The sequence below is a fragment of the Chenopodium album genome, chromosome 8 (assembly GCF_948465745.1).
Source record: "Chenopodium album chromosome 8, dcCheAlbu1.1, whole genome shotgun sequence".
In the NCBI taxonomy this organism is placed as follows: Eukaryota; Viridiplantae; Streptophyta; class Magnoliopsida; order Caryophyllales; family Amaranthaceae; genus Chenopodium; species Chenopodium album.
Genome location: NC_137841.1, coordinates 21,924,709 through 21,996,797, shown reverse-complemented (window position 1 = coordinate 21,996,797; position 72,089 = coordinate 21,924,709). Strand labels below are relative to the sequence as shown.

General features: G+C 33.5%; 2 protein-coding genes and 1 long non-coding RNA gene across 4 annotated transcripts; all 3 read right to left on the bottom strand.

The window, feature by feature from the left end:
- Window positions 1-30,135: 30,135 nt before the first annotated feature.
- LOC145642818 (protein FAR1-RELATED SEQUENCE 8-like) lies at window positions 30,136-31,647 on the bottom strand. Its single transcript, XM_081693983.1, has 4 exons — window positions 31,276-31,647; window positions 31,103-31,179; window positions 30,397-30,592; window positions 30,136-30,348 (listed from the first exon to the last, which is right to left on the bottom strand). Exons 1-4 carry the CDS (start codon window positions 31,645-31,647, stop codon window positions 30,136-30,138), a joined length of 858 nt encoding a protein of 285 aa, XP_081550109.1.
- Window positions 31,648-33,327: 1,680 nt separating this feature from the next.
- On the bottom strand, window positions 33,328-59,533 carry LOC145641756 (dihydrolipoyllysine-residue acetyltransferase component 1 of pyruvate dehydrogenase complex, mitochondrial-like). 2 transcript variants are annotated; one of them, XM_081692698.1, is made up of 24 exons: window positions 59,372-59,533; window positions 58,999-59,123; window positions 57,591-57,641; window positions 56,789-56,843; window positions 56,644-56,677; window positions 54,420-54,469; window positions 54,255-54,299; window positions 53,506-53,579; window positions 45,126-45,195; window positions 42,514-42,702; window positions 42,325-42,369; window positions 42,173-42,246; window positions 37,883-37,952; window positions 37,275-37,649; window positions 36,718-36,778; window positions 36,572-36,616; window positions 36,405-36,488; window positions 36,168-36,244; window positions 36,027-36,089; window positions 34,706-34,776; window positions 34,544-34,604; window positions 34,347-34,407; window positions 34,182-34,262; window positions 33,328-33,650 (listed from the first exon to the last, which is right to left on the bottom strand). In XM_081692698.1, exons 2-24 carry the CDS (start codon window positions 59,088-59,090, stop codon window positions 33,592-33,594), a joined length of 1,887 nt encoding a protein of 628 aa, XP_081548824.1. In that variant the 5' UTR covers window positions 59,091-59,123; window positions 59,372-59,533; the 3' UTR covers window positions 33,328-33,591. The 2 variants fall into 2 exon arrangements, with proteins under 2 accessions (XP_081548824.1, XP_081548822.1); XM_081692696.1 differs by having other exon boundaries at window positions 58,999-59,093.
- A 10,191-nt stretch (window positions 59,534-69,724) lies between these two features.
- On the bottom strand, window positions 69,725-70,964 carry LOC145555908 (uncharacterized). The gene is made up of 3 exons (XR_014091616.1): window positions 70,614-70,964; window positions 69,873-70,199; window positions 69,725-69,795 (listed from the first exon to the last, which is right to left on the bottom strand). It is a non-coding gene; the product is annotated as an uncharacterized LOC145555908 (long non-coding RNA).
- Window positions 70,965-72,089: the final 1,125 nt, after the last annotated feature.

Sequence of the window (72,089 nt, the reverse complement as noted above, 5' to 3'; positions counted from 1 at the left end):
ATCTTTGGAAAGCAAAATTTTCAATAATTTTGAAGTGTAGTTATCACTCTCCAATGCATATCATTTTCCTGTCTTGATAAGAAAATAGGATAGACAAAATTAGGTCAAATGAAAAAAAAAAAGCATTTATTTGTAATCACTGGTTTTATCTAGTTATTATATCCAAACCTAATTAGGGAAATTCTAGTCAAAATATCTACTTTGAAGTTTGGTATTACACAAAAAAATAATATTAGTGGTTTAAGACTTTTAGCCAATCATATTTGTTTTCAAGCTATGTTTTGGCGAAGGTTATATACTTATGAGGGAAGCAATTTAAGGTACACTTAGTGTACAAAAGGAATCTTGTACACTAGCTTCCCATTGGTTGATTGAGAATATTCTTTTTTTGTGGGCCACCTTCATTTTCATTTGAATTTCAAACTTGTTTTTTAAATTTCAACTTTTGAATTTCAAATTTGTCAAACCTTTCACCTACCCAAATTAATATAGTATATAATCCCCAAAAAAAAGTCAGATTTTTTCACCTCATTTTTTTTCTCTCTCCTAATTTTTTTTTTCTCTCTCCTAATGTTTCCCCTCTAAGGCTCTAATATATCTGTGTAAATAACGAATGAAGAACAATATACAAATTTGATTTTCTGAGTTTCAGCATTAAACAGATTGAGGGCGGTACGATAGGGTGTCGGTGAAAATTCGAACGTCGTGGGTGATTTGTCATCCGGTGAACATCCTATCGGCGTCGGTGAATTTTTTGTAATGTTCATGTAGATTCCGGCCCGTCGCGGTGTGGCTTACAATTATTAAAATGAATTGTAGTGATTATATATTTGAAGAATAAACTAATTTGAATGAAAGTTTGGTGGAGGTGTGAAACCCAAAAAAACGATCCGGAATAAAAAAACGATCCGGAATTTTAATCGACTCCAAAAAAACGATTCGTTGGGACGCTCATACAAACATTGTAATATATAGTTTTTTTCAAACATAATGAACGTGCTGATACCCCTTAGTCCAATGGTTAAGTTTAAAAGCTACATGTGCATACATCAAACCACTGTTTGAACACTGTGACGGCATAAATTGTATTTTTTTTTCTGGTTTTAATTATTTTCAACTTTACAGAATCATATCTAATTTTAAAATATCAGAATAACAAAAACATATTTTTATTTAGTTTTTAATTATTTTATGTTAGTGAAGGAAACAATGTTATACGTTTAGATATAAATTATTTATATTTAATAACTATTTTATTAGTATTTCAAAAAAAAAAACTATTTTATTAAAAACAAAAAGTATGTTAATAAGTTAAAATTTTTACAAATTTGATAAATATAAAAAGAGAAACTATTCAACTAATAATATATATTAATATGTAATCCAATGAATGTGCTGATACCCCCCTAGTTCTATGGTGTAGAAATTATCAAAATGTTGTATTATTCAAATGCATTCAGTGTTCGAACCTTGCAACCATGAAAAAATCATTGTTTTTTGTCCCCTAAAAACATTTGTTATTTCAAAGAATCATTCTTCTTTTTATAAAATCTTGTTTGATAAACGTGTCACTATGAGATCTACGTACAATATGTTTAAAATTATAGTACACACTATAGATTGAAATGAAATAATAAAACTAATGGTATGTATTGTGGAATATGTGGACCAGACTTCCAACCGCCATCACCTCCCAATCCACTTTGCCCTTTTTTTCCCTATTACACATTTTTTTTCTCTTTCTTAGATCCATTTTTAGTACATGCATTTTAAAGTTCAAAATGGCATGTTCAAATTCCATAAGGTGTACAGTCTGGCATGGTGGGAGGCTTGTATATTATCCTAAGTTGAAGTACAAAGATGGAGAACACCTTGTTGTTAACATCTCCGACAATGAATTCGAACCAGACAAACTGACTGCCATAATTGAAGGGCTTGGGTATGAACATTATAATGTAAGTTATATTCCTTCGTTTGATTGTTCGATGAGTGAATTATGTGATGTCATGGATGATGAAGAATTCATCAACTTGAGAAGGGTTGCATTGTCAAATAGATCTGTGGACATATTAATCAAACATAACCAGAAATTGAAGGGGGATAGAGTACGAAAATCTGAAAAGCATATTGCGGTCCGGAAACCAAATCTGAAGGTATGTTTGAATTGAAGCATTTCAATTATAAATTTGATTTATCGTTTAAATTCGTAACCACATTGCATGTTAATTCAAAATTCAATTCCAACTTCAATGGTTTTGTAAACCTCTAGTTTTATTTAATTATTGCAGTTTATTTTATGGAAATTAATATAAGTTTGTAAAACTATGTTGCTTATGAAACTGTAAAAGAAATAAATTAGTTATTGTTAACACTTAGTTAGCGTCAAATGATTCTGTAAAATAAAGAAATATACTTTTAAATAAATTCTGATGCACAATTATATTAAGTAAAATAATTCAAATGATGGTAACGAAAAAAGTTATTTCTCCTAGTGTATATTAACTATCATATGCTTTCTTTAATCTACTAATGAGACTGTGTAAAAAGCAAATTATTTGTCCTGTATAGTAACCCTTATTGTTTCATCAACTTTATTATGATTTTGTGAAGTAAGTTATGATCTTTTAAAAGAAATAAGTTAGTTGTTATACTGGTGGGTGTATGTTGATCAATTTTATTTGTTTAAAAAAATGTGTTACAGTATTCAAATTGCACAAAAAATCTAGTGCGGTTTGTTGAACTCGTTGGGAAGTTGAATCCTACTCAAAGAGGTCGGGTTAATGAAATGGGATTTGTCAACCTGCTCCATTTGTCCGTTACAAGCATAGACCCATCCTTTATAAGTCGGATTGTTTCAACGTTTGATCCCGTTTCACGCACCCTTAATATTAGGGAGAACTTCAATGTTGTTGTTGATTGTGAGATGGTTGGATGGGTCCTCGGAGTTCCTGGTTCGGATTTCTTGTTTTACCCCGAAAAAGCTTCTGCTGAAACATTCAAGTAATTGAAAAAAATGTACAAGGGTCATTCCTCTCGCGGTGCTATCAAAGAGTCAAAAGTGTATGCTGACATATGTGCTGAGAAGTATAATAAGGCCATGTTCAAGCAACATTTTCTATTGTACACACTAGGTGTGTTGCTTTGCCCAATGATGAAAGGCAGCTTGATAAGTTCTGCTCATGTTTATGTTCTGCAGTACGCAAACATGGCATATAAGTATAACTGGGGCAAGTATATGTTGGACTGGCTTACCGTATACAATGATAGCTGAAGGATGCGGAATACTTCTAATCGTGGTTTGTTTACTTGACGTTTATTTGTTGGTCATTGTTTATGCAGTAAATAGATGATATAAATAACCTGTTTGGTGTAGCTTATATACTTAGACAGGATAAGTCATGCAAGCAAGGTGGAGTGGAAAGTTAATGGTTGCAGAATTTGTTCATGGAATGAGGACAATGTTTCTGTGGCAATACAGTCAGACTCTCAACACAACGGTGTTTACGGCAAAGCTAAGGTTTATTCCTAATTACATAGTAATAAAAGTATTTTCAGTTTTCAACTATTTAACTGACTGACGTCCGTATTTGATACATCAGGCTATCAATGGTGTTGTTTATGGGAGCGCATATCCAGTCAGTTCATCCAAGGAAACGCGTGACCTAAGTTAAAAGTAAATGTATATCAGAAGTTATTTTGTGCACAACAACTTAGAAGCTTCATGTAATTGATAAGTATTGTATGACCATAAGTAGTTAAATTTGTTGTTTCTATTATGAATATGTTTTGGATATTACAAACAAGAAATTGATCCTACAATTTATGATCCGATACTATAAATAGGTATTTGGTATTACAAGTAATTTATACTTCACTAACGGTAACTATTTTGAAATACGCACTCAACGCTTACCAACGGTTACCGTATTTAATGCACTAATTAATATTATATCAACTGGTGTACCAAGGACCTTATACTATTATTTTTCAGACTCTAACAAAACAATTTTTAGTCTGTAAAAACTAATATGATCCTGTTAGCTACATTATGTTACATGATATATTTGTAGTTTGTAAAAGTGATAATTTCATGATATACCCAACGGTAACTTTATTTATTGCCTTCATTTCAAAATCCAAATAGTCATAGTTTCCAACCTATAAATTAGTAGGGAGCAAATGCCAATAGTTTCGTATTGTGAGTGAAGATGACAGTCATAGAGGGAAATAATAAAAAAAATGAATAAAGTTCATCCTCTTCTTGGAACATGAACGTTGGTGAAAATAATGTTGTTGTATGCAATCATAGTCTACTAGCCAAAGTACAAGTTTGCAAAAAAACTGAAAATGCAGGGTGCAAGTTTTATTCATGTTCGAATTGGAAGGTAATATCCGGTGTGCCCTTAATATACCCTTAATTTCGGTTTTAGGAATGCTTTGGAGTATGATATTCCCCATTATTTTAAATTATTTGATAGGATGATAACTGTGGATTCTTTTGCTGGGAAGAAGAAGCAAACCAACATGAAACCCAAAGCCTGAGGGATCTAGTCGGACAATTGAAGGAGCAGTGCATGGCGATGAACTACGAGGCGATTAATCTAAAAGTTGAAAATAACCTTCTCCGTGACAAAATATCGGAAATGAAGGTTGATAGTGAATTACTACGACTAAAGTTGTACAAGTGTGAAGAGACCAACATGAAACTATCTAGGATGGGGTTGACAACATCTATTCTTTTAAGTATTTTGGTGATTATATATTACGTTATTGAGGATGTAAGTTATTTTCAATTTAAGTTGTAACATTTATAAATAAAATGATATTATCAATCTCATTAGGATGCTATATTATAACTCTATTACAACTAATTTGATTCCAGAATTGTCATAATGATTACATAAATAAGTAAACTACATCAGATGTTTTCTGACGCCATACTTGAACTCCTTAACATTAATATGATTCCATAAATGTCATAATGATTACATAAATAAGGATACTTCTTGATATGTTCTAAACGCACCTAAAATAAACAAATAAAGTAACACAAACAGATAATTTGACACAACTGGTGCATCACACACCCAATTTCGAATTAATATCCTTCTTCTCTTGATTGCTTTTTGACGTCAGTAACTTCCAAACCACGTACTTCCTGAAAATAAGGTCATTTGTTCCCTTCCCATACAACTGCAAATCGACAATCTTTTTAGCAATAGGCACAACATAAAACCAATTTTTCGCGAAATGAACAAAGGTTATGTATTAATCATCACCTGTAGGCTCGACATGGCTGCCTCCAAAATATATATCAGGAACAAAATGCATAGCATGCCAGTGTCCCCTATTGCTTTTGACTTTGGGATGTCAGAACACTTACAAATCTCATATGTTTCAACATCTGGATGTTGGAGTGGTTCTTATGTCGTACGTAGAATCTGTGCAGTGTACTTCATCTGAGGCATAGAATAAACAGATTTTAGGACATTTTTGTGTTTAAAAAATTCAGTATGGAGTGTCTACACTATGTGCAGATACGAGTTACATACCAAAATCTTAACCCTTTTCAAATGCCTTGCAGTTTCCTCCTCCTCATCACCTTCTTTAATATTCTCATCGAAATCCACTATGAACACTTTCTTATGTTCCATATGGAAGACATAAATGAACCACCCATGATCAACGTAGACAGGCATGTACAGCTAGATGTCATCATGATCAACACATATGCAGTGTTAGTGGCCATTATCAACAATCTCATATTTAATGTAAAGATAGGATTTTTTAAAGAAAATAATGATTCTTTAAACTCAAATTTAAAGCCTCCAAACAAGAGTATGATCCTGTAAATATAATAAGTAATAAAGATAAAATACCTTAAGCTTATCTTCAAGCTTGTATCTCTCTTCAAAGAAGAAGTCGTTGATGAACGTAACTTCATCCTTGACTAACTCTTCCACAGGTTCTCCCTTCATTTCCTCCTCCAGTAGCATGCACTACAATCCAATCTCGAAGAAGGTTATTTTATTATTACCACACCTTAATTTGTACATTAGAAGTTAGGCATTTTAAATTACCAAAAATGATGGTCTTAAAACGTAGATCCCAAATAAGTCCCCAGTTTTTGTTCCCCCGGAAGCTTGATAGTTGGTGTCCGCCGCATACGCATCCATGAGCTGAAAATGAATTGAACACGAGGGTTAGGACTTATTTGTATATTGTAATTAGGCGTGATAAGTTTCACATCAACTATTTAACTCTACTGGTATTTGTGTTTTCCTCTTTAATGCATTGTGGAAGGTTTTCCGGATCACTTCAGAGTCCAAATACCTATACAATACCTGATCCCTGAACCTATTTGAATGCAAACATTATTTTGCTACTTGTCAAAAATGTAATATTCCTAAGTATGACAAACATCAGAGTGCCCAAATTGCTTACTCTGTTCCCCTTGAGTTGTGGTGAGCTATTATTGCAAGCCTCTTGTTTGCATAAGGTGTAATGACAGGTGGGGCTTTGACATCGGAATTAAATCCCTCTTCTATGTCACTATATGTACACTCAGCAACATTATTAGCTTTGTCCTTTTTGGGGGGTTCTGCCTTCTTCTTCTGTGTCTGAGTATCAACAGTTGGCTGTGAAACAGCCGCCCCTTTTCTACCCTTCATATCCTTCCCCGCAGGAGCGGACTGTGAAGCCCCCTTACCACCCTTAGGGGCTTTTCTAGAAACGGAGGTTGAATCCTCCTTGGCACTCTTAGGGGCAGAAGCTGAAGTGTAGACTGGTGCCCCACTACCACCGTTCCTACCATCACCACCTTTGTGAGGACCACTATCATCGTCCTCTCCGTCACTACTGCTATCCCCGTCAGAGGAAGACTCTTCATCAGCATCATCTTCAGTTGATTCATCTCCACTGCTGGATGCATCTTCTTCAGTTGATTCATCCTCATCCTCCTTTCTTTTCCTTTTTTTGGGAATTGAAACCTAAATTAAGAAATGAGGTGGGTAAGTGGAATATTACATTGTTATGTAAATAAATAAATAAAAGAATAGATTCAAATTCTATTAGAAAAGAAAATATAAAGCATAACTGACCTATAAATTTTTTAAGTACATAAACATTTCAATGTATGATGGTATAAATTGATTCTGTAATCATGAATAATTATTATTGTTAATAAGTGTTCTGATTCTCTAAATTCAACAATGATTCTTACTATAACCAAGTTATGATTCTTTAAACTCTAAACAGATATTTTAAATATATTAATAAATTTTGATTGTAAATGACTAATTCCTGAAAATAGAAAGTTTACGATTTTGTAAAGTCAGTAATGATGCTATTAATATTATAATCATTGTGTAAACTCTACAATGACGCTATGAGGCATATATTTATGTAGTAAAACAATTGAGGATTGATTACCTCTTTTGGCATCTTGTCGACAGGTGCTGCTGTTGACTTAGATCTTGTCCTTGTTGAAACCAGTGTTTGAGAGACAACATCCCCCCTTTTATCTTTGACATCTTTTGTTGACGGCTGAGGTTCATCATCATCTTTGTATTTTCAAAAATGCAAAACAAAGACATGGTATAGGTTTCAGTAACGCAATGAAACACAATGAATAAAATGTAAATAAAATCAATTACCTCATCGCTTGAGATTACTTGGTGAATTCCTTTGTACCCTTTCAACTCTCTGACTTTAGGTTTTGTTGTAGTGGTAACTTTTTTCAGCTTCACCGTAGTTTGAAATGCATCGGTTGATGTTCCAGCTGGAACTTGCATCCACACAAGACGATCACCAGACGCGCCAATAGGGTCAGCCTTACCATAAACAACATCTCTGACAACCTTCAAATAAACGAGTTTAGGTAGCTATGTAAGTACTCTACAAGTAAAAAAAGAATTACATAGGTATACTACAGAAAAAACACAAACCTCTGCCACACCGTACGTCCCATCATCTCTAGTGTCCGCTGCAATAACTCTTTCGATGTCTCGCTGCTGCCACAACCCTAGCCTTGGAACGTTTACGTCCCATCGATGACCCTTTCCATCGATGTTAAAGCCTGTCAAGGTACGCAATTGATCGGGATTAATAGTGTCGTTAGTCTACTAACCCTAATCAAATTAACAATTTGTAAAACCTAAACTACCCTAATACGAGTATAGGGGTAAGTAAAGGGTCGAACCCAAAAGGAAGCATGCAAGCTAAACACTAAATTCGCTAAGCAAAAGTCAAGGAAAGGATAATTTTGTTGAATTTTTTTTTTTTTGGATAAGAAGCACTAAACTACGAATAAGCAAAGATAAAGACGAATAAAATCAAGAAAGAACAACGCTAGGGATACGGGGGTGTCAAACATGATTAGAAAAAAAGGGGAATAATCATAGTTATCATGAAGAACATGCCAAAGAACACAAGATCCTACCTAAACAATTCATTCTCATGCAACAGTCTAGGCAAATCAATGAAAGAGGTCTATGCTAATTAGGATCATTCTCATGCATCCTATTAGGCACAAGCTAACCAAGGAATAAAGGGGCACAATACATGGAACTCCATTTTTAACAACTCATTCTCATGCAATCATTAAAATAGAGGTGATCTAAATCTAGTTCAAATCATTTTCATGCATTTAAACTAGAAGGAAATCAAATAAAGTGCTACAATAGTCTCAAGTCAATAAAAATCATATCTTTCATCAATTTAAGGCATGTAATCAATCCACTATCATCATTCATCCAACATTCAACACATATTTTCCACCCCCTTCCCCTAGCTAAAAGATTAGCCTAGAGAAAGGAGATTAAACATAATAGCTAAAACAAAAATATATTCAAGAAACACAAAACAAAACATGATTAAAAACAATGAAAACAATAATAACTAGATGAACTAAAAAGACTAACAAAAATAAGCAACAATAAAGCAAATAAATAAAGCTAAAGGAAAGGATTAGAGATTACTAGAGAGAGGATTAATGAAAGATGAAAACTTGAAGGAATTGCTTGATTGGAAATTAAACTTGACCAAAAATTGATTACTTGGAAGAAAATTGAGCAATAATCTACTTTATCTCTGTAAAAACTATCTAATCTAACCCTAAGAGAGAGAAGCTCTCCTAAACTAACTAAGAAAATAGCATAATGGCCTCCTCTCTAATTACCCCAAAAATGGGTATTTATATACAAGCTAAAAAAATAAAAGAAAAGAGAAAATGAAATGGAAAATAAAATAAAACAAACAAAAGAAAAAAGAAAAAGGAAATAGAAAAGGAAAATAAAAGTAAAATTAAAAGAAATTAAAATCCCAAAAGCCCCAAAATCCCATCAGACCCGATTTCCCCTTCTCTTCTTCCTTAAATTCCCTACTCTTGATTTCATCATCAACATCACCACCACGCATTATCAACGGCTCAAATCGAAACACCATCATCACCGACATCTTCATCAACCAGCAAATCAATCAAGGCCGTTAAATTTTTATTAAAACTCGCGTGAGAAGCTCGTGATTGACCCACAATTGCGCGCCCGCACAGACATCGCACAGAGGTCGCGCAAACATACTGCCTCGACTCTGAATTTGGACTCCAATTGTGTGCGCCTTCTGACAGGGTTGCGCGGCCGCGGAGGAGGCTTGAGATGGTATGAGTTGCGCGGCTATGAGGTGAGTAATTTGGTGGTGATTTGGGTGATTGTTGTTGATTGGAGGTGGTAATTGTTGGCAGTTTGGTGGCGAAATGGGAGGTGACGGTGGTGTTGGTGGTTTAATTGGGAGGCGTAGCAGGTGTTGCGGGCTGGTCGTTGTTGTGGGGTTGCACGATGGCTGTGGTGTTGGTTGCGGTGATGCTGGGCTGTGAGAACGGCTGATGGTTGGATTGGGGTGATCGGCGGTGGTTGAAATTGGTGCTGTTGGAGTTGTTATTGCAGATTGTTGTTGCAGATGGTGTTGGTGTTTGTTGTTGTAGCTGTTGGTGTTGCGTGGTAGTGTGTTGCTGGTGGGAGCAGGGGAAGTGCAGGGGAGGTTGTGTGTTGTTGCTGTTGTGTTGTGGTGTAGGGTAAGGTGATTGTGTGGTGAAGGATAACAGGGCAGCAGCTAGGGTGTTGCTTGGAAGCTTGTGAATTGTGCTCGAACCTTGGACCCCGAACACAAACTTGACTTTGAAACCCGGAACACCTACAACCAAAAACAACACGAGGGGAAATCGGAAGATAGAATAAAATAAAATAAAATAAGATAAATAAAGTAAAATAAAATAAAATAAAATGCTAAAACTAAAGAAATAATAAAATAAAATAAAATAAAATAAACTAGAAACTAGAAACTAAAAGAAAATAAATAAAATGAGAGAAGCGGGAAATTATTAACTAAAACTACAAAAATAAACTAAAAACTAATAAAAAGGGCAAAAATACACAAAATAAAGATAAAAGACGAGAATAAGAAAATAATAGAAATAAAGGATAAAATGGTGAAATTATTAGAAAATAAGCCGGAATACGACTCAATAAACACCCTAAAAGTGACATAAAAGTCACTTATCAGCAATCTGTGCAACATAGCTATTAATCAACACATCATCAACATCGTGCTAAAATTAGCGAGTAAACACAGTTATTTATTACCATGAGCACTATTGGAGATCCTTTCACTCCACCCTTCTCCGCTTCTGCTTCACCAACTGTGTGGATCATCCAATCAAGTACGTACTGTGCCCAGTTCCACTTTCTTGCCTCTTTTATGTAGCGGTTTTTCAATAACCAACAGAGAGTAGGACTAATCCAATTGTTCAACGTCGTACAAATCATATTACCAAATACATGCAAAATGAACGACTGCATGAACCGGTCTTTGTCGAGCATGTTATCCTTTAAATCTTGCTCTACTGTCCCATAACCAATGCCACCTTGGTTTGAGTATGAATTTTTCAATTTCTTGTACTCCTTGTCACCTACATCCATTTTTTTATCATCAAGAGTGAATAGAAATATGCAAAAACCAAAAAATGTGATGTCTGATGAACTACTATTGTAAATAATGTTCTGATCTGCTGTAAATAATTTTGTTATGCTTAAAATAAAACATTTGTGCTGCAAATAGCTAACAGATACTTTTAAAAGGTTACGGATGCTAAATAGTATATAATTGACTAACTAAAAAACTATTTGATAATACAAGGATGATAAAACTTTTTTAATCATGTAAAAAAATAAAAAAAAAAATGACATTTATTTGATAAAGACTCACGTGAGTTTGGCTCTTCAATTCTCAATGTGAAATCCCCAAATGGCAAGCCATATACCCACCCCACTATCTCATCTGTTATCTTAATCTCATAATCATCCCTAATACACAACAATTGAGTCTTGGGATCCCACCTCCCTACCAGCCATGACAGAAAGTATTTGTCAACAGATGTGAACTGCAAATCAAGGAAGGACTGAAAACCTGCCATGTTGACCCATGCCTTTTCTTTGTCCAACTCATTCACTATGTTGAATACCCTGTCTGGATATATCCTCATGACTGGGTACTAGAACCAGAAAATGAAAGCCAACCATTGTTAATAACTGTTAGCAAGCATGTTAAGCAAATTGACATAGTACACCACTAAAATCAAAATTCTAATGCTTCTTACAGGTTTTTCTTTCTTCCAATCAGGAAGTGCAGGCCTTCCTAGCTTCACCCCAGCCTTTTCTACTCTTTTCTTCTTCGGTTTTCCACCCTCTTCTTCATTAGTTTCCTCATTTGTCGGGTCCTTCGTAGACCTTCCACGCTTCTTCGATGTTTCTTTCCTTTTTGAGACCTCTGCTTCTTCAGGGCCGTCACCTGAAGTGTTATTTTTTGACCTTCCACGCTTCTTAGTTGTTTCTTTAGATGGTGGAACCTTCTCTTTATTAAGTTTATCACCGGAAGGTGCTTTCTTTTTTTCTTCCACCCTGCTGCTTCTTACTTTCTACAGTGGGCTGAGCTTGTGAGGTCTGAATATGTGACATGTTCGAGTTAATAATATAAATCATATTTCATAAAATTAAATCATATATATTATTTTAGCATCATAAATGATTTTACAGAATCATAAATTTTTAAAAATTAAATGTACCACTTTTTCAGCTGCATGGGATTCCACAGTTGGATTAGCCTCAGGATTAGCCAAGGGGTTATGTGTAGGGATGGCAATTTAATCTGAGTTCGATTCGAATCCGATCCGATCCAAAGGAAAAAAATCCGATCCGAATCCGTTTAATATTAGTCCGAATCCGAATCCGATAAAATAGATCCGAATCCGAATAAAAGGCGGATCGGACTTGGACCCTACGCAAAGTTCGATGGAGTTCGATCCGAGTCCAAATCCGAGAGTATGAGCATATACTTTATAACTTGGGACACTTGTTTGCTTGTTTTGTAGCAAAATTTTGTTATGTAACTAAGTTCTTAATTTGAATATGTTATGTTTATACTTTACTTGGTATGACAATACAAACAATTATAGGTATATGACATTACAAAAAAAAAATATTTCGATCATTTCGGAGGTCCGTATAAACGGAGCGGATTCGGATCCGAAAATTACGAGTCGGATCGGATTCGGACTCGGATGTTTAGGATTCAGACTCGGATTCAGATCCGAGTCCAAGGTCCATTTACTAAACGGGTCGGATTCGGATTTAGCTACATCCGACCCGAATCCGATCCGTTGCCATTCGTAGTTATGTGATGCATTGCCCTGATTAGTGTCCTGCACTGTATGCTGGTGTTGCTTCTCTGAAGCAGTCGTTGGCTGAGGATTAGCTGACTGTTCAATACAATAACGCACATTTATCAAATGTAGTTTCAGTAAATCATAAGCTGTTAATGACTTTATATATTTGTAGGTAATTGATTTCTTACCGCAGGTGTAGTATTATGAGGATTTGCCTCTGGGTTTACTAAGGGTTGAGCTGAAGAGCTGCCCTTATTTGCTTTATCCACTAAAGGGTGTTGTGAGTCTTTTGGTGCTTCTCTTGACTCATTATTCTGATCCTCTCCAGACTGTTCACCACATCAACTTATATCACACATAAATATTTTATAGCATCATTTTCATTTTCTTAAGATCATATTTTTGTTTCATGAATCATAAGCTTAAAATGACTTTATATCTTAGTAGCTAGTGGTTTACTTACAACAGAAGTAGCTACTGGAACATTAGCCTCTGGATTTACTAATGGTTGAGCTGAAGAGCTGCCCTTATTTTCTTTATCCACTAAAGGGTGCCGTGAGTCTTTTGGTGCTTCTCTTGACTCATTATCCTGATCCTCTCCGGGTTGTTCACCACATCAACTTATATCACACATAAATTTTTTATAGCATCATTTTTATTTTCTTAACATCATATTTTTGTTTCATGAATCATAAGCTTAAAATGACTTTATATCTTAGTAGCTAGTGGTTTACTTACAACAGAAGTAGCTTCTGGAACATTAGCCTCTAGATTTACTAAGGGTTGATTTGTAGAGCTGCCCTCATTTTCTTCATGTACTAAAGGTTGTTGCGTGCCTTGTGGGTGTTCAATCAGCTTTCCACCATGACCCTCTGCAGACTGTTGAATACATACACATATATCAATCATATAGAAATTTATAACATCATTATATGTTTCAAAATATCAGGTTTTAGTTTCATGAATCATATTCTTTAAAAGACAAAACATTTTTAGATAATATAGTAGTTACATCAGGAACAGCTACTGGAACATTAGCCTCTGGATTTACTATAGGTTGAGATGAAGAGCTGCCCTTATTTGTTTCATCCACTATAGGCTGATGTTTGTCTTTTGGAGGTTCTGTCAGCTTTTCACCATGAACCTCTCCAGGCTGTTCAATACATAAACATATATCAATCAAATGTAAATTTATAACATCATTATATGTTTCTAAAGATCATATTTTAGTTTCATGAATCATATGCTTTAGATGACATATAATTATAGCTAATGCAGTACTTACACCAGGAGTAGTGACATGAACTTCAGGCTCTTGATTCACCAAGGGTGGTTCTGCAGATTTGGGCTGATTTGTTTCATGTACTGAAGGCTGTTGTGGGACATTTTGAGGCACTACTGAATCAATGGACTGAGCCTCTGTAGTCTGTTCAATACAAAAGCATATATCAATCAAATATAAATTTATAGCATCATTATATGTTTCTAAAGATCATATTTTAGTTTCATGAATCATATAATTTAAATGACATATTTTTATAGCTAATGCAGTACTTACACCAGGAGCAGCTACATGAACTTCAGGCTCTTGATTCACCAAGGGTGGTTCTGCAGAGCTGGGCTGATTTGTTTCATGTACACTGAAGGCTATTGTGGGACATTTTGAGGCACTATTGAAACAATGTCCTGCGCCTCTGTAGGCTGTTCAATACAAAAGCATATATCAATCACATATAATTTTATAGCATCATATTTTTATTCATTCCATCAAAATCCAAAATCTAGAATCAAATAATTTGGAAAGTAGTACCTTGTTTCTTGCATGAACTCTATGCTGATCTGGTTGTTCATGAGACCCTGTTTCCTCTGTTACTTTTGCAGATGGTGGTTTTCCAACTTCACTATTGTCACCACCAGACAAATGACTAGATTCATCAGGTATTTGTTGAGTTATTTATAGGGTCATTTTCCTTTAAGTATAGTCATTGTATCTTTTTCCAAGTCAAGTACGTAGACCAAAACTACCATGCTGAAAGAAACCTTACTGACATTTGTTTGGGGGGGGGGGGGAAGGGGGGTTCGTTTGATTGGCCTTTTACAAAACAACATAAGCTTTGTAGGGTCATTTTATATTAAAAGAGTCAAATTTTTTTAATCAGAATCATTAGTGTTTAATGTACAGATCAAGTATACAAAAATTAATAAAATATTAGAATACGGACCGCCATCCACAATATGACTCCAAAAAGTGAGATGGGAAAAATTTAGGACAAAACAGAGTAACCCTCCTAGATATGACTCCAAATGACAGAGTCCGTAATAGGATTATCTCTATAGCTTCGTCTACCATACATCCACAATAAATCAAGATTAAAAACATTACGGTTTACCTTATCTCCATTTGCAGTTGTTCGGCCAAGTTTGTCACTTGATTCCATTGATTAGTGGCGGGGTCACCATCATCAGAAACCCTTAACAAGAAAATAGCATAATTGATTAAATACCCTGTCTTACTTCACCATATCTTTTCAAAATTTAATTCAATTAAGTAATTCATAAATAAAATTTAATGGAGTTATCCATATCTACCTTACATGAACGGGAGGTACTCTTAAATTGAATGAACCCTTACCGAACGTAAACCTAGGGTTAAGTTGAAATAATCAAAAGTTGTATAACCTCCCCCCACCCATGTTCAATGCACCCATCTATTCTCCTTCCTTAAAAACTAGGAAATATCCGAAATGTTTAAACCAATTCCCGAAATTGAGAAATAATTCCCCAAAAACAAGAAAAAGTATAAGGGTAATGAAACTTAAAAATTGAAAAAGAATTCCGGGAAAAAAAAAAAACAAAAACTTCCAAAACAACAATTCAATTTTTTCTTCATTTAATTTAACAACAGGTTCGCTTGGCAAATGAGCGCAAATTAACTAGATCTAACAATTAGTATATCAATGTGAAGCAACATTATCAATGGAATTCAAATTATAAGTAAGTAAGTCAAAAACTTAGTTTATGGGTACTTACTTTTTGGTGGGTTCACCCATGTACGAAATTGGGAAGATGGTTGAGGAGAGGGAGTGTTTGTCGGCGTCGCCCTCCGGATTTGTGTTCTTCGGGTACGATGACTTACAGAGGAAAGAGAAGAGTACTTATGGAAAATGTGGGAAAGAGTGCAATTGTAAATTTTATATGGAAATACTGAAGGCGGGTAGTTACTTTTTAATTCATTTTAGTTTATTCAAAATGACGGTTTCATTTTTTCATAGAAGCAAAAGATCCAATATGACGGTTTTCATTTAGTTGTGATATGTTTTGTCAAATCACAAATTCTTTTTTTTTTTAAATCTATTTTACTTGAGTAGTCATGTCAATGTCTTAATTTTTTTTATTGATAACAATTTTATTTATATAATATTACTAATGTCATTTATTTATTTTTCAAAGTTACTATTGGAAATTTTTTTAAAAAACAAAAATTATAAAAGTTAACATACAAATTACTAATTACTAAAAATTACATGAGTTTATATACATATACATATTCCATACTAAAACCTAATACGAACTTTATTTAAGATACGTATATTTCTTATAACTTATTTATAAACAAAGTTTCCATTAATAATGCACTTATAATATTTGTTACCTATATTCATTTAGGAAAATTAGCCATTGAAATTATTTTTGCCTACTTTTGTTTTAGTTCGGAATCAGTTGTTACAGGTAAAAAAAAAATATGTGTATCACATTTGTGTTATTACAAATTGACTGATGTATAGTAATAGGTAGATATCAATCTATTGTCCATAATGATGTATAAATGTAAATCGTCGTGAAAAGTTGAACATCTGACGTAGTTTACTTATAAAGTACAACATTGCAAGCCGGTAACTTTTTATTGACTATTCCACATTTGTAGGGTTTAGGGGACTGGTCGACTCTTTTTAACCCTATTTAGCTCTGTTGTACTGAGTATTAATAATCATATTAATAATGTGCTTAAAATTGAAGGGTTGGGGATTTAGAGTACTATACTGAATTGTTGATAAAGGAACTGTATACTCGTGCTAATGCGTGACATATATTATACGAAGTACTATTTATCAAAAAAAGAAAAACCTAAATGCATCAGAGTGTATCCGTGCTAGCGCACGAAATATACGTATGTCGTGTACTTGTATGTATATGTAAAAGAAAAGGAATTATGTGGAAGTTATACTGTTATTGATTTTTTTTTTAAACAAGAAAAAATAAAAATAAGAGAAGTTGAAGTGATATGGTTAAAGTAATGGAAGTTGAAGTAATTAGAAAAATAAAAAGAAAAAAAATTAAAAAAAATAAAAAATAAAAACAAGTAGAATGCATAGAGTTGCTCCATTCAAGAATAAGAGTGTTGTGGTTAAAAGTTGGAAAAATGACTCTACAATTATAATATAGATATTACATAATATCCTTCAGACAAAAAAAAATGTAATCGATATTACATAACATCATGAATCAAACATCCCTAAAAATTTAAAAGTCTGTATTTAGGATGATAACACGCCTTTCGTGTATACCAGTATATAAAATAGAATCACAATGATATATTTCCTATGTCTTCATTTATAGGGTGTTTCTGGTGTAAAATTTCACTATCCCCAGATTACCCCTATATGAATTTCCTAACTTAAATGCATTATTTCATTTTATAGTTCGTTTTTTATTTTAAATAAACAAGTAAAGTGAAAATTTACGAAACACTTTTTTTCAAAAACATAGTAGCATAACTACCCTACAGCAACTGCTCCCTTTCAATCACATAAATTTACACTTTCAACTGTTCTCGCTCCACAAAAATAAAAATAAAAAAAAAAAAAAAAAAGGTATTGAAAGTCAATTGTCAACTATATTATTTAATAAATAATAACATTTAATGTTCAGAAAATGAACACATATATGAACTAAAATTGAACTTCAATCTTTGAACGTTAAAACCAATCACTATTCACAATATATCATTTTAAATAATTATATATTATAATTGTACTAATGATTCTAAAAATATCAAAATAACTCTTTCTTCGATTAATTGCTATCATTAAATCCATTATAATATTTTAATTTTCATTACGATTCTGAATAACTCAATTGCACGCTAGCAAAATATGGCAAAACATTTTACGTTTATTTAAATCAGCATTACTATATGGAGTAAAAAATATTGTTAAACAGTAACATCTTTCACAATCTCATTTTTAAATTCAAATAATAAATAAATATTATACAATTAAACAAAATAAAAACCAAGTAACCACCCACTACACCACTAACCACAAACCCTACACATGGTAACTGTAAAAAGTAAATTACTAGGGTACCACGATTTATTTTTATTAAAAAAAATAATGAAAATAATTGGGTTTTTAAAAAACGTCTACACCCACTATCTCTTCCTTTTTAGTCTTCCAATTCCTCCCTTCCCCCAATATCAAATATAACCACCAGTTTTGAACCTCCTCAACCATACATTTTCAATTTCAAATATGGAAATAAAACTCATTGAAGATGAAGAAGAACATGAACATATAGAAGAAGTGCAAGTATGTTTTATTTTTGAATCATTAATCGATTAGTAGTACTTATGAAGTTATTGCAAATACCTTTTCAATTGTTTTTCTTTTTTGCTTTCCCAGGATTTTGATGGAAAGGGAAAAAGACCCTATGACACTGACGAGGGATCTACATCGTCTCCACAGAAAAAAAAATTTAGGGTACGCACTCCATTTCATTTACATTTGTTTAAATATATTTATATAAAAAAACACTTATTTAATATGGGAAACTAATTGCACATTCTCTTATAGTTTCCTGATGTTCCACTAGAACACGATGAATGTCATGATTTTGATTGGAGAACATACAGGGAACAGCTAAACGCCATAGTAACCCTTGTAGATATCTAAAGAAATGTGACTGCATTCAGCGTGTACGAGTTCTACAAAGTCTTGATTCAAAGTGGGCAGGTCCTATGTTACCAAAGGTGCTGTACTTTCAACTATGTGACTGGGGGGATATTGAACCTATGTATCCCGATAATGGTAAAATGAAACAGATTTGGGGAAACAATGTTTTGATGGAAAAAATTTGGTACCACATGTCTGAGAAGAGGTTGGCAGTTGCCATGTTACTCTGTCGTGAATGGGGAAGGGATATTCCGTACTACGTGAATGGCAGCCCCATACGCCCAAAATGGACTTGGCTTCATGATGATCCTATGGAAAGAAAGATCAAAAGGCCCTTCCCCGATTTCCGTTTGATATCATGTATAAGTAATGCAATAGACGAATGTCCTTAAGTTTAAGTTTGTTGTTGCTATTGAATTTTAGTTTTGTTAAGTTATGTTTTATTTATGTATGTCATTATGTTAGGCTAATTTTGTGTTAAAGTAAACTAATTTTAATTATTATCATATGCAAAAGTATTATATTTATCATATTTTAAATTGTATGACATCAAGAGTTGAGTATGTTAAGAAATTATTTTTTCCTTATTTTGTTTTTCCCTAATCAATCAGATTTCATATGCAGTATCAATTTTGAATTTACGCAATCATTAACTTGGTACCACAGAGTATTTTAGAAGTATACAATATTAGTACGTTGTTAATAAAAAAATAAAATAACTTATTAATACATTTCTGTTTAAAATAAATTGTTTATACATTTTTTTAATTCAATGTTAATATGTGAAGTTATACACTTTGCATATTTGTTTGTAGAGGACAACAAATATTATACATTGTTAATATTTATAAAATATTTCATGTCACAATTTAATAATATTCATAATCCTATTGAATAATAATACAAAAAGTCATCGTCAAATATAAAAATTAAAAATATGATACTCCAAAAAGTCCAATGAAATCATGAGAACAAAAAAATATAAAGATAAATTATATTTATGTGGGTAATAAATAACATTGGTAATGGCAATTTTCCTTATTCATCCTAAAAGTATTACTATTTCCAACGTGGTAAGTTAGAAGGGCATAATGAATATGTAATTATCAGAAACATTGTACGATACAATAAACATCGATTTGATTCCAGTATATTTTGATTGAATTTTTAATTTCACAAATAAGGTTTTACATTTGAATCCATTATAAAAACAGATAGGATACAATAAACATTTTTATGATACTATTAATTTTCGTTTTTATTTTACAATCAATTCTGGTGAGAACAAATACATTATATTTTTCCGGAAATTTTGTCAAGAACTACCAATTAAAGCGCGTGTTTTGAAAACAACTACCTATTAAAATTTTTTTTTAAAAGAACTACCACAAAGTTGTAAAAAGTTTAAGTAGCACTACCACTCTGATAATTCCAAGTAGAATATTTGGCATGTAGGTTCCACTTTTTACCTTTATCTCATAAAATCATCATCTAAATTGACTAAATTACCCTTCATAAAGGTAAAAAGTGATAAAAAATGAGACTCAAATACCAGATATTCTAGTCAAAATTGTTAGAGTGGTAGTGCTACTTAAACTTTTTACAACTTTATGGTAGTTCTTTTAAAAAAAAATTTTAATAGGTAGTTGTTTTCAAAACACGTGATTTAATTGGTAGTTATTGACAAAATTTCCTATTTTTCCCGCCGAAATGTGTATTATGACAGTACTTGGCGGGAAAAAAAGGCTTATAAAAGAGGGACTACTCCATCTACAATTTCATAAAGGGTTAACAATACTCATCATTTTAAACCTTGGTTTACATTGTTAATTAAATTTCAAGTACTTAGTTGAGGTTTCTTCAATGGCGAAACGTAACCAATGCAAAGGTAACAAATCATTCGTAACACATGTTTACACTCCATCTTTTATGTATAGTAGTATAATGCTGACTACTTTTCACTATTATGAAGGCCCTAGCAAGGTCGAGCAGTTGGAGATGCAAAGAATGAAGGACTGCCATAACTTTCGAATCTTTATGAGGAACGTTTTGTACCACATTGGGCCACTTGACACGGGGAAGTTGGTAAGCTAGTGTAGGTGGCCATTCCCCTTTGATTGAGAAAATGTATGAAGAGGAGCATTTTAATTATATGATGCACAAAGGTAACTTGAAAGACATCCCAGGGAATGACAAGGGCTTAAGAATCATTTCTCTAGCCGAGGTTGATGATCGTGTTGTGAAGATTGAGCCAATTAACTTAGAAGAAGATGAAATATGCCCAAAACGATACAAGAAGGTTGAATTTGTTGATATGACAGAAGATTAGTTTCGTGTCACATGGTTTGATCTACTACGGACCTATGGTTTATTTATGTACTTATAGCTTTATCTTTTTTTGCGTAATTAAGGCGTAGCGCCAATGTATGCAGTAACATGGCTACATGTTACAACAGTTTTCCAGACCTCTATATATGTATAATGTTATTTTAAATGGAAAAATGATTATTATTATTAATATATTGTGATGATGCTTACATAACATTCTTAAACTTCACGTACATCAGAAAAACAAAGCAGTAATATAAATTGATTCATAAAATCGAACTTAATGATAGATAATAGTAAAAATTCATAACTTTGCATACAAAAACATGAATAGATCATCTGAAATCCCTTCTTTTTTTTTAGGGCTATTATTTCTTCACAAAAGATTGCTTGAACTCCCATGCATCGAACACTCGTCGCTTCATCATCCCACCATATGTTTGAATGAGGTATCGTTTACCTGAATTAAAAGCCTCCCCTCTCCATGGCACCGTCCAATTGCAGGTTTGACATTGCTGCATGTTGGAAAGGTTCTCATGCCCTCTACAAGGACTGTCATAAATATCCTGACAACAATATTTTTCTAGCTGCGCCCAATCGACATCTTTGTTGTCATTGATCCTTTTTCCGACTACAAAGTTCCAATCAGAATTAAGCCATAACAAATTCATAAGATGAAAAATCTCATTAATCTTAGGATATAAATATGATTCACAAAAATAACGGGCCAGTCACCAAATTTCTCATGGTCTGGATAGTATGGTTCTTCTTCCTCCATAAGAATTAGGGAGAAAATATGATGGGTATACGAAAAGAAAATTATGTATAGGTGGCAAGTAAGAGGAAAGGGGTGGTATTGAGTAAAACCTACAATTACTGGACTCGGCATTTATAAGAATGATTTATTTTCGTCACCTCACTAATATAATTTAAAATAACATAATAATATTTATTAACTAATGACAAAAAAAGAACCGTTCATAGTCAAATTGTGGACAACACCAGAATTAGATTTTTTTACAGTATCATGTCGAACTATAAAGTATCACAAACGTTAAAATAATTTTGAGAGACTAACAGTCATACAAATTACGAAGTTGAACGTAGACATAAATTTAAGACATGTCTAGATAACATCATTAATAAATACCCTTTTACATTCCCTGGATGATAATAATCGGAAAACGGACAGCCTTTCCATTTAACAATGTAATTTATTCAAGTTTCCAAATTAAAAATTTAAAGTTTATTAAGTCTACATTAAAATAATTTTAAAAGTTATTTTGGGGTTTACATAAAATAATTATTTTTTTAAAATACACCCTTTTAACTTCCAAAAGTGACACCCCCTACAAATAGCTGTTTCACATCCATCACCCACACCTATCCATCTCACTTGCCAAAAGTCCACAATACATATATTTTTTTTAAAGCACTGCCTTTTACACCACGACATCTCCAAATCAAGAAGAGCCATACTACCCGGATCACGAAAAATTTGGTACATGGGAAACAATTTTTCATAACCATGTCTACCCAAAAATTAATGAAATCTTCTACCTCCTAAATCTAATGTCGTTGAACTCCAAATACAATGAGCTTGTAGGTATAAGGATAAATGCCAATAAAGATGTGGACTACACTCAGTTAGAGTCATTTTGCTGCAAGGATCTTATAAGAGTCAACATAGCTACTTGCGGGATCAAACACGGTTGCTTTGAGGAATTAATGGATTGCGAAATTTGCAACTAGAGTACTCCTATGAGGTAACGCGCAATATCAAGAGGGATCAGATACCTCAAAAACACATACGGTGGAATGCGGAAGAGTAGGGTTTACAACACATGGCCAGAAAGACGTTGGTTTATCGAGGATTGAAGATGGCCACCAATTGGCCGATGTCAATGATATGATGTTAAGCGTTTGCATTCTCTTTAGTTAGTTTTAAAGGCCGCTTAGTTTAGGGTTCGTTTAGCATTGTTGTGGTTTTCAGGTTTTTGTATTTTAAAAGTGTATGATATATGTCATATAATGAATAAAAAATTAGTCAAACTTATTAAAATCATGCTAATTTTGAAAACTGACAACAGAAAAGTGAAAACATCTTTTTCTTGTTTCCTGCTTTTGGTTTTTTGTTTTCAAAAAAACTGAAAATTAAAAACAAAAAACAATGCCAAACAAGCCCTTAAGTAGTCCTTTTTTGTTTTTTTTTTTCTTTTCCTTTTGCCAAGTCATTTTCTGTTGTTTTTCAAGTTTCATCCTTAATAATAATCCATATTGCAGTTTTAAGATCATAGTACTACATTAAAATAATTTTGAGTTGAATAGACATATTCCGTATATTCAAAAATTATTCTACAAAATAAATTTTGACACAATAAACATAACCAAAATAAAAACGGATTTAGTCATTAGTCAAACGCTTCGAAAAAATATGGCTCAGTAAAAGTTATGTGTATAATCAATTATTGGGACAAAATAAGTCTTCTATGACATAATTGGCTCATGCATATAATCATTACAAGTCCCTCTTTATAAAATTATACGATTAATATGTCGAAAATATATCTAACTAAATAATGATTTCTTAAATAAGAAAAAGATTCTTTTAAATCCCAAATCCTTTAACTACGATTATTAAAAAAGTGTAAAATACTACAATAAAAAATAAATCAAATGATGCACATACTATTAACGCGTCTAATATCTATCGTTAACATTGAATATTATACAGTAGTCGTATTGTGTATGTTGAATTCTTGCATTTCATTGTTCTCCCTTTCGAATTATTATTTTTTTGCTTTTTAACAACAAAGTGTGGTTTTTTCAATTTATTTTCCGTTTGTTTTTTAAATAAAAAAAAATTATACATTTACAAATTCCTGTGTTCAAGTATAATATGAAAAGTTTTTGTTAGAAAATAAAATTAAATTAAAAAAAAAGGTAATATGAAAAGGTTGGTGTGTATTTAATAATGGTATTTGTAGTTTTTTTAAAAAAAGTAATAATTAAAAGGCAGTGAAGGGACGTGCACCTTCCCCATAAGGGTAAGGTGAAGCAATTCACAACCTCTATTTAAAGTTACTTCAACTTCTTAACATAATCCTAAAAATAGTAATTGTGCTATATTAACCTTTAAAATGGCAAACCCGGGTAGCTCTTCATCATCTACTACGAAATCCGATTGTCGGATGGTTGGTTTGCAACACACTTTATCTTTTTTGCAAGGTCGTTTCATTGAGGCTTGCAATCAAGTACAAGCAGCCGAAAAAAGACGAGAAGAGCTTGGGGTCCTGGTTGAAAAAATAAGGGTAATATGGCTTTGGAAAAGCTTAAGGAAACCGATCCACAACAACATCAACATGCATGGCCTGTACCGAATGACAATTTGGTTGATGATAGAGTTGTTGCGGGGGAAGACGATTTTACAAAATTGTGCCTCTAAGGCAGTACAATCTTGGTTTACTAAATTAACTTAATTGTGTTTTATTTTAAGTACCTATGTTTTAAGTTTTCTATGATAGCCTTAAGCTGGAAGCACTGTTTGTGACGTTGGTTTTTTGTTTCAAGAATTTGCAGTGATAATAATAATGTGTTCTGTTTTAATACATTTTTATTGTCCTTTATGTTTCTAAAAATTAAAATATGATATTCTAAATACATAACAAGATTCCGTGTTTAGAATATTGATGTATTCTAAATGTTAAATTAAAACACGGATATTATTAATTGTTAAAGCGCATACAATAATGGACAACAGACTTAAATGTTATAGGAAAAAAATGAGAACGTGATCCATATTTGGTTAAACACACACATGAATGTAAACCAATCTCACTAATGTGATGCTATAAACAGTGGAACGATTCTAGGATTATAATTTAATTACCATAAAATGTATTTTTAGTGGAAGATTATAAGTAGGTTTTCTAATAAAACATCATTTAGGTCTGAAATTAACCTTAAGTGAATTAAAAACTAAATTATTCTTGGCTTTAAATCCTTGTATTTTAATAAATTCAGGAGATATCACGGGTTCTCCCTAACAAGTATAATTCCAATAGCAAAAAAAAACAAAGATTGTGTATAAGAATTCAATATATTTACAATTTATGTCTCTGTTAACACGTGTTATTAAAGTAAATATAGTAGGGGTGTACATATTCGGGTAAAAAAACGAAATCCAATTCAAATTAAACCGAATTATCAATTCGAATCGGATACAAACTTCGAACCGGATCGGATTGGATTTAGATTTTTCTTTAATTCGGATTTCCGGATTGGATCGACCTTACCCGGATTCGATCCACTCCAAAACAAAAACCTAATTACAAAAGTAATCTTGAATAGATTAACGAGTTTACAAGTTCTCTCAAATTTAGCTAAAAACATGCAGTACTCCCGCCGTTTCTTTAGTGATGTCCACTTTCTATCATTCATCACTGGAAAAATACCGAGAAAGTGGACATTCATAAAGAGACGGACGGAGTACTACATACAATAAATCAATGATTTTACGCTTAACTATTTATTTCAATCATGATTTTGAATCTGTTTGTTAATATTAAAAGTTTATATAATTCGGATTTCTTATAGGATTCGAATAATCTGATATTAATTTCGATTCGAACTGATTGGATCAAAAGATAAATTCGGATCAGATAGGATTTCAAAATTGAAAACCAAATGATATTTCGTATTTGGAGTAAATCCAAACCGAAAACCGAATGGGTACCTCTAACATAAAGTGTTGAATTCCCTAATAAAACATAAATTGTTAGACTTATATTGACATAGGGAATGACAAACAACTTAATTTTAATATAAATAAACATTACACTATTTTAATAATCAAATCGAAGAAATCATTACAATCTCTATAAAAGCAACTGACACCTCTGTAAAATGATCTGTTTAGAAAGCGATGCAAATCATAGAACAAAAGGTTTACATAAACTATGGTTATTTATTGTTGTTAGTAAATAATAATAATGTAACCATAAACCGTAAACCCTAAACCTTAAACCCTAAACCCTAAACCTTATACCCTAAACCCTAAACCCTAAGCCTAATTCTATGAAGCAGTAATGATCATTATGTATTAAAGAGAATCATTTTAATATAAACTAGATCATATTGAAACTTATATAACAAAGACATTGATTTGACATTAACATCAAAATTATGTTTGCTAACCAAACCCGACAAACATAATAACTGGAGATGTCATTTCCCATTCAAAATAATAATGGTCATAATTTCACATCGATATGCAACCGTTACAAAATTTTGTGAAATTTAAAAATTATTTGATAAAATTAAAAAATTAATTCAACTTTAACAATTACAAAATGATGCAATGAAATAGTAAGAGTTCTTGAAAATGACAAATTCACTCAATGTCAATTTTCATCCCAAACGTAAATAAACATCCTTTTAACATTTAAGGAGTCATATTATATATAGTAAAATCACCCCCTACTTTTATAGATGTAATAATATGGTACAAATTGATAAGTAATACTATGAAATGTGTGTTGATACCCTCTGGTGTGGTTGGTTATATGTCCTTACTAGTCACAATTGAGCCAAGTTCAATTCCTGACTACACCATGTTTTTGATTGTTTGATTTATTTATAATTTAAAATACTTATTTAAATATACTAATAATAATCAACACAAATTCACTCTTGATTACCTATAAAACATTTTATTTTCCTACATTCCATCATTAGTACTTTTAAATATCAATGTTATGTCACTACACGTAATTTAAACATCTCGAGGTGTAACTTGTGTAAGTCTGAAAATCTGAGAACCCCACCACAATACCAAAATCTTTTTTACACATCTAAGAGCATCATATTCAATTAAAAAGTATTTTCCACGTTAAAATAACATCAAAAGAGTATTAATAGGATCAGAAGTACAAATTCGATTACTAATTCAAAAACAACACATCACTTAGGAATTCGACCCAGAAACAATGGATGGATGTGGGGATTGACATTCGATTGTTGAGTAGTATTCTGAGAATTCATGCCAGCTTGTCAGGGAACGCCGCTGCCAAAACTACTGAGGTTCATATGTGTTCCAGGCTGTTGAAATAGTTATCCAACTGGGCCTTGATTTAGCCCACCATATGGGTTGTACTGGTAAAACCCTCGAGGGTCAACAGAACCATACTGAACTTGAGCACTGTAAACAGAGCTCATATTACCATTATGTTGCTGCGGATTTACTCCATACATCTGGTTTGTATCAACAAATATACCATTGTGAAAAGGATCATCATCCTCACCTTCATCAACAGGTTCCTACAACATAGGCATTTTTTTAAAAAATAAGTTCTTAATGATACCAGTAATAAATAAATAAATAAAACTTAGTACGTGTATTTCAAACCATCTGACTCATAAACAACAAAAAAATTTTACCTGGCTGTTCTTCTTCTTCCTTTTCTTACTCCCTTTCTCTGATGGGTGTTTGTTCCTCGTAGTCTGTGCCCTTCCTGAACCTCTTTTGACTACAGGATCCTTGATGTTCCTTTCTTCGGGGGGTTTTGCATTCCGTTGAAGATTTTGTTGGTTTAGCTCCTTCGGCCTAAGCCTGCGCCGGCCAAACACCCTGTTCATTGAAGGGTCTGACCAGTCTTGTACACCATTTGTGGATCGAATACCAATTACAGCTTCAAGAGTAACACTGTAACACCCCCGATTTACTAACTGAAAATAAATAAGAATTAAAGGAAAAATAAACAACCTTTAAATAAAATTGCGGAAGCATACTCCTAAATCGGAGGTATTACTGCGACACTCAACAACCTGTCAAATGTTAAGGCTTACAAATCCCAATAAATCTAGGTGAGCTATTTACAACTTTACGAACTCATTATAGCATACTAATCGATCACTTGAGCTCCCTTTAGCTACGATCACTTGATCAAACCTGCTTATACAAACTTGACTGCTCACCATTAAGGACAAATTCCAAAATAGATCGTCGCAGGGCCACCATAAGAAAAAAAAAACATGGCCGCAAACACAAGTAACAGAACAAAATAACACACACGTCAGCAAGAAGCTGAGTAATCATCACATATCAGAATACAAAGAATAATATAATAATTAAAATTACTAGATCAATTAAACAATGTAGTTCGAAACTACATTACACATTGTACTCTGAAAATAACCTTCATCGATTCAACCTCGAATAATAATACGAACCTTTACTCAATATATCCCATAAGTGTTCCATGCTCGTTGTTCTATACCTAGCCTTGGACATGGGTAATTCGAATAAAACCAACAAGCATAAAAAATTGAATACTCTCAATAACCAGAAAACACCTTAAACCAGACCACATACGGGTCAATTCCCACGGACCATAGAAAAATGAATAATAAAGATTGTACCTCATTCTTAACTCATGATTATCATCCTCTTACCAACATGCCAAGGACTAAGGTATATAACGCCGAGCCTCAAACCAAGAACAAAATAATAATTCTCAACCTTTTGATCTCATACATCGATCAAATAATAATTCACAATTTAATAATAATAACTCCCCAATGGCACAAGTTCCCAAATAATACAACAATTCGATTCAAAAACATCTCAACTCTTAGGGAAAAATAGTACTAGCACCCAAAAATAATTAACTCACAACCCAAAAATAATACTCTGCATTAATAACTCTAAAACCTCAATAAAACAATACTCCCTATAAAAACAACATTAGAACCCTAGAATAAAACATAATCAATAATAAACAATAAAAGTAATACGATACTCATATCTAATCAAATCATATAATACCAATAATCAATCATATACATATACGAACTTGATCACACGAATTACAATTATAAATTTACACATAATAATAATACAGAGTGCAAATAATAAATTATATCACACATAATAATATGAAATATCAAACATGTCAAAGTTTCGTGTGATTACCTCTGGACAATAGCACAAGGTCGGGTGACATTAATATATGACTCTCGTATGCTTTGAGTTTTACAAACCTAATATAGTAGATAGGCTTCTCTATTGATCACATCATAAAACATTATTAGATATGATCATGAGAATGAATTTATTTTTTTATGAAGAAAATATCAAATCTTGTTTGGTTTCACGCATTGGCAAAAGAAAAAAATGACGGCATTATTTTTTTTTTTATAAAATAATAATGTATGGTTAAAGGATATAAATACTATCAAATAAGATAAGAAAATGAAATTTAAAGTATACAACTCTAATTTTATAATCTGTAAAATCTTAAAATATACGGGTATTACAATCTACCCTCCTTAAAACAATTAAAGTAGAAAAATAACATACTTGTAAATTTGAGAGAAAGTAAAAATTAAAAAACCGAAATTTTCTTTATAAAATATATAGATAGGATACTAAAATATTAGGGTATTACAAGCACGGATTTTGTTTGTTGCTTCCTTATACAATTGGAGTGTCACCTCGCTGTGCATGGCCAACGATGACAAGTATTGATGTCAGACATTTATTCCGTTCTGCTTTTTCAGCTTAATAGAATCATTAGGGTCGTAGTATGACACACTAATGCCTTCGTAACCCCGTACTACACTCTTCCTCCAACGATCCAGAATGTATTTCGAAGGAGTAAAATCAATGTCTTGTTTCTCAATGGCACTGATAAGATGTCTGCAAAGTATTCCACAAAACTCAAATAGTTTGCATGAGCAACAAAATTCACCTTTATCTTTGTCCACAGAAACCTTAAACAATTTTCGCCTTGCTTTCCATACAGGAATAGGAATCTTCTCTTCTGCGTCATACAAAACTTTACTCCCATAATTTTCTGTCCTCAACACATTTGTGTGCCTTAGACCTATCACCTCATCCCTTACCTCCAGAAATTTTTTATTGGTGTACGCATTGCTAAATACGCACTCCGCAAGAATTGTGTTATCATAATCAAAAGGTTTACTGTGTGATTGGAAATTCAAATCCTTCTCATCTTCGACTTTCTTTTTATTGCTTTGTTCAAATTGATTCATGAATTGCAATAGTCCAGTGTTCAAACCAACGTATCCTTTAATGCATCGGTTTTGTCCTTCACTCCGTTGGGTGGATGACATCCCCGCCTAAAAACTGCCCCTCCAAAAACCTGGGGCCCAATGTTCCCTATTCTCGAACATGTCATTGATCCAATCGTTGTTTTGCAACCGATATTTTGTCACCATATGTTTCCAAGAATCCTCAAATTCTTCTATAAACAGCGAATCATGAACGACAACTTTCAAATCAGCTTGTATCTCGGTAAATTTCTCTAATTTTCCTAGGTTCCTGTGAGCATTCTGCAGAATGTGTCATATACAAAGTCGGTGTGGCACATCACGAAATACCTTCTTAACCGCCTTACCGATAGCTTTACACTGGTCGGTGATGATGCCTTTTGGCGGCTTCCCCATACACTGCAGCCATTGATTAAAAACCCACTCAAATGTTTCTAAATTTTCATTAGAAACTAAGGCTGCACCTAAAATGATGGACGACCCATGATGATTGCAGCCAACAAAAGGAGCAAATGGCATTTGGTACCTGAACAAGGTAATATATTTTTATTCATTAACATACAAAATAATTCAAAATGATGCTTTAAATTATAAACATATCCTATAAATTATTAACCTAATCATTTTAATAATGTATACACACAAATCCTGGCAGTACGGTTATATTAATTTATACACAAGATGTTTTAATTAATAACCAGATTATGTAAATTATAAAACGACTCTGAAGGTACCTGAACAAGGTCATATGTTTTAATTATATACTTTACATAATAATTAAACATGATGCTTTAAATTAAAAACAGATTCAATAAAATATTAACTTAATGCTTTCAATAGTGTATAAACACAACTCCACGGTAGTATTAATTTATAAACAAGATCAGATGTTTTAATTAATAACCAGATTCTGTAAATTATAAAACGACTCTTTAATTAGTTTGATTGTTTAATAAATTTGACTAATCCTAACAGTTGTATTAACCAATTTAAATCATACAAAAAACGAAACAAATCTAATGGAGGCAACTCTTACTTGTTTGTCAAAAATGTTGTATCAAATGAAACAATGTCTCCAAAGTCTTTGTACCGCGCACGCGCCCTTGCATCAGCCTAGAAAACATTCAAAAGTTTGCCATCTCCATGTGTTTTGATTGCACTATAAAATTCAGAATTTGCTTATGCCGTTTTTTCAAAATGTTCTTGTACAGCGTCAGCATCCCCACCAAATATGACACGTCGCCGAACAATGTTTACCGCATTCCTCAAATCGCTCTTGTTAACAGTTACATTCTGTTGTCCTCCTCTTGCAATAACAATAGAGTTGAAGCTTTTGGTCATTGAAATTCCCGGTGAGTCGTTTAAAACCATGTTCTCATAAGCACCATCATCAATGCCCCGATAGTTCACCATAAGCCGGCTATCATTTGGGAATAGGTCATGATTATGGGACAGCTCACAATTCTTAATATATATCCTACCATCAACTGACAAACGTGCCTCAACAAAAACCTTACACCCTGGAGGAGGACCTGATATCTTCCTTCCAGTTTTCTTTTTCCTCCTATCTTTCGTACCCATCTTGCACAGCAGTCTAATACGAGACATCATGTAGTCTTTAGGCTCCTTGTCCCCAACACCTCAATGATGTACTCCTTTTTCACGATACTCATCCATTATTATACATGTTCGAACAAAATATTCAAACCCTTTCTCAAAGGCATACATATGGCAAAACCTTGTAAATTCTTCACCGCTTGCAAAATTCATACCCACAGCTGGAGTACGACTTTGTTGTTCTTCATCATTTGAACCATTCTGAAAATCATGTCCATTTCTAATGTTATTAACCTCATCATCAACCTCTTCATTGCCAATGATATTAAACTCATCATCTTCATTCTAAGAATCATGTCCACTTCTATGGTCATTAACCTCCACATCAGCCTCTTCTTTGCCAATGTTATTAATCTCAACATCATCATTCTGAGAATCATGTCCATTTATATTACTATTAACCTCCACATCAACCTCTTCAGTGCCAGTGTTATTAATCTCAACATCTTCATTAAGATCGAATGGCAGTTCCCCAATATTATCAGTTACATCGTTTGATTCTACATCTCCGATAGAACTAACCACGTCGTTTATCACTACATTCAAATCAATGTTCAAACGAGGGGCCCCGTTTTCACTTTCCATTACACTGCCACACTGTCAAACACACAACAATATTATTTTAGATGCTACAAAATATAAAAAGATACTGCAAAATAATATTTTGTTTTTATATTGACTATATGACCCCACGTATAACAAACAAATCCTATAAATAAATATATTATTATTAACAGCATATACACCTCGATTTTATTTAAAAATTGATTCCATTACAATTATACCCAGCAACACTCCTTCAATTATATTCAACCCTCACAAGCAACAATTATAAAAACAAACAAAACCAAACACAACATAGATATCAATGTATTACTCGAAACGACTTACCCTTTCTATTAAATCTTTACATAAAACTAATTTTTACCCAAAAATCATTTACTTCGAAATCATACAATATAAACCCTAATTTATCATAAAAATCAAATTAGGAATTTTAAACGAATTAATTCAACAACTAACAAGATTACCTGCAAATACTTGTAATTGATTGACGAAATTGATACGAACACTTGAATAATTTCTTCACAATTCGTTCCCTTAATCAAATTGGTTGTGCTCTTCGCCAACGAATTTTGGGGGAAAAGATGAATTCATGGGGCAACAGAATGGAAATTTCTTTCCTTAATTGGGAAATTAATGGTGTATTACCCATTAATCGAGACATTAATTGTTGCCGCCCACACAAAACTTTGCCGCCCACCTTCATGAGTTAGGCGCCCAGCATGAAATCTTTACCGCCCAACTTTCCCTCTTCTTTTTTTTGTTTCCATAAATACATTGCTGAGTTGGCGTGTTTTGATTGGTGGTGTACAAAAAGAATCTTGTACACTTATTGTACCCCTAGCCTTTTACACTTATGAGAGCCTTTCATAAATTTTCCATTCCAAGCATAAAACAAGCAAAATTAAATTGCCAAGAGTAGACGGGTGACCAGCAGACTTTCGAAGTGGAATGCAACAATAGATACAAGCCAAAGGACTACGACCCTTGAGAATATGGTGCATTGAACTAACTATATTCTTGATTTACAAACTAGTAAAGTATGCACTGATGCACATGAAAAGATCACACAATTACATATTTCGCCTTTGAAAAAGATGCTAATTTATTTAATTAATGATGTATCGAAACAAAATGTTCCAAGCTCTTGTGCACATTTGTTCCCTGATAAATTTAATACAACCTCAATGAAGGATTTCCATGACCAAAAAAAAAAAATAATAATTCAACCAAAATTGTGAATTGGACCTTCCTGTCAATTAGATATTGTTGATGAAATTAACAATAATCACATCTTCTGTGTTATTTGTATGTGGGAGAATTTGGTATTAGAGGTATCTCTTATTACAAAAGCAACCTTCTCATATCACCAAAGTTCGCTTGTAAAGCTGTGAGGAATTCCCCTGAAAGGAATACAAGCAAAAGGTGAAAAAATTAGTGAAGCGCAACATATACAAGAGCACATAGGGCTTGTTTGGCATCAATTTTTATTTAAAAAAAAAAAAAAACCAAAAACAGGAAACATAAAAGGTGCTTCCACTTTTTTTGTCAGTTTTCAAAATTATTACTCGTACTGTTTTAATAAGTTTGACTAATTTTTTATTCATTATATGACATATTACTACCTCCGGTCCAAATTACTCGCAACTTTGGAATATTTTATATCTCACAAATAATACCCCAAAGTTGCAAGTAATTCGGACCGGAGGTAGTATATGATTTTGAAAAACAAAACCAAAAAAAAAAAAACCATAGTGATGCCAAAAGAATTTTTAAGTGCGCTATACAATCACAATCATAGCTAAAACCTTCACTATTTTTATTTTTTATACATTCACCAAATGAAAGATTATAGCATGTACATGGTCCCATATACCAAGAATATTAAGGATAAAAAATAAGCATATGAGACTGGAAATTGTGAATTCCCTCACCTCCAACTTTTCCATCAAAAACACGATGATCAGCAGATAGTGTCAAGTTCATTTTTGTAACAACAGCAGGTTCTTCAATTCCTGAATATGAGTAAAATTATGATGAAATTTGCAGCAGAAGAAACAATTGATCAAAAGTGATTAAACATAAAAGCGATAACACACCATTACTTCCAACCACAGGTTCAACAACCTTGTTCCCTCGCCCAACTGCAAGAATCCCAGCCTACAAAAACGAGACAAAACAAGGTAAACCAAAGTTAACTACTAGTAAGAAACAGTGACTATTTATGTGCCTCATGTAATCATTCAACAGTAAAAGCATACTAGATCAATTTTTATTCAAACTGTTTTCCACTTACCTGCGGAGGGTTAATAATTGCGCAGAAGTTGTCCACTGGGAACATTCCTAGATTTGAGATGCTGCAATAGCATTACAAGAAACGTTGGAGTGATTTCAGTTCTGAAAATTCAACTTTAAGTATGTTGAATTAAGAGACTATAAACTTGTGTGAAACACAAACCTGAATGTTCCACCTTGAAACTCATTGGGTTTCAACTTTCCGGCCCTAGCCTTTTCAGCCAATTCTTTAACCTACCATCAGCATTTGTTTTAGGATACTCACGTATTAGTTTGGTAAAAGATCATATTTATTCAAAACTAATAACAAAAAGTATATGCATATTATGCACATTGGATTTCCTTTAGTAGTAAAAGGTTTGTAGATACCATTTGGGTTAGTCAGCCCAAAATTATATTGGATTTCCTTTTATATTTACCATTTGGCTTAGTTATCGATAATTCAAATATACCCATTGACAATTTATGCATATTGGATTTTCTATTGTAGCCATTTGGGTTAGTCATCCCATAACTAAATATTTACCCATTGACATAACATGGATATCAGATATTTGGATTTCTGTCTTTCAGTACATGTAATCTAATATTAATAAATTAACAAGCTAAACAAAGAGCATCAGCCGCACTGGTGGAGCCAGCATGGGACAAGGGGGGACACCTGTCCCCCCACTTTCCCAAAAAAATGTCAGGTTAAATACATAATTGTGTGCAATGTTGTATTAGCCAAATGAGATAGTGTAGTGGTTAGAAGAGTGGGCTTATTTACTAGAGGTACAAGTTCGAACCTTGTTGTGATGTTTTGCAATCTTTTAATTTTTTTTTTTTTAAAAAAAAAGTGTAGTATTCCTTCCAATTTTCTTCTTTGCTGTGAATTTGTGATGTTTTGCAATCTTTTTAAAAAAAAAAAAAAAATTATTAAGTGTAGTTTTCCTTCCATTATTTATTAACAGTTGCTACATATACTTATTTAAATTATAGCATGTCATTTTCCCACGTTTTATTACAAAAAAAAAAAAAAAAAAAAAAAAAAAAAAAAAAAAAAAAAAAAATTAATTAATATAACTGTAATTTTTCATGAACAAAACCTTGGCTGTAATAGGATATTATTATTATTTATGCTTTTTTTTTTTTTTGAAAGAAAGAGATATTATTATTTACGCTTTTTGAAAGAAAGAGATATTATTATTTATGCTAATTGCATTTAATTTGTTAGATTATCCAGTGTTTGAAATTTTCGAAAATTCCCAACCCATAAACAAAGATTTCATGAGCAAATTTTGGTATATGATGTTAGATTTTTTACCCAGTTTTTTGTATTTTGGATTTTTTGATTTGTAAAACTTTAGCTATTGAACTTTCAGTGTTTTCAAGTATTGATTTTTTCCCCGAACATTTTCGTAAAACAATATGTAATATTCATTTGTCCCCCCGATTTAAAATTCCTGGCTCCGCCACTGCATCAGCCTTTGCTGATACCTTACCTCTGACGATATCGCAGATATGGTCTTCTGGTCAGCATTCCTTATAATAGGAGTCATCAGTCCCTGCAATCAAGGAAAATCATGTTTAGGAAAGATGGTGCATAGAGCTTTAAAGAAAAAAATTGAACCAACAAAAGAAACCTTCTCAGTAGCCACTGCAATTGATATATCAACAGAATCATTGATGATAGTTTCACCCTTCTCAGCATCCCAAAAGCCTACAAGAAGACTAAATCAGAATCACACAAAACCACCAAATGTACAGCATTGACAACTTCAAGCAGTTTTTCTATACCAAATCAGAACAAGTTCAACACTGCATTAGAAAAATGGTTATATATACTGATCAATTATACAATAACTTTAAAAAATACTTACCATTCGCATCTGGCACATTGCGCAAAGCAATAGCAACAGCTTTGATGACAATGTCATTTACTGATACCTTGACATTATGCTTTTCTGAATACACAAAAAAGGCGTTGGTAAGCTACAAAATTAAATGTAATGATGCAACAAAAGTACCAAATAAGGAGGCCCAATACCTATAAGTTCCATCCTGAATGACATCAGAGGATCTAGTATAACATCTGCCAAGACAATAATAATCATCACATTAAATAATAAATAAAAAGAGGTCGTGGAAAAAAAGGGGCATGACAATAAGAGAGAAAATTTGAAAATTTCAAACCTGTAGATAGGTAAAGATGTGGTGTACTTTGTTTTGATTCCAACAAACGTTTTGCAATAACCTGTAAATGATAGATACCAAGAAGGCAAGATGTACTCAGAATATATGAAAAATCTCCTACTGCAAAGAGAGTAAAATTTGGAAACAAGCATGACATAAATATTGATAACAAAATGATATGACTTGGACATTAAGATGATGAACTTTTCCTCCTCTATCAAACTAGTAGATACTAAAACCTGAACCATAACATGTAATATTGATATAGACATGAAATGCATCAGATATGCAGAGCAAATATCAAATAAAATAGTACACATATCTACATGGTACAGAAAATAGAAAAATAAACTGCCAACAAATCAACAATCTCACATTAGACATATCAGGTTGTACACTTCACAAACCTAGTAGTTCAACCATTTAGTATGCCTTTGCTGAGGCCAGAAGTAGCATAATCTAAGGCTGTCAAGAGAATATGATGGAAAATTTAAACTTTCTCCATATGAAAACATTAAAATTTAGACAGTTGTCCATAAATTGGATAGGGTAACCACCTTCCGAATTTGGCTATTTGAAAAATCTTCATACAAAGCGGACTCCGGTGCACTAGAAGGTTTACTTTGCAGAATTGACGGTGATGGGGATTGCTCCTTTGGTGCAGCAGTAGTAGATGACCCCTTCCCTGACTGTAGTGCAGCCAAAACATCTCCCTTTAACAAGGTACCACGAGGCCCTGATGGATTAAGCAATGACACATCAAGACCAAACTCTGAAATCAGCAGCTTTGCAGACGGACTAATTCTGTTAATGATGCTTTTCTGCTCTTTAAGTTCATTTTTCTGTGGTAGAGCTACTGACTTCTCTTCTTTTGCTACAGGGCGAGAGCTGTATGATGCCTTTACGGTTTCAATATCCTCTGAGGCCTCCACCTAGCAATGGAAAAAGTCCCAAGTTGATAAATAATACTAAGCAATGTATATATAAAACAAGAGCAAAGGTAACAATCAAGGTGGGGCTAGTAAAATAACTTTGAATCTAAACCTCTAGCTCCACTTCCTACCCACCCCCAAGAGAGAGCCCCACGAGAGAGAGAGAGAGAGAGAGAGAGAGAGAGAGAGGGGGGGGGGGGGGGGGGGGAGAGGTATGCACTTGAATAACATACAGTTACTGCAATTGGTTGACCCACAATGACATCTTTTGAACAATCAGGTGCCAAAATTACTGCAAGATACCTGCATCAATTCAGGAACCACATAAGTCACAAAAATGTACTGCAACTTCTAGGCATTTCAGCACCCTTCAGGAAATTATAAATAAAAAAGCAAGTGAATAGCACATATTAAGTCTGGCATTAGGCTATTTGTTTAAGTTAAGGCTCCAGTTAGTCACAAGATCCCAGGTTGATCATAACTTTGCTTCAACAGGACATTTAATACGGTGACAAATAAGAGTAAACAATAATTGGTTACACAACATCCAAACAGGCCTTCCTTTAGATTAATGGTCTCAGAAACAATAATAACACAGGTGCAAGTTTATACCATGGTGATAGAAGGGGCAAGCTGAGACAAGCCACAAATAGAGTATTTCAAGTATTGGCGTATTGCAGTGACCATAAATGTGAATCCAATTTAACACAGGAAATAACTCTCAGCAACAAACAGCCTCTTCAGTTCATGGCTTGTAGCAAATGCGTATTAAGGGTTGAGATTCTCAGTAAAGATGTCACGTAAAATTGGGATAAAGGTTTGTGCTAACATGTTACAAGAAAGACCACTGGCCACCTTCTATAAAGATCCTTTTGGCTGCTCGAAAAGAAGTAATCCTGTCTTACATGACATTTACAAGCCCAAAAACAGATACATAGAAAGGCATTAAGGCTCTTGTATAGAGGGGAGATATGAAATGATATGGAGCTAATTCCCAGCGGGCTTGCAAGAAGCAATTCAAATAAAATTCCTTTAAAAAAAGGATTTTTGGACTCCTCTCCCCCTCCCCCCCCCCCCCCCCCACCCATCACACACACACACAAAGGAAAAATAAAAACCAAATTGTCTCTTAACATATTTTGTCCATGAATCCGTTAGTGGGCCCACCATTTAACATTTTATTCTTATTCCAGTTTCATTTTTACATATATATATAGGGGAGGGATCCAATGAGAATAGGTCCATATGTGAGAGAACCCAAACTTATATGAGAAATGAACTAAAATTTAGAACATGTGAGTAAAAATTTAAAACATACGAGTAAAAATTTAGAACATGTGACTCAAATTAATTAGAACATCTGATTTAAGAATTAGAGAAATGAACTAAAATTTTGAACATGTGAGTAAAAATTTAAAACATACGAGAAAATTTAGAACATCTGTGCGAGTAATAATTTAGAGCATTTGATTTAAGAATTAGAACATATGTAAAAACTTAAAAAATCTATTTTATGAAATTTGGAACATACTTATGAGTAAAATTTAGGGCATTTCATTTAAGATTTAGGACATGTGAATAAAAATTTAGAACACTTGATATAAAATATAGAAAATGTGAGTAAAAATTAGAACATTTGCTTTAAATTCTAGAACATATGATTAAAAATCTTAGAATACATGTTTTACAATTTAGAACATTTAAGTTAAAATTTTAGAACAAGTTATTTAAAATATTTATAACATTTAACTTAACTAATTTATTGTTTAGAACATGTTAGTACTAATTTAGAGCATCTTACTTAATTAGAACACTTGAGTAAATAATTAGAACATTAGATTTAAAATTTAGAACACACAGAGTGTTCTCACATAAGAAATGATTCTCACATATATATATATATATACCTCATTCACCTCAATTCATATACTAAAATCAGTTTCGCTCCTATTTTTGTTAGCTTTTTCCAGCAATAACAATGCAGTTTCAAACCATGGAGTGATTATTTTTTTCTTTATTTATTTAACAATAAATAAGCAAACATGCAAATTAGCACACTAAAATTGATTGAGGACGTTATTTTGCTGAAGAATTCAAACACCAAGCATGCTTTTTATTAATTTATTAACCACCAAATTTTCAAAAACAAAATTAGGCTTCATGTTCAATAGAAAATAGGGAATTTCTTGATGTTAAGCAATTTGATCCAATCAAGCATATTTATACACTAATTCAATTGTCAATGAGCTATTGCCCCTTAACCTATGTTACTCGGACTCTTCATTTCACCTCATGTACCGGTGTCGGACTCTCGACACTCGGACATGGGTATGACACCCGGACACTTCACTTTTAGTTCAAAATCATGGAATTTTTTCACAAAATAGCCGAGTCGGACGCTTGGACACGTACCCATGTTGGACATGGGTACCCGAGTCCAAGTAACATAGCCCTTAACTACTTAAACAAACCTCATTTAATCTCTATTTGAATGCCTCTATTTTAATTTAAGCAAAAAAAATTAAAAAAATAAAAAACCAAAATTTGAAATACCTCAATAAAAATCTTCTTTCTCTCTTGATTATTATTACCAGATAATTAAAAAAAAAAAAAAAAGGCATAAAATTGTGCTGGTATTTGGTTTTAATAATGTTAAGTTTTGACAAGGTGTTGAAGAAGAATAGGTAAAATTTGTTGAAGAGTTAAAGAGGGAAAGAAATGGAAAGAGGAGGATTGAATAAATGATGGCGAAATGTAGAATCAAAAGGAATATGGAGGATAAGGGAAGTACGAGGGATATGGTTCTAACCATAACCATATATTTCTCTTGTGAAATGAAGCATGACAAATCAAAACTAAGAGAAAGACATTGAAAAACAAGATGTTTTATATTAAAATGGAGTAAAATTTAGAGGTTAAAGTAAATGTACGAATGGAGGTGAAGGTTGAGGAGAGTCAGAGAATCGTGAAGATGAAAGAGGATATAGAAGGGGATGAGCCCCACTAACGGATTCATGGATGGAATCATTAAGTGGTGGCAAAATCAAACTTTATTTTTTGAGGTAAAATAACACTTTTATCTGTTTGGATGATAAAAGACAATTTAGTTTTTTTCCTAGATGTTACCAAAAAAAAATCATTTGAAAATTTTGGGAAAAAAAAAAGGAAAAGAAAGGCTAAAGTAGCACACAATACATTACAATGATACACATTAGACACAAAGATTCAGTAGCATGCAAGTTCAAAAGCAAGGAACAAAAATTTAAGACACAAGTTGCATAATGAGTATAAATTTTCTCATCGTCTTAAACTTGTACTGACAACAAATAAACTAGACGCTACTACTTCTGATAACAAAATTTTGTTGTTCTCAAATCGCTTGCCAAATGAAAACTCACAACAAACACAAACTAGCCCCACACTGTATACATGAAAAGAGTTAAATTAGTCACTAGATAAAACATAAACTTCATGGAAGATCAAATATTGATTGTTGTATAAGGTTGTTTTTGTCCTTTGCATTGAGCTGGTTGCCTGCAATATTTTAGTACTCCCACTGATTGTTTTCTAATTGCAATGTTCTATATTCACGCTTGCCATTGTATTACTTCGACCATTGATAACTTTAATTACTAACAAGTACCTAATAAAACTATAGAAGTATTGTACAATAATGAATTGTTCAAGATCCTACATGACTATCTATAGTTCTTTACTCAAGTATAAATCATCATAGATAAACAAAACATGTTGTGTAATAAATGTAAAAGTTGGAACATTGTAATTAAGATAAACAGAGGAAGTATTTTGTACTTCACACATTCCCACATAAACACACGAGTCTAGAAATTTTGTAATTTTTCAATCCGTAGCCTAGGTGTTGATTCACGAGATAAATTCCTTAGCAAGAGGGTAATGTATATACACATTTCAAAAGGAAAAGGAAAGGAAGATGCCTAGGGATAATGTAGCTGAAACTGTAAGCTATAAATTGCCATTTCTAGTTTGCTTAGTAATATGTACACGGTGTTCTATGTCATATGAAATCTAAGTATTTCACTGAGAAGCTCCCCTTTCTTTCAAAGTAAATTAGAGAGCACCATCAAGTTCTTGGTTGATGCCTTTACACATTAACCCCAATTCTTCATCCTCAATTTGGGGGCATTGCTTTACAATAATGGTGGTGAAACATTTTTCTTTTGCAATTCGAACATCAAGTATACATAGAAACACAATGCTTTAGCCATATGTCTAGTAAATAAAACCTTAACTGTTTCCTTTCTCGCATGCATCTAATACAAATAAATTCTAATATCAAGCTTCCAGTTTCATTTTGGTATACAAGCCATGTTCTATCAACAACATTTTATCCAATACAATTGACTAAATCACAGAGTGCAATGTCACTAACATGACATAATTACTATTAATGGATTAATATAACCACTGGAACATAACATATTAGCCAAAATATGGGTGCACAAAGTGGATAGCTTTTTTCAGAGTTTAAATTAAATAATTACCCCTCTTCAAGACTTTCATACTCAAGAGTAGCTTTGTCTGTTTCTATTTCACATAGAATATCACCGACTTCTATCTGCAAATTCATTTCAACTAATTAAAGAGATAAGTCAATAGCAACGTTGGCTAAAAACTATGGTCTACAAAAACTAACCTTGTCCCCTTCTTTCTTAATCCATTTTGCAATGTTTCCTTGGTTCTAACACAGAAATATAACAAATACCAAACAACCAAAAGTCAGAAATAGATACAAGATAGGCAAGAAAGCTAGCACTGAATAAAATTTATTTTAAAAAAGACAGACATGAAGGTAGTAGCCCTAATCTGTATCATAAATTCTTACCATTGTTGGCGATAGTGCTGGCATATCAAGAACAGCGTGAGCAGGGAGCTCTGAGGTGTCAATCTTAACAGCACTGGTTTCCAACTCTTTATCTTGAGATGCAACATCTTGTGGAGCTGCATTTGCCTCTTTAACTTCTGACCCACCACTAATAGCAGGAACTTTTGTTATATTATCAGGGTCCTCGACCTTCAAAGAGTAGAATGTGCCTTTTATAAATGTTACGATGATCAAATATGCATGCAGAATATGTAAGTTCAACCTTCAGGTGTTATAGACGTGTCTCACAACTCTTTCAGTATTTCACTATTTTGTAATTCCTACTACTGTTATTCTTTGAGAAGTTGAATCTCTCTTTTATAGATTACTGATTGATGTATGATATGATTATTACAAATCTGCATTACCAATGGAATCTAAGCGATCTCTAGTTTGAACAAAAATTGCATTCGATCGACGATAACACAAGTACAGGGAATTATTGAGTCGTGTAAACTTTTTTATGAATAATTCATGATCATTCATCCTGTAGTTGACATGACCTTGATCACACATAAAATACAATTACTATTACTCTTACTGTAATCCAATCTGATGTCTTAACATATTTTATAAACTTGCTAGCAACATTTACATAATGCTTTGTTACAGATAAACAAAAGTTTTTCAACGGGAAAATGGACTTATTGAATCAATAAGCCTTTGACTACACAGGCAAAGGTGCGTACATCTGTCCAATGAAAGAAAAAAAGATGTACATCAAGAGGTTTCAAGACACCTCCAAGCCCTACCTCAACAAAAATAATTCTCGGTAATTGCTGGCCCAGCTGTTAATTTTTATGTTTGTTGTATGCTAGCCAGGATAAGGGCAGACCAAATAACCCCAAAGAAAAGAACCTAATGCAGGATATATCCCCAAGAACAGCACCACAATGCATGTATTCCTTTCAACTGAATTACAAACAATAACCCCATAACGACACATCTCCAAAAGCCCCATTTCCTGGCTTCTTTTTGCAGCTATAATCTTATATCTAATTGGAAGGTGTTAGAGAACATTAGAGAGATACTAAAAAATCTCTTAAACACCTAATAGGTTTTCTCGCAAGTAACGGAAAACCCTAGTACCCTACTATACAAAAATGAATGCGTATGTCTCTAAATACATAAAATCACACAACACAGTTTAGGATGATAACCTAAGAAGGCCCCATAACCTACAAGTTGTTCAAGGCATTCAAGTTTACGCAAGGTGGGAGAGCCGGAAAATAACATCGGATATTATATGACATTAGTTTATAGCATGTCAAAGCAAAAATGGCCCAAGATTGTCTAAACTACTAATTTATTGAGAAATTATAATTGTTGAAACTTTTAATTTGTGGTGTCATGAAACTTCAAGGGCATGGCTCCATACACTTGACTACCCCAACCTGCCCAAGCCTCTTTAGTAGGATTGGGTAACGTTGATTTTTGATGACTTGGTGTTACAACAATGCAAACTAAAGATTATGCTCTCTTTATAGAATTACCTTCCATATCAAAATGAAAGTAGAATACAGAGGTGTAAGTTCTTTTTAGAAATTTATAAAAAAGAAATTGCAAGAAATTACACTGGAAGGATCCACAAAAAATACAAAATTTCGCACAAGCTGCACAACTGAGAATCCCAGAATTCTAAATCAGCAATGTTCAAACTCTCATATTATTGAGCACCTCTGACATACTTGCACTTATTATTTTTTAGTGTACTACAAAATTTTACTTGAATGGGTAAAGTAAAACGTTTTGGGCCAGAATACACACATATAGTTTGAAGCTTCCTATTGAACTGCTTTTTTACTATATTGTGGTTCTCTACATTTAAACAAAAAAACTATAACCAAAATTAGCAAGATAAGGAAACATGGAGACCAATTCAATTTAGTTTATATCACATACTTGTTTACTAAAATCATATCAAGTACATCATGAAATGGATTATTACACTTAATTATACATATACACAGTCCATAATATTGTGTTTAACACGTAAGAAAACTCTTATTCACAATTTAGCCTTCGTAAGAAAGTAGGTGTGGCAGGCATTGCAGATAAACTAAGAGAAAATCTCTTGCGTTGGTTTGGGCATGTAAGACGGAGACCCGAGGGTGCACCGGTTTGAAGAGTGGAAGAGTGGAGGACTTAAACAAGGGAAAGGGAGACCGAAAATGACTTGATTGGAAGGAGTTAGGAAGGATATGAGGTATATGGATTTGCATGAGGATGAAGCATTGGACCGTAAGAGATGGAGGAGGAAGATTTATGTCGATACACGGAATAATCAAATTTGGTTCATCTTAGCCGACCCCACTTCTGGGATCAAGGCTTTGATTGATTGATTGATTGACAGCCCATAATATTGTGTTTGACACGTAAGAAAACTCTTATTCACAATTTAGCCTTCGCAAAAGAAATATCATGAAAAATAATTGAAGAGTTAAGCAGCATGCTCTCAAGTGTTATCATTTAATCACAGATGAGTTCAGGATATCTTAATTACATAATGCAATGTCAAAACCATTTCTACTAGCTTCAACAGAACAAGAAATTCGTAAATAATAGTAGTTTACCGTTATTGCAATTGCTTGTCCTACAGGTATATCATTTGAACCTTCAGATACCAGAATCTTTGCTAGATACCTACAAAAGGTTTTAGCTTAGACATCAATCACAAAAGTTTACAATATGAGTCTAGAAACAAATACAAACTTACATGAAAATGCCTCAATTATAATGAGACAACTGCACAATACATAGTTTACAGCAACAACAAATAGCCATATTTAAGGGCACTAAAGGTCTAGTTCCAATATTTTGAGTACAAACTATGTGCAAATGCATCAGCAAGTTATCTTTAAAGTCATAAGATAGCCATGATAGTTCATATCACAGATATATTTCTTTAACTACAAAGCAAGGCTAAAGCGACAAAAACATAACTTAAATTTCATTATTAGTATGCAATAAGATTGGTTCTACTTCTTATAGTGTGTTTAGTACAGAAAGGTGCTTCTATTAATTACTTGTTGCTTTATTGTCCATCCTTATTATTGCAAAAGCACAACAATAATCATGATGTTATTGCTTTAGAAATTTGGCTTATTGGAAAAGAAAATGCTTAGTTTTGAAGAGGTAAAAGTTGATTTTGTACTCTAAGTTTCGTTATCATGGTGCTTCACCAAGATGATCAGATCTAACTAGAAATTGTTCTATGAGTTTATGACAAATGCCTTTCAAAATATAGGTTTTGCAAGGAGCCAACTAAGCATCCTTCTCCAAGCTTAGGGTAAATATCTATAAATTAAGGGGCCTTCTCATTAAGGAAATTCCAGCTCAACTTCAGCTCTAAACCACACGCACTCTTATAGAGGTTTTTAGCTATTCATATGCTAGGATTTAGTATGAAAACAGAGAGAATATCAAGCAAGAGAGAAGAGAATTAAGCAGCCAAGATATTTGTATTGCGATCACTGTAATCACAATACAATAGCCTTCATTCGAGAGGAAGGAACTCTCCCAACAAGCAACCTCAATAATTTTCTGTATATCCTTCCCTCCCCCTATTAGCAATATTTATAATCAAAATTAGCCTAACAAACTCAATTATTACCGCTAATGCAAGGAATCAAAATAACAAACTATTTCTTGAATTACTATCATGCCCTTGATCCCAAAACTGAAATCATAACTAACTGTTGTCCAGCTCAGCCTCCAGCATTTGCTAGAATATTCTTGAACCTTTTCCTAGCATATGTGAAACGGACCTCAGGACGGGGTTGATCTCTTGCAATACCCCCCAACCAAAGTTTCACCTTGTCCTCAAGGTGGAAACAAGGAAACCTCGAGTTGACTTCATCAAAGAACTCCCATGTGGCCTCAAAATTTTGTAACCCCTTCCACTGTATCAAGACTTCCATGGCAGACTGAGAGTTCCGCACCACCAGCACAGCCTCAGGTTCTACCTCCAAAGTCAAATCAGCAGACAAGTGCACAGGGAGTTGGGTTGGGGTATGAGTGGCTCCAATAGCCTTCTTCAACTGTGAAATATGGAAAACAGGGTGGATTTTGGCATAAGGAGGAAGCTGCAACTTATAAGCCACCTGACCTATGCGTTGAATGACAGGGTAAGGCCCATAAAATCAAGGAGAGAGTTTGTCATTGGACCTCCGCACCAAAGACTTCTGCCTGTAAGGCTGTAATTTCAGGTAAACCAAGTCACTAACCTGAAAAGTACCCTCACGCCTTCCCTGATTCTCATAGTGCCTCATATACACTTGTGCTTGAACCAAGTGATACTTCAAGTCATCCAACATGGCATCCCTCTCACTCAATTGTTCTTCCACAGAAGAAACAGTAGTATTGCCAGCAGAGAAGCGAACCAGATTTGGTGGATCACGACCACAGAGAGCCTTGAAAGGGGTGCAATTGGTGGCGGAGTGAAAGGAAGTATTATACCAATACTCAGCCCAAGGAAGCCAACGAGACCAACTATGAGGCTTCCCATTCACAAAGCACCTCAAGTAAGCCTCTACACCTTTATTTACCACCTCGGTCTGACAATCCGTTTGAGGATGGTAGGCCGTACTACGCATGAGCTGAGTTCCTTGGAGGCGAAATAACTCTTTCCAGAAAATGCTAAGGAATACTTTGTCCCTATCCGAGACAATAGAGCAAGGTATGCCATGGAGCTTGACCACCTCTGTGACAAAAGTGTGGGCCACACTCTGAGCGGAATAGGGGTGTTTAAGGGGAATGAAATGCCTGTACTTAGTCAAACTGTCCACAACCACAAGTATGGTATCCCACCTCGAAGATTTGGGTAACCCTTCTACGAAATCCATAGATATGTCCTCCCACACCCTTTCCGGAATGGGTAAGGAGAAAGAGTCGAAGTTTTATTTTGCTGACAAACATGGCAGTGCTGCACATATTGCTGAACATCCTTCCTCATACCAAACCAGAACCATTCCCCTACTAAACGTTGGTATGTTTTGAAATCACCCGCATGCCCTCCAACCACCGAATCATGATACTCCTTGAGCAATTTGCGCGTGAGTTCACTGAGCTTGGGAATCACTATCCTCCCCTTGTATTTCAGCACCCCATTATCCAAACAGAACCACTTAGGAACCGATTCTCCTTCCTGAAATTGTGATATCAGCCGGAGGACAGCATCTTTCATAATGAAAGATTGGACATAATCCCAACGAATGCCGCAAGAAGTGACCAAAGTACAACACTCCATATCAGGAGAAAATTGATGAGATAAGGCGTCAGCAACTTTATTCATGGGTCCAGGCTTATAATGAATGTCAAACGTATAGCCAAGTAGCTTGCTAACCCACTTTTGATATGCTTGCCCAATTTCTCGCTGTTCAAGGAGGTACTTGAGGCTCTTTTGGTACGTCCTCACAATGAAGTGACGGCCAAGTAAGTATTGCCCCCATTTCTCAATGGCGAAGACAACAGCCATCAATTCCTTCTCATAGATTGGCTTGTCCCGATTCCTTACTCCTAAAATCTTGCTATAATAAGCAATGGGGTGTTCAGCATGAAGTAACACTGCCCCTAGACCATGCCCCGAGGAAATCAGTCTCCACAATGAACGGAAGAGAGAAATTAGGTGCTGCAAAGATTGAAGCATTGACCATGGCACTTTTAAGAGAGTTAAAAGCTTGTGTAGCAGCCTCAGTCCAACCAAACTTATCCTTACACAACGAAGTGGTTGAGCAATGAGAGCATATCCTGGAATGAATTTTCGGTAGTAGCCTGTGAGGCCAAGGAAGCCCCGCAGCTCTCTCAAGATCGAGGGAGGAGGCCAATCAACCATAGCTTGCACCTTCGCAGCATCAACTTCCACCCCTGCTGCAGAGATCACATGACCAAGGTATGCTACTCGGGACTTTCCTATTTCACATTTTTTGGAATTGGCATACAAAGCATGTTCTGCCAGAACCTCCAGCACTTGTTTCAAATGAATTAAATGAGTGGCTTCATAGGGACTATAGACGAGAATGTCATCGAAGAAGACAAGAACGAACTTGCGAAGGTGATACCCAGATTTCAAATCGAATTTGGAGAAGATAGCTGCCCCTCCCAACTCATCCAATAACTCATCAATTATTTGAATTGGAAACTTGTCCGGAATAGTTTTCTTGTTAAGAGCCCTGTAATCGACACAGAAACGCCAAGATCCATCTTTCTTTTTGACCAACAATACCGGCCTTGAGTACGCACTTGAAGAGGGTTGAATAATTCCTGCAGCCAACATGTCAACTACCAATTTCTCCATCTCATCCTTCTGAGATAGAGGGTACCTGTAAGGCCTAACGTTAATTGGGTTAGAGCCGCTACGAAGCACAATAGAGTGTTCAATTTGGCGTTGCGGGGGCAACCCTGGTGGCATATTGAAAACTTGTTGGAAATCGTGCAATAAGGGCTGGTACACTGCTGGAACAGGTGGTGCTTCTTTCTCCTCCACACTGCTAATATGATTGAGTTCGAGCAAATAGCCTTTTCCCTCTTTCTGAAGAGTTTTGAGCATTGCCTTCAATGAAATGCCAGTCCGACCCAACTGAGGATCACCCCGTAGTGTAACAGTCTCGCCATTCAATTGAAACTTAAGTGTCTGGGTCTTCCAATTGGTGGTTGTGTTCCCGAGCTTTTCCAGCCATTGAATCCCTAAAATGACATCCGAATTACCTAAGGGTAGAAGGAGAAAGTCTTCCACAATTGTGACCCCTTAAAGGTCCAATAAAACGCCCTTACATTCCATTTCCCCTTGCACTGCTTCCCTTGTTCCAAGCGTCACACCGAAGCTCTTAGTGGTCGATGGCTGGGCTTGTAAGTGTTGGCACCCGCCAAGGACAAGAAATTATGCGTGGCCCCTGGGTCAATCATGACCACCACAGGCTGCCGTTGATAGCACGAGCCAGCCTCATAGTTTTAGGCCCGGTTAAACCCATCACCGAGCTCAGGGAGACTCCGGCCTGGTGGTGTAAGGCTGATTGCGGCAATGGTGTGGGTTGCGGCAATGGAGTGGGGACAGGAGGCTGCTCGGGGGTGTCAGGTAGAGATTCGACCATGGAGAACTCACCTGAATCGTCCCAGTCATCGTCATCCACCGTGAGAAGCGCGTTGAGTCCCCGCCGCTGGCATCGGTGATTGATGGTCCATTTTTCATCGCAGCGGAAACATAACCCGAGTTCCCGTTTCTGCTACAGTTCTTTTTCCGACAACCGGCGTAGTTCGGCAGCTGGTTTGGTGGTAGATCTGGTGGTAAAAGGGTGGGTTAGGGTGTTTTGGGTGAGGTGTGTGTTTGGGTTTTTGTTTTGGTTCGTGTTTGGGTTAGGACGAAGGTTTGGGTAAGGTGTTCTCCAGGTTGGTAGGCTAGAAGAGTTGGATCAGGGCTTTGGGCTCAAATTTAATTTTTCCTCGACCCGCATCGAAAGATCCATAGCTAGATCCAAGGTGGGTGGGCTAAGGATCCGAACTTCAACCCGAATATCCTCCTTGAGTCCATTTATATATTGCCCTTTGGCAATCTCTTCAGGTACTCCGTCAATAGGAGCTAAGAGCTCAATAAAACGGCGCCGGTAGTCCGCCACCGAGCCAGATTGCTCGTGGGCCAACCACTGCTCTTGCAGGAACCTCGTCGCGGTGGTTCTGAAACGGCGCAAAGTTGCTTCTTCAAGGCTTCCCAAGTCTGCAAAGGTTGACGACGGTGCTCCCACTGGTACCAAAGCAGGGCGTCGCCATCAAGCGCCACCACCGTGGCCTCCAGTTGATCTCTCCTCCGACAGACGGTAGAAATGGAAAAATCGCTCCGCTCGGAGGATCCATCCATCTGGATTTGTACCGTCGAATATAGGTAAGTCGAGCTTTCGCAATTTCCAATTCGATTGTCCACCTAGGAATCCACCATCTCCATAATCTAGGTGGTGTTGCGAGGAAAAGGGGTTATCCCACTGATATCCTTCAGCTTCCCGTGGTTGCGGGCCGCCGGACATAATAGACCGCACCTTGGAACGGAGCTTCTCCTGACCTTCAGCCAACTGGTTGGTGACATCCGTTTTAAATGTCGCCATAGCCGTGGAGATCTCTCGGGCAACACGAGCAGAAAGCCAGAAATCTCCTGCTCTAGTAAGTCCAGTCTCTGACCATGATTCAGCCGCGCCATTGTCTTCTCCGACAAGAATCGACACTGCTCTGATACCAAATTTGAGCAAGAGAGGAGAATTTAGCAGCCAAGATAGTTAAATTGCAATCAGTGTAATCACAATACAATAGCCTTCATTCGAGAGGAAGGAACTCTCCCAACAAGCAACCTCAATAATTTTCTGTATATCTTTCCCCTATGTTCACCGGACTCGGCTAAAATGCCGGAGTGTCAGTGTCGACACGACGCGGATTCGGACACGAAATTCGTATCGGATTCGGCAGTGTGCACTCGGACACTTCAGAGAGAGGGGAAGGGCAGAAATAAAGCTGAATTTTAAAAATAAAAAATAAAATAAAAAAAAGCCTTATTTTTCAAGCAAAGGAGAAATATAGCTATGGATAAGTAAGAAATTTGAGGGAGCGGGAGGTTAAAGAAGAAAGACAGTACAAAAAGTCCGAAAGTAAAAAAGTCAGTGCTTTACAGCTGTATTCCCCCCTTTTATTGGTTTTTTATTTATTTTTAAAATCCCTTTTTACTGTTGTGACAATTGTGTGTTTGTGTCCATAACTTTTTTACCCCTTCATTTAATTTCATGCGGTGAGTTATTGAGTTACTTAGTACTTCATCTTTATCTTTTTTTTTTTTTTTAAAAAATAAAAAATAAATAAATAAAAAAAAAAGCCCAAATAATAAGTGTTGTCATAGTTTTAGCATTATATGGTATAAATTTTTTGAATATTAAATGAAATATTTAAATATTTTGTAATGTATAATTTTTTGCAAAAAATGAAAATGTCGTGTCCCCGCACCCGTGTCAAAATATAGGACAGAGTCCCCGTGTCCTAAAATTTTGGAAATTGGCGAATCGGACACTCGGACACGTGTCTGTGTCCGACACACGTACCCGAGTCCATGTAACATAGTCCTTCCCTCCCCCTATTAGCAATACTTATAATCAAAATTAGCCTAACAAACTCAATTATTACAGCTAATGCAAGGAATCAAAATAACAAACTATTTCTTGAATTACTATCATGCCCTTGATCCCAAAACTGAAATCATAACTAACTGTTGTCCAGCTCAGCCTCCAGCATTTGCTAGAATATTCTTGAACCTTTTCCTAGCATATGTGAAACGGACCTCAGGACGGGGTTGATCTCTTGCATCATAAGTTCAAAAGTAGTAGTTCGGATGATAAAGGCACTGGGGAAAGATTGAAATCAAATAAATAATGAAGAATTGTGTAGCGTTTGATGAGCTTGATATTTTCCACAGAGTATTCATGTGAAACTGTATAGGCATAGTGTAAACTTTGCTCATATAAACTAAATTTTTCACTTCCATAAACCAGTGGAAATGCAGATGAACACGAACATGAAAATTACAATCAACATCAACTAAAGAGAACTAATTGTAGTAAAAGTATAAAACTGATATAATAAGCCTGACCATGTTTACCTACATGACGAAAGCACATGATTACCCAGAACAATGCTTACATAAATTTGATTATTCCCTAGTAATTACGTAATAGTCAATTAAAAAAAAAAATCTTTTAAATAATACAAAAGTTGTTTGGATCCCATCTGTGGATCCAATGTATCACACATGATTAATGAAGAAAGGTCAAGCAGCTTGAAAAAAATAATTGATTCTTTAGGATCCATCCATCCTACTTTCAAACAAAAGGAACATAACAATTGATCTAGGCCTTGGGATTTTCATGAGGGTCAAATTGATAAGAAAAGGATACATAAAATAAAAACCCCGAGGAGGTGACACAGATTTACAAAAGAAGGGCCATGAACAAAAAAACCTATTCCCTTGAGTTATCAAAAAGTAGTTCATCTACAAAATCAAGAAGAGTCAAGTGGCACTCAACCATTTTCACAGTTCAGCAAACAAACCCATTCATCCATAAGTAAGGAATAAAATTGCAAGACTGCACACCTCCTAAAGAAAAAATTCGTTACTTAAGAGCATCATCAGTGATTTTTTTTTTTTTTTAAATAATCTGTGGGTCTTAATATATATTTACATCGTCTCAATGACTTTCAATCTTATATAATTAATATACTCCAAACTTTGCGCTAGATATATGAATGGAGCTAGTTCTTAGGTCCATATTGCTTTGTGCTTAAATCTTAATCCAAGACACTATCCAAAAGGTATGATCCTCTTCAATTGACCACAATATGTATCAAACATAGAAAACCCTAAATTTTATCCTTCTAAGCGAAGAATTATGACTCAAAGTTCAGATCTTCAAAGTGCTCAATCTCCATTAAAATTAACGTTGAAGTAATTTCCAACCAGTATGAATAAGTGATTGCAAGGAGATAACACCAAAGTTGAGAACCTCAAAGTGCTCTATCCCTATAAATTTACCGTTGTAATAATATTCAACCAATATGAATGAGGGACTGCTTACAGTCTAACTCCAAAGCCTACCACAAGTTAACAATGGGTTTTGGAATGGCTGAAGTGTAGTGGTTGTTAAGGTAAATTTGTTTGACAAAAAAAGAACAATTTAACTAATACTACAATAAGAACAAGATATATTTTGAAATAAGTTGCCCCTAGCATTAGCCACACCTATGAAAATATTGGTTATTGAAACTACAAAGCCCCAATATGCAAGAGATACTACCTATATAGGCCCGTAGTTAGACCCATGCTTAATGATCCATAAAGAGTGTAAAACTCATAAAATGAAACAAGATGTCATTAGTTACAAATTTATAATTGGTGATAAAATTTGCTCAAAATAGAAGTTACTAATAATTTACCCTTCTTCAAGGCTTTCAAACTCCACGGTAGCTTTATCAGTCTCTATCTCACATAGAACATCACCCACAGCAATCTGAGAGATGAAATTAATAGTAAGCGAATTAATCCGTGAAACATTAACATTAACACTTTGTTTGGATAGAAGGAAATTGAATAAATAAAATAAAATAAAATAAAAAAGGAAGGGAAGAGAAAGGAAGGGGGACAAACTCTCTTTTTTGGGTAAAGGATTGGGGAAAGGAAGGGGAAGGAGAGGGAGGGATCCTTTTTCCATCTCTCTTTAATAAGCATAATCCCTCCAAAATTGGAGAGATCGGGAGGGAAAATGGAGATCATCTCCCCCCTCCCTTTCTTTTCACTTTGCTGCCTCTTTCCCTTCCCTTCCTTCCTTATTTGCTATCCAAACAAAGCGTAAAGGAAAATGTAATTCAGAGTGAATATAAAGTTCAAATATTACAAATACATAGTTCACATTTCACTATATTAGGGTACATTTTCAAATATTACAAACATATAGTTCTTATTTACTTCGGCGGTGAAGATACATTTCTGAATAAAGCAATTATGGACAGATAAATTTGTAATTTTTGAACTGTATGATCAGAATTTTTGAGCCATATGTTCATCCATATCCAAGATACACACTATAATTCCCATTCCAAGGTGTATAAAATTGCAGATCCCCCCCCCCCCCAAAAAAAAAAAAAAAAAAAAAAAAAAAAAAAAAAAAAACTTACTTGCTACTTACCTTATCTCCTTCTTTTTTCTTCCATTTTGTAATGTTTCCTTGATTCTGCAACAAACCACTACTTGATAATAATTCCTCTAAACGAAAAGAGAAAAGAAAAAAAAAACAAAAAAAAACTAGGGAATAAGCACAATTTTGCCTAAGATGATTAAGACAAATACATACCATAGTTGGGGACAAAGCAGGCATTTCGAGGACTATGTGTGAAGGTATATCTGCAATACAAGTAAATGCAGTGGCTACATTAGAAGCAATAATAATGGTACAGAATTAAAAATGTCATTTGTTAGTTTAATTTCCCTAGTGATCAACATTGTGATGATGTAATGCTCAAAACATCACAACGTTTAGCATATAGTTTAACACATACACTTTGAATGGTGTAATGTGTGCACAGAACATGCTCACTAATAGTCATTTGGTAGATTATAAAGATACTAAATTTAAGCTCTTGCGAAGAATGAGTTGGGTCAAACCGTCCAAACATCATTTTGCAAATTTATTTTTATTATTTCAAATACTAAGATGTAAGACGAATAAATAGGCTAATTTTGAAATTTCTTCAAATTTATTATAGATAAATGTTATCATAAAATTTAAGCTATTCTAAAAAGTACATAGATTTAATAAATTTTTAAAATAAGTATTGAAAGTGATAATAAGCAAACGTAGATAAGTAGCCTCAAGAATTTTATTGCGATTCAAACTCTAGTTTCTCTTATATGTTATGGAGTTTTTTTTTTTTTTTTTTTTCTTTTTACTGCGTACTCTTTTAAGTTCATGTTTAATTAATATTTAGAGACATAATGCACTTAGGTGGTGCTCATGCTCCCAAAATATTCCTATTTCACATGTATATAAATCAACTGTGTTAAAAATTATATTTTAAAGTGACAAAAATAAATAAAACGAAGCAGCAGCCATGAACCCACAAGTTCATTTACAAGAAAGAAGAGAATTTGTGGGAAAAATATTGGTCAGCATGGTAGTGAACAACATTGCTTGGAGAGATTACCCCTTTTGAGAGTATTGAGTTCTATAATAAAGCAGCCTATCACAAATAGAGTATTCATCAAGTCAATAATACAATGATAATAAGCATAAGGCCAAGCTATTTGTGAGAGTCTTAAGTAGGAGGTCAATCAATAAAGTGGCAAATTCAGGCAAAGAATATTAGCCAATGTCAAAAAGTAATTAACGTATATTCAAAAATGTTATCACACCTACGTATTCCCCAAATGGTGTGACAATTCATAATAAACTCTATCCCATTGTAACTTCAATTGGTTGTGCACTCCTTTTTTGTTGTTTTAGAAAAAGATACATACCATATTACACACTAATCATATTAGTCTCAATTCCATAGCCAATATTTTGAATTGGAATCCAATTGTGACTCACATATATAATGCGAGTTCATTGAACCTAGTGGAGGTGGAAAATAAGGAGATACCACGTGGCCCGCGTGTCATGACTCTAGGGCATGGAGAACTTTTTGAATGGTCAACTCTCAGGATTGACCATCCTCAAACTAGAGTAAAGCACTGAAGATGAATTGGAGGTTCAAGGCTTGGTAGTTAGAGCAAGGGTCATCAACTTGGAATTATAGAATGGCTCATGAAAAGGTGTAGGCAGAAGACTTGGAGTGCCAAGTGCCCGCTCTGATTTCACAGAGCACCCGCTTCAAGCTGCAGGGCAAATTTGGGACTTTGGCAGAAAGCATGGAGCGCCTACTCCCTTTCCTAGAGAGCCCACTCCAAACCCTCTGAAGCGCCAGGCATTTCAGAGCATCTGATTTTGGGACTTTAATCGGGAATGGGAGGTGAATCCAGAGAAATAGTGGGAGGTGTACATCAATATCTCACATAGTCCTTTCTCGGGAGTGGGAGGTGTAATCAATATCTCCCACGGTCCACTAGCACCAAATAAACATTCTCCCTGGGTAGTATTTTTATTCTGCTGTGATTAAACCATTTTCCTTGTCATTTATTGTCCTTAAAAAGAATCCTAATAATCTCTCTTGTTAGAACTTAGAACAAGAGGTTGTTGAGATGTCAACAAGAGAAGTAGATACAACGATAGTGAGTTTGTATGCATTTGGGTGGTGGATTGTGGAGGGTGAATTCTCGTGGAGGTGTGTAGAGGAGAATGGAAGATAGATAACAAAATTTCTGTCAACAAAATTAAGCTCGTTCAACTAAAATAAGTTCAGCAAATTGATTGTCATACATAAGAATTATAGATCACATTGATAATAATCATATCAAAATGTAAATCATATACTTAAACCTCATATTATATTACAATTCAAAATCCATATACACACACAACAGTAAATAGGTCAATTCCTAAATAATCCAAACAGAGAAAACAAGGAAGCTGAAGATACCTGCTGATGACATGTACCGAGCCCCAAACTGAAACTGCAAGGTATGACAAGAAAAAAAAAATCAAATCATTCCCCAAAATAAAAGGTTGGGAATTTAATAATGTAGAACGCAAGCAATCTTCAAATTTATTCTTAAAAAACTAACCTTGATCTTAGACAAGTCTCCTAAAAAACCAGTAACCACAGATACTGACGTACACCTGAACATTATGGAATTAAACTAGAAATAAAAAAAAGTATCGAGAGAAATAATAAAGCATCCAGAGAAGCTAGAAACTGTAAAAGAGGGGATTTTTCATTTCAGAATATTGAACAGACACAAAGAGCCACTCTATTTTTCTAGTAGGACATCAGGCACTAAGTCAAAAATCACTAGAACACAATCAAATCAATCATTGTTTGTACACTAAGTACATATTTGACTCTTACAGGATTAACAAGTTTTGGGTTTCAGATAACATTTCATAGTAGAAAGAAAATATATAAGGAAAATCTTCTCACAGTTCAAGACATGTCAATCAATACCACTAGGGAAAGCCTAGCATGGGCCTATATTTACTGCATTTTCCAATTAAAGAGTTCAGTGTGTCAAAATCGAGTTTTAAGAACATTAGGAAAAAAATCATCAGTGTATGAACCAAAATTATATACAAACTTCCGAAATTCCAAGAATGGTAAGGCAGATAGTAAATGACCTATAGGCTGGTTAATGGGTTAGTTGAGCATTGAATTGAGGCTTTTTATATGATAAATTAAGGATCATTTAGCACTAAACCAGAAAATAGTAATGTAAACAACTGCACTAAAATTATAGACAAGATGCACAAAGCCCTGTTAAATATAATGTGAAAGAAGACAGTATGAGACAATAAGATAAATAGACAATAGAAGTCTCAACAGAAGATAATTCAAGCAGTAAGCCAGTGACAAAGTGAACAAAAACAAACCTTAGCAAACCCCCATTTCCATCTGTGGATAAAGCTCGAGGAACATAGTATCTGTGTAGCCAAAATAAAAAAGGCATTATAAAAGAAGAGCCGTTTAAAAAATTAACACCAAAATTTCCTTGGAGTTGTCTTTATGAGGTGGAACAAGTTGTATTTCTTAAAAATAAAAAATAAAAAAAGGGTAATAATAAATGAACACGGAAAGACAGAAAGTGTACTTTATAAATACAATGAAATCCTAATTAAGGAGCCAATTTGAAAGCCAGGGTCATCGCAAGTCAGCTATGTTCTTTACCCCAATTATCCTTATCCCAGAGTATCATTTATTTCACAGCAGCACTAATGAGTTCCAAATCCATGTCTTAGCAATTTTTTCTCAAGTAGAAAAGCATTGGGCACCAAATATCAAAATAACTAAGAAGATGATGATTTCATTAAATAATTCTTACATTCACACAAAATTGTCTCACGAAATTAAGCTCACATCCCTATTTTAAGCTAAGCACACGTGAAAGCTAAGTCCTACTCATCCTGAAGAAAGCATAAAACTAAATCCAACAAACTCACAGCTAAACTAACTGAAATTAAAACCAGTCAACTTAGCACCAAAGCTAATATAGGCTGACACTCTGAATGTAAGATAATCAACCAGGCCAAAACAACAGCCAAATTAATAAGCACCGGTGACACCGCCAAAGCATAAGGGTGCCCAAACAGCAACTTAAAGATTCCAGATGATTCACATGTCCTTGCAGTTGCGAATGCACGGGGATTCACATGTTGTTTCCCTTTGTTCATTCCATTCCATTTACCTTGTGTAAACCAAATGGCCCCTCAATTTTTTTTTTTCAAACCATTCCCTCCTTTAAGAGCACCTCACTATAATGAGACGCACCTAAGGCGAAGGGAAATCCTTATCACCTTGTTGCACCTTTCGCCTTTTATACTATGTACCTAACATATCAATTCCAATCCCTAGCCCAAGACCCTAGTCACACCACCTACCACTATTTAACCATCTTCCCCTAACATATCAATTCAATACATCTCTTCTTTTCTCTTGCTTTGCTCGATACATTTTTACCATTAGGTGTTCATATCTACTACGGAGTAAAATTTATTAAAGCAACTGAAGTCTCATGCTCGAATCTCTTTTAACTCAATTCAAAAGCAAATTTACCTTATTAGAGCTACACATATTCTCATGAAAGAAGTTTTATTATTGTCATTTTACAAAAATAAAAGCATTATAATAATGCATATATGTGCACCATTTTAGAGTAAAAATTCAAAAAGGTGAAATTCAACTTTCAGAATTATGTAGGGCTTATGTATCATCTAAACAATTTACTAGATTGCATTACAATAAACCTGTTGAAATTTCAATCAAGAATAATTGACAGTATACCTTGATATGGATGGTATCGAAGACGAGAAAAGACGAACTCTGAGCAATGGAACGCGTGACAACAATGGTTGTCGAAGCCTTGAGAGCGCCATCGACTTAGTCAACCAATTCAATTAATCCCAATTTTTAAGAGATGAAAAATGCAATCAAGAAAATCAGCAGAAATTTTATAGAAACAAATAAAAAATTCAAATCACAGAATCAATATGCAATTACTATTATAATGTAAATGTGAATTACAGAAACTAAAAAAAATGCACAGTTTAATTGAAGAAAAATCCAGAAATAAAATAAATTAAGCAAAGATCTCAAAATTCATCTGAATTCAATAAAGTTGAGCGATGAAAAAAAGAAGAAGATTAAAATTATTCACCTAACGAATGACTGAATTCAATTTCTGGAGTAGTTTGAATATCTGCGAAATCCTTTTTTTTTTTTCCTGAAAAATGGTGATTGATCCTCAAGGGAAAGAGGAAGAATGAAAGACGAACTCTTTGACTTGCGATTGTGTTTTATTAAAAAAAAAAAAAAAGAGAGAAAATGGAATTTGTGCTGTGTTCTACAGTAATATTACCTACTCAATTAATGAATGTTTTATTTTATTAATAATTAAAATAGCGTACGTATTAAAAGAATATTTTTTTGAAGTGTTTAGGAAATGGGAGTTTGTCTCAGCTGTTATGAAATATTGCGTGGATATCCATTATTCTCCTTATCATCCCGGAATGTTCTAGATCTAGGGTTTATTATTATCTAAGCAAATCCTACTTATATTGTATGTATATATATATCCCACTCAATGGAATAATATAGATGGATCGATTCTCTCCGCTACTTTCTCCTCTTTCTCTTTAATTTTATAACACGTTATCAGCACCAAATCTAACCAATTGATCTGAGCAATTTGACGAAACCAACCTAATAAGAAGGATCTCACGAAAGAAGTCTGAGTAACAACATTACTCTTTTCTGCTAAAAAGGGTAACCCAACATTCCTATTCTCTTGCCCACAAACTTTATTATATTAAGTCTGCTATTGTTTACTTTAACAAAGGGGGTGTTTGGAAACCAGCTTTTCAGCTGGCTTTTGGCTTTTGGCTTTTGGCTTGTTCAAGTTGGTCAAACAGCCAAAAAACATGTTTGGTTAGTGGCTTTTTTAACTAGCTGAAAAGCTGGCTTTTAAGCCAAAAGCCAAAAGCTAGTTGGAGCAGCTTTTGGCTAATGGCTTTTGGCTTGTTGACATAATTAACTTTTGATTAATAATAATTAGTCATAATATATGATAATTAATAATTAATAATTAATAATTAATAATTAATAATTAATCATTAATAATTAATAATTAATATTTGATATTTGATAATTAATAATTAATAATTAATAATTGATATTTGATAATTAATAAATAATAATTAATAATTAATAATTGATATTTGATAATTAATAATTAATAATTGAAATTTGATAATTAATAATTAATAATTAATAATTAATAATACATAATTGATAATTAATAATTGATCATTGATAATTAATAATTATTAATTTACAATTAATAATTAACAATTAATAATTAATAATTAATAATTAATAATTTACAATTAATAATTAATAATTAACAATTAATAATTAACAATTAACAATTAATAATTAATAATTAATAATTAACAATTAACAATTAACAATTAATAATTAGTATTTAATAATTAATAATTAGTATTTAATAATTATTATTTAATAATTAGTATGCAATAATTAAGTATTATTATTATTATTATTCAATAATTAGTTTTTAATAATTAGTATTAAAACGGAGTAATATTAGTAATTTATAGTATATTACTATTGATAATTATCAATTTATAACTTATATAAAATTATTGTTAATTAATAACCAATAATTAATTTGAATTATAACTAATTATTATAAAATTATTGTAAACTTATTGTAAATAATTAATAATTAATTTACAATTATTATTACCAATAATTTATTATTTTAATTAATATTAAAGTACTATATTAGTTCATTAGTGTTGATATTGTTTAACAACAGCTAGCACCCAACAACCAATTTACCAAACACTACAACTCTAGTAAAACAGCCAACTCAAAAGCCAATCAAAACAGACAGTCAAACCAGCCAAGTAAAACAGCCGACAGCCAACAGCCAATTGCCAAACAGAGCCAAAATTAACTATGGGTGTATTACACTTGTTATTCGCTTGATAACTTATACTGCGTATGTTTTAAAAGAAGTATGAAGATGATGTTTTAGTATGGAAATTAAATATGCTATTCGATTTATTTCGACTAATTTATCCTATTTGAATATGTATACTTTTGATGAATGAAATCAGTTTGATTAGACAATCGTACTTTCATTATCAATTTCCATTGGATTCTTTGATTAGATGATCATAGTATGTTTATTTTGAATTAAATCTTTGATAATGTTAATTATAGATTCATATGGGTTTTTTGGAATTCAATTATCACCACTATTGTTGAATAGGACGTTCAGAACCCTACCTACCTTTTTTTTTAGTGAAATTTCAGGTTTTACCGAAATTTTGCATTACTAAACGGTGATTGTTAATTCAATTTTGTTATATATTTCACCCTATATAAACTCGTGCGTGATTCATATGTATTTCGTCAAGTATTGATTAACTATGTTTAATTATATGTATACTTTAGTTGGATGGTATATCTCTGTGTCAATTTTCTTATATATTATGTATAGCCTATGGGCTATAATTAATAATACAGTAAGCCAATATAATGAATTGGAGCAAATTAAGTAACTTTGATGGTGGAGTGGTAGATTTGCAAATTTATACTTCCACCATGCTTGTTTTAATTTAGTTTTATTGATGTCTAGTTGTTATTATACATGAACAACTACTTAATTTATTTTATAACCTGCTGGCATGAAACCCTCGTACTGCTAATTTTTGACAGCTTATGAGTAATATGTTAAGAGTATACCAATACTTTTGTGTTGGTATGAGTGGTCAATTGGTCATGTATAAATTCCTAATAATCTTTACACTAACAGAATGTTATGTTACCTGCCTCTAAGTACATTTTCTTTTAATTCGTATTTTTTTTTTAATTTTTTTTTTTTTATAATAAGTTAAGTCCAATCTTACAAAAGTAGAATTTATTAGTCTTGATATCATCGGGAAATATTATTTGTCTTATATGTGTGTGCTGAAATACACTTAGATGTATCAGTGCTTGGAAATAATACTACCAAAGAAAATATTTCATACGTAGAATGAGAAAGCAGTCGATACTATGACCATATGTTTGGGGGCTAATCTATTTGAAGAATGATCTACTTGTAATTCTTTGAAGCTTATAAAGTTACTTACTTTTATGAATGTGATTATTTATATATACATGATGTTATTTTTATTGGCCACATGAATGTTTATTCGACCTAAATTCATGCTAGCTAGCACTTGTTTGAAAATGAATTTGACAGCAATTATTTATTGTGTTAATTAGATTTGAAATGAATTCATTGATGATGTCTATTTTATGAGATATTAACGATTTTTTATTTATGAAATAAAGAAAACAAGTAGTGAACTACTAGTAACTTGCTAGTCAATACTCTACAATTGCATACTCTTTTAAATCTACTAGGCGGACCCGCGCGCGATGCTAGTGTGAAGCGTCGTATGTTTTTCTTGTATATAATGAGACAATGTGGGGCTTTTACGTGTTAGTTTTTCGAATTTGTGTTGAGTTTAGATTAAAAATCTGTGTGGCCGTTTTAAATAAGTAATAATAATGATGCTTTGTGTGATGTGAAAAGGTGATTTGGTTGAATGGACTTTGATATATTATTTGATTTATAATTGTTTGTTTTATTTAGAAAAAATTATAGCAACATTGTAAATTATAGCAATATTTATTGGGTTTTGTAATGTGAATTGGTTTGCTTTTAGAATGGAGCAAATGTTTTACTATGGGCCACTTATGAATTGGCCTTGATTTAGTAATATGTACATGTTGTATCTAATATGTACAATCATTGTTTTTTTGCATTGTGTTTGTTATTGCAACGAGCTCAACGACGGTGAATTAGTGACTTGTGATATGATATGCCAGCTTATAAACATAAAATCTTAAAAGAAAAAAAAACTGATAAATCCAACAAGTCGAGTATGTTTCTTCCCTCTCTCTCTAATTTTGTTACCCTTTTTTGTAAGCTAATTGTGTTTTCCTAAGCTAATTGCCTCAATTTTCTTAAATGATGTTTCTTACGTGGCCCATGTCTATCTATCTCTCTCTCTTCTAAGCTAATTGCCTCAACTTTTGTATGTGATCATTCTTAATTTGTCTCTCACCTCTCCAAAGGCAATTGACCATTTTTCATAAATGATTTTTCTAAAGTAACTTCTTTCTCTCTTAATATAATTGACTTGATTTTCTTAAGTGAACTTTTGAGTCGTCTCTTTTTCTCTCGCATTATAGTAAGCCTTTTTCTTAGCTTTCTTCTTCTTTTTGAGTGATTTTTCTTCTTAAGTGATATTCTTAAGTGGGCTCTCTTTCTTTTAAGCATTTTAGTAACTTTTTTTCTTTTTTTTAAGTGATCTTTCCCAAATTGTCTCTCTTTTATTATGTTAAGTGATCTCTTTCTTTTAACCTAATTTTTCTTATTTTCATAAGTTATCTTTTAAGTGGCTTCCCCCTCTCTCTGTTAAGTGATCTTTCTAAAGTGGTCTTTCTCAAATGAGTTTTCGTAAATGTTCTCTCTAGTAGGTCGCTTCCTAAGCTGATTGCACTGATTTTAATTTCTTAAATGGTTTTTCCTCAGTGGTCTCTCTCTCTCTCTCTCTCTCTCTCTCTCTCTCATGTAAGTAACCCTTTTTCTAAGCTAACTGTGTTTTTCAAAGCTAATTGCCTCATTTTCCTTAAGTGGTCTTTCTTAAGTGGACCCTTTCTCTCTTTCTTTCTCCCTTATAAGCTAATTGCCTTGTTTTTTGTGAATGATCTTTCTTAATTTGTCTTTCATCTCTCCAAAGCCAATTGTCCTTATTTTAAAAAATGTTTTTTCATAAATGGTCGTTTTCTCTTTTTATCTCTTAAAATAGGACATTTCATTTGTTAGTTGTCTATGATATTGCACTCGTGCTAATTAGTGTTGTAGCTTAGTTTCTTTCGATCTACTCAACTATCAATCATATAAGGATTACGTAGTTAGGTTATAATACGTTGTGTTGAGATACAAGTTTTGTATAATGAATGATATTTAAAATGAAGTTTGTGTAAATAATTATGATGCGTCAAATGTCGTTAATTGATTATGTTCTTGCGGCCTCAGGCGATCTCATATGAAATCCTTGTTTTTTTTTAGTGCTTTAAGTTATCTTTCTTTCTTGCGTAAAAAAAAAAGTTATCTTTCTTTCTTCGGTGATCTTTTTTCTTGATTGATATTTCTATATCTTGAGTGATTTTTCTTTCTTAAGTGGTCTCTCTCACTAATGGTTTCTTTCTTCTCCTCTCTTAAGCAAATTGCCCTAAGTTTCTCACCTAAACTAATTGCCCTGATTTCTAAGTTATCTATCTTTTCTTTAGTGATCTTTCTTCTTGAGTAATTTTTTTTCTTAATTGATATTTCTTGTTCTCTCTTTCTCTCTAGCATTTTAGTATCTCTTTTTCCTAAGCTTTTTTTTTTCATAAGTAATCTTTCAAGATGCTTCCCTATTTTTGTTAAGTGATCTTTCTAAAGTGGTCTCTTTCAAATGATTTTTCATAAATGCTCTCTTTCTCAAGTGTGGATTTTTTGTAATTGATCTCTCCTATCTCTCTCTCTCTCTCTCTCTCTCTCTCTCTCTCTCTGTAAAGTAGGTCGCTTCCTAAGCTAATTGTAGTGATTTTAATTCTTTAAGTGGTTTTTCCTTAGTGGTCTTTCTTGCGAGCAATCTCTCTCTCTCTCCCTCTCTCATTTAAGTAACCCTTTTCTAAATTAATTGTGTTTTCCTAAGCTAATTGCCTCAATTTCCTTAAGTGATCTTTCTTAAGAGGATCCTTTCTCTTTCTATCTCTCTCTCTCTATCTTTCTTATAAGCTAATGTTCTCGATATTTGTGTATGATCTTTATTAATTTGTCTCCTACCTCTACAAAGCCAATTGACCTTATTTTCAAAAATGATAATTCTTAAGTGGTTGTTTTCTCTTTTTATCTCTTAAGATAGTTGCCTTGGTTTTCTTAAGTGATCTTTTATGTACTCTCTTTTTTCTCTCGCATTTTAGTAAGTCTTTTTCCTAAACTAATCGTGTTTTCAAAAGCTAATCATCCTAATAGGTGATGGACCTTTTTTAAATTGTCACTCTCACTCATAGTTTCTTTCTCTCCCTCTCCTAAGCTAATTGCTCTAAGTTTTTTCCAAACTATTTGTTTATAATTACCCTAGTTTCTTAAGTCATCTTTCTTTCTTTAGTGATCTTTTTTCTTGAGTGATCTTTCTTTTTCTTGAGTGAGCTTTCTTTCTTAAGTGGTCTCTTTAACTAATGGTTTCTCTCTTCTCCTCTCCTAAGCTAATTGCCCTAAGTTTCTCATCTAAACTAATTACCTTGATTTCTTTTTCTTCTCGAGGGTTTTTTATGCTTAATTGTTATTTCTTAAGTGGTCTCTCTTTCTTTCTAGCATTTTAGTAACTCTTTTTCCTAACCTAAATTTTCTTATTTTCATAAGTTATCTTTCAAGTGGCTCCCCCCTCTCTCTTTGTTAAGTGATCTTTCTAAAGTGGTCTATCTCGAATGATTTTTCATAAATGTTCTCTCTTTAGTAGGTCGCTTCCTAAGCTAATTGCACTGATTTTAATTTCTTAAATTTTGTGTATGATCTTTCTTAATTGGTCTTTCATCTCTCCAAAGCCAATTGTCCTTATTTTCAATTTTCCTAAGTGGTTGTTTTCTCTTTTTATCTCTTAAAATACGACATTTAATTTGTTAGTTGTCTATGATGTTGCACTTGTGCTAATTAGTGTCGTAGCTAGTTTCTTTTTACTTAGTTATCAATCATATAGGGATTACGTAGATAGGTTATAATACGTTGTGTCGAGATTCAAGTTTTGTATAATGAAGGATATTTATAATGAAGTTTGTGTAAATAATTATGATGAGTTAAATGTTGTTAATTGATTATGTTCTTGCGGCCTTAGGTAATCTCATATGAAATCCTTGTTTTTTTAGCAGATTTCTGACTTATTTAATTATTGTAAGAATTTTGCTGGAGTAACACATCTATTAGTAATTTTTATGACACAATATTTAGTACCTGAACATCTTATAGTACTTCGTATAAAAGATTAAGTAGTCTTTCTATCACTCTTTCCGTATCCTAATAAAATAATTGTATTAATTTTCTTTTTCTAGCTAACTTTTCTGATTACCCTTTTCTTAAGTGGTCTCTTGATTGTCTTAAGTGATATTTCTTTTCTTAAGTGACCTTTCTTCTTTAGTGATCTTTCTTCTTAAGTAATCTTTCTTTTCTTAAATGAGTGGTCTTTCTTCTTGAGTGGTCTTTCTTCTAAATTGTTTTTTTTCTTAAGTGGTCACATTCTCTTGATCTCTCTCTCTCTCTCTCTCTCACTTTCAAGTGATCTTTTATAATTAATCTCTCTATCTAGTAGGTCGCTTCCTAAGCTAATTGCACTAATTTTAATTTCTTAAATGATTTTTCCTCAGTGGTCTCTCTCGATAGCGCTCTCTCTCTCTCACACACACACCATTAATTAAGTAGCCCTTTTTCTAAACTAATTGTGTTTTCCTAAGCTAATTGCCTCATTTTTCATCAGTGATCTTTCTTAAGTGGACCATTTCTCTCTCTATTTCTCTCTTCTAAGCTAATTGCCTCGATTGTATATGATCTTTATTAACTGGTCTCTCACTTATTTAAAGCCAATTGACCTTATTTTTCAAGATGAATTTTCTTAAGTGATTTTTTTTCTCTTTTTCTCTCTTAATTAAGATAGTTGTCTTGATTTTCTTCTGTGATCTTTTATGTAGTAATTTTTTTCTCGCATTTTAGTAAGTCTTTTTCCTAAGATAATTGTGTTTTCATAAGCTAATCGTCCTAACTTTTTAAGGTGATGGACCTTTCTTAAGTTGTCTCTCTCACTTATGGTTTTTTTCTCTCCCTCTCCTAAGCTATTTGCCCTAGGTTTTTCTCCTAAACTAATTATTTATAATTGCCCTAGTTTCTTAAGTTATCTTTCTTTATTTAGTGATCTTTTTTCTTGAGTGATCTTTCTTTTTCTTGAGTGATCTTTCTTTTTCTTGAGTGATTTTTTTTCTTAAGTGGTCTCTCTCACTAATAGTTTCTTTCTTTTCCTCTCCTAAGCTAATTGCCCTAAGTTTCTCACTAAACTAATTGTCCTAACTTCTAAGTTATCTTTTTTTAGTGATCTTTCTTCTTGAGTGATTTTTTTTTTCTTAATTGATTTCTCTTAAGTGGCCTTTCTTTCTTTGTAGCATTTTAGTAACTCTTTTTCAATTCCTAAGCTAATTTTTCTTATTTTCATAAGTAATCTTTCAAGTGGCTTCCTTCTTTTTGTTAAGTGATTTTTCTAAAGTGGTCTCTATCAAATGATATTTCGTAAATTCTCTCTCATTGTCTCTCTCTCCCTCAAGTGATCTTTCGTAATTGATCTCTCTCTCTCTCTCTCTAGTAGGTTGCTTCCTAAGCTAATTGCAATGATTTTAATTTCTTAAGTGGTTTTTTCTCAGTGGTCTCTCTCTCTCTCTCTCTCTCTCTATCTCTTGTGTTTAAGTAACCCTTTTTCTAAGCTAATTGTGTTATCCTAAGCTAGTTGCCTCAGTTTGCTTAAGTGATATTTCTTAAGTGGACTCTTTCTCTCTCTCCCTCTATCTCTCTTCTAAGCTAATTGGCTTGATTTTTGTATATGATCTTTCTTAATTGGTCTCTCATCAATCTAAAAGTGATTATATCATTTGTTTTAGGGGAAGTGATTATATCATCTAGATTGTGACTATATTTTTTGGAATTGTCAAACGTTGAGTCTAAATAAATTTAGTGTAGATCGGGTCTATACAAGACTTTTTAATTTATACCTCACTAACAATTATTTTAATAAATTCAACTAACCTAAAACTCAAATATAGTGAGATAATTTATTGTAATATAAATTCATGGAAAGCCTAACCCCAAAATTAATGAACAAAACAAGCACTAATCTCAAGATATCCAACTATTGGCTATTGCATTATAAACCTAAAATTGTTTTTGTAACAAAAAAAAAAAAAAAAAGAATCAAGATATCATTGGAGTGCAACTAAATGGAACATATTATGACATTTTTAAATAGATCTCCTTTAATACTACGTAGCATATAATGAAAGTGTCAAACAAATCTTTCCTCGTGGAGTACATTAGATACAATTACAATTTCGTCATCGCTAGATTGGAAATTCATCATCAAATTCTATAAGTTCTTAATCCGTCTTTCCTTAAGCTACTCGAATACTTGTTTCTCAATTAAAAAAAAAAAAAAAAGAAAAAGCTACTCGAATACTTAAGTCTTTATCCTATTACCTATTACACGACCATGGAGAATGATTTGTCAGATGAAACTTTCTGAACTTTGTATACCTGTCCAATTGAACTATTTCCCTAATCTCTGTCACAACTGCTCCAGCATAGTCCATATTTGCCTATTTATGTTCCTTGTCTTGGCTTATGAGTGCAGATATTTGTACCTTCAGCTCTAGTTCTTGGTCACATAGCTCATCAGCTTGCATATGGCAGTTTGTAAAACTGTTTAGCGAGAACATTACATATCACTGACAAAGCATGAAAAGTCAAGCATTTTGCTGCACTATGTACTAAGAGAGTGGAAGTATCTACAAGTCTACTACTCAAAGTAATAGACCAGCCCACATAAGAAGGAACTCAAGCTTCATACAGTTCATAGTCCACCATAGCAAACAAACAAATAAACCTGACATTAACTCACCTGACCCAACCAGACCCCCCCTCTCCCTCTCTCTCATCTTCACTTCCAAATTCCATGTCCTTCCCCCCTTTCACTACATTTCCTTATTCCCTTCTTATTACTTTAGTTTTACATGCTTCACTACCCTCTCTAATTCTCTCTCTTTCATCTTTATTTCCATACTTTTTCCCTCACCCCAATAGTTGCATTTCCTTAATTAGATAATTCCAAAAGCCACTCAAGTAAATTCACTTCAACTCACAAAAAAAAAAAGAAACGAATGATTTTAATAAGAAATAACAACATTATATTTTGAGAATGGGACTTAATATTATTCGCTTCTATTTTATCATGCTTAAATTGAGACATACAAGGCAAAAAAATTGTTCTTTTTTAAAAGAAAAAATAATTAAAAAAAACGTTTGTGTGCCTGCTTTAACTTGTAGTCTAGGTGTGATTATATTTATGTGTGTGATTTTGTATTTGTCTCTGTGGCTAGAGGGATGTTACATGTAGTTCATATTGTCTCTTGAATTCTTTTGGCCAGCTAATCTAATGCGAAGTAATCAATATAGTACTGCTGGTTTGTTGTGCAATTGCTGATTTGCTGTTTAATGATGACGAAACAGATATTAGCAGTCTAACATTACAATTGGCAACAGCAGAAGGATGAAACAGATGCTTAGCAGGAAATCAAAGATAAGATTGTTGCAAAGTGATTGTAATGCTTTTGTTATTTTGGTAACCTACCTTTCAAAGGTTCTTTTGTAATGTCCACCTATTCACGGAATAACTTTATCATTGTTTGTGACACGTATTTCTGCACAGAAGTTCAGGTACTTTCAGGATTTGACAGTGAGATTAAGATGCCTCAAAGAAAAGAACAAAGGAAATTACCTGATTGTTTGATTTTCAAAAATCAATCCCTTTAATAGAAATTGAATCCTGTGTATCCAGGTGTTCGTGGCGATAGCTCTTCCACTCCTATACGAGCACTGGAGCAGCTCAAACTTTTCCTTATTCTGCCTTGACTGCGAGACTCAACCTCAGCCAAAAAGACGCTGTAAATTGGCTTATGATCCGAGAACCTTGATTTACCGCGCACATAGGATAGTTGACGAAGGCCTTTCCCATACCATAAGATACGATCACACCTTCATGCACAACTATTTGTACTCTTGAGCCTAAAGACTCATAATTAAGTGATGATAATTCTTCAACTTTCTGTAAATTAAGAGATATAAGAGAAAAAGCTAATAAGGACAACTTAAGAAGATAATCCCTCAATGTCAAATTTAAAATCTTCAACATTTAATAGAATTTTGCCAGAGCGTGATTCGTCTAATTAATGAGTATCTAAGTTCATCCAACTATCAAAATTTCACAAACAAGGCATCTCAAACTTTTTGTGAGCTAAAAGGTAATATACACTGCTTCTAGGCTTTATACATGTACAATAACCTAAATACATGTACAACCCCTACCTTTCCTTTAGCTTCTCAATTCCGTTGACAAAAAGTAAATGCACTTTGCTTTCCATGAAATCATGGGTTGTGTTAAGAGAATGTACAACACTACAACATCAAGTTAGAGGTAACAAATTGCATAAAATGAGTGCAAAAAAAATTCTTACAGTACCTCTCCATCTGCAAGTAAATCTGAGATGTCTCTGTTCATCAAATCTTATCTCAAGCACTTCTTCAAGCCATACCCGTTCTGCAATTTCTCTATCATTATACTTTGGTGGCTGCAATCACAAAGAACCCTTTCTGAGAAACCTTCGAAAGATAAGTGTGATTCAAAGAAAATCATGTGTTACCAAAGCAAGATGCTTTTAGAATCTAAAACTAATTCTTGATGTAAAACACTACACTCTTGAAAATAAAAATGACGTTCATGCTTTTTAACTTCAACCAAAGGCAAAACTAAAACTGATTTTTTCTTTTTTTTTTAAAACCCACGGACCATCTTCTCACAAAGGACAATATATAGTGCTTTTTTATACATCTTGATAAGGATTTGCATCAGGAAGCTTCTCAAGGTTTAATTTTGATTCTTTCTTTTGGTTTAATTTCACAAACAGACAATATCCTCTGAATTGTCTAAACATCCTCATATTGGCCTGAAAGGACAATAGCAACAGCAATAGGAAAGGTATATCTGCTATATTCCTGCAAAATAACAAAAATAGAATTTCAGAAAACAAAAGTAAAGCGCACTAAGAGTGCATTTGTTCACGTAAGAACCATTAATAAATTCAACATCACACTATCTCAAGAAAGAGTACAAAGACTAAAGATGATATGTGCATGTAAGGACCTTTCACAACTTGAGTAATACATTATCACACAATCCCAAGTATTCATATTATAAAAGCACAATAAAGGTATGAAACTCTAATCTCACAGAAAAGAATGTAAAGTTCTATGTAAAGAGCGAATAACTAAGCATCTCAACTCTTAACATGCAATCTAGAAAACAAAAGTGAACAAAATCTGTAGAGGAAATGGGAAAGCAAGAAGATTTGCAATTAGTTTCACTTGAATTTCCCATAAGCATACATTTTTCAAATAACAGTTTGTTAGCCTCTTGACCCTATCAGAAGGTTCAAAGAAACCTTTCTACCGAAACATGAAGAAAAGTTTTTTTACAGAAGGTTAATGCTCAGCTACATATACGGACTTTGCTACTACAATATCCAAACCCAAGTCTGATTGATTTCACTTCAATTTCAGAAAAAGAACAATTATGGCAGGAGAACCCCTTCATATCATTGTGACATTTTCATATTTGAACACCACCCAAAAATGTGCCCAACCGAAAACCCTAACCCTAAATCACCAAAGATCGAAAATTTAAGTTAAAAAATAAACATCAATTTCCAGAATTAAACCAAAAGAATTTCAAATAACAACCAATCGATTTTGAAACCAAACAGCAAAGTTATCTTTTTATTATACCTTAATCCCACTTCCCAAAACTTGAGCAGAAGCTGCAAGAAGAGATTAAATTGATGTTGTTTTGATTTGAAACCAAACAACAGATTAATCTTTTTAAAATTAAAACCTTAACCGTACTTCCCAACACTTGAGCAAACCAAACAGTGGATTAATC

Bases quoted from the DNA above. Each gene is read 5' to 3' on its own strand.
- LOC145642818 (XM_081693983.1), bottom strand. From the start codon at position 31,647: ATGGGTACGAAAGATAGGAGGAAAAAGAAAACTGGAAGGAAGATATCA. The intron at 31,180-31,275 runs GTACAAGAACAT...AATGTTTTCTAG, and splicing joins TTGGTGGGGATGCTGACGCT to GCTGATGCAAGGGCGCGTGC. The intron at 30,349-30,396 runs GTATTTCGTGAT...CACATTCTGCAG, and splicing joins TCGGTAAGGCGGTTAAGAAG to AATGCTCACAGGAACCTAGG.
- LOC145641756 (XM_081692698.1), bottom strand. From the start codon at position 59,090: ATGGCGCTCTCAAGGCTTCGACAACCATTGTTGTCACGCGTTCCATTG. The intron at 56,844-57,590 runs GTTTGTTTTTGT...CATAATGTTCAG, and splicing joins GGAAATGGGGGTTTGCTAAG to GTGTACGTCAGTATCTGTGG. The intron at 36,489-36,571 runs GTATTGGGCCTC...TTGTGTATTCAG, and splicing joins ATTCAGGATGGAACTTATAG to AAAAGCATAATGTCAAGGTA.